At 48.4% G+C, this 72089-nt stretch overlaps 1 protein-coding gene across 1 annotated transcript; it reads right to left on the minus strand.

Moving 5' to 3' along the window:
• Positions 1 to 17822: 17822 nt before the first annotated feature.
• On the minus strand, positions 17823 to 46436 carry PPM1K (protein phosphatase, Mg2+/Mn2+ dependent 1K). The gene is made up of 7 exons (XM_075351528.1): positions 46312 to 46436; positions 32341 to 32853; positions 32162 to 32262; positions 21768 to 21933; positions 20978 to 21122; positions 19361 to 19495; positions 17823 to 18997 (listed from the first exon to the last, which is right to left on the minus strand). The coding sequence occupies exons 2-7, from the start codon at positions 32784 to 32786 to the stop codon at positions 18866 to 18868; spliced, it is 1125 nt and encodes a 374-aa protein (XP_075207643.1). The 5' UTR covers positions 32787 to 32853; positions 46312 to 46436; the 3' UTR covers positions 17823 to 18865.
• Between the last annotated feature and the right edge of the window lie 25653 nt (positions 46437 to 72089).

The following is a 72089-nucleotide window of genomic DNA, read 5'->3' on the forward strand; positions in this document are numbered from 1 at the left end:
CACCTGTCAGTTAGTTACGAATTCCACAGAAAGACACTAGGGATGGTGCATTTCCTCAATAAAATTCTTTTATTTTATTAATTACTGAATATAAAATCATTTTCAAATTGCATATATGTATACAACAGGGTCACAAATTCTTATTCACACTGGACTCGCACCAATACCGCTATTATAGGTTACAATAGCTGCAAAAACTAATTCATAACCTAATACAAGCCACCACTATGAGCCATAGTAATTTTCCATTAGAAGGATTTCTATCTTTCAAAGGGCTCCCTGAGGCCTCCGTATGCCTCCTAGCCAAAGGTGCCCGGGCTCCAACCCTGGCACCTGTCAGTTAGTTGCAGACCTGACACACAGGCCTGCTTCCACTTTTCTTCACCTCCACTAACAGACTCTCCGACTAAACTAAATTGTGTTTTCCTGCCTCAGGCTCTCTGATCTCTTCGGTGGGCGTGTCCAATCGCCTGGCTCCACCCCTGGTGTGTTCATCAAGCACTGAGGGAGGTGACTAGGGTTTAAATGTTTGGCTGCTGTCACCTTGTTAGGGGACTGGTGTAATGCGGGACCCTATCTGTGACTACCTGGCCCGGCCAGGGCGTCACACATGCGGCACGCGTATTTGAGACCTCTGTTTTAAAGGGAAATTTACCTATTGTTCATTTTATCCTCTGGGCTCCTATTTCAGGAAATTAAAATGCATTAGCAGCAATTTCAGACTCTGACCCCATCTTTTGTATTGAAGTATGTATTATGATTTTCCAAAGGTCATTGTGAAGGGAGTGGAGCAGGGTCAGCTGTGACACCACCTATTGAGATCAGTATATCCGTTGTGTATAGAGATGTAACCGGTCATTGTAACGCCCAATGCGCACACTGCAGTTTTTTTTATACTTTTTTGGTGTAGTTTATGATGACCTTTAAGCCACAAACTGCATGCTTTTCTTTCCCGAGCAAAGTCTTAGATATTTCAGATTTGCTGTGTGCATGTTGCTTTTTTTTGGGGAGGGGGCCTGCATTTTTGTGGTAATCACAAAAATGCAGCATGTCAATTCAAAGTGCCTCAAAAATGCATGCGTTTTTTGGCTACAGGGTGCATTTTTGTGGTTACCAGGCCTGAGCTACTGTGTGACTTTTTGTAGCAGTACTGACTGATTTTAACTATTTTAAGGGAGTTTGTCAGTAGGATCAACCCTCCTAAGGCTATGTGCGCTCTAGGCGTTTTTTACCGCGTTTTTCTGGTACGTTTTTGTTCAGAAAACTGCATGACTTTGCTTCACCAGCAAAGTCTATGAGTTTTCATTTTTGCTGTTGGCACACAGCGTATTTTTTTAGCTGCGTTTTTGTGGTGCCCACAAAAACGCAGCATGTCAATTATTCCTGCATTTTTTACTGCGTTTTTCACCTATTGAGTTCAATGAATGTTCAAAAATGCAAATTGCAAATATAGCTGCATTTTGCTGCATTCTATGACTAAAAACGCAGCTATAGACGCAAGGGGTGGGTAGTGCAGTCACGTGTACAGGAAGAGGATTGTACTCACCCAGCATTCCTTGTGTTGTTAAACACAGAGCGTAAATCCTCCCGGTACCTCCACCCCTGCTTCCACCTCCCGTCCGGCACCATGTCCGCTCCCAGGTCCTCTCCCGGTAGCGCCACCCCTGCTCCGGCTGTCTGTAGACTCCCGGGACACATCCGATCGCTCCAGTACCTACCGGTGATCATCTGATGCGGCCACCTGATGGCATCAGCTGACAGTTTAAGTCCAGTGGTGAGGCCGGCTTTTTACTGCCCAGCAGGTTTAAAATGATCAGCTGATGCTGTCAGGTGACCGCATCAGCTGATTACCAGCCAGTCCTGGAGTGATCGGATGGGAGTCTGCACAGAAGTGTGTAGTTTTTTTTTTCTACTGATGCATCAGCTGATTAAACAATCAGCTGATGTAGCATGTGATTCAGGTCCTTGAACCTGACACATCATCTGATTGCTTTTCCTTCCGGTAAACCGTAGCCATGCCTAATATTGGCGCGACACCATGACTTAGGATCATTTAATAATACACAGCTAACCCCATTATTACCCAGCGAGCCACCTGGCACCAGGGCAGCTGGAAGAGTTGGATACAGCGCCAGAAGATGGCGCTTCTATGAAAGTGCGATTTTCTGGGGCGGCTGCGTACTGCAATTCGCAGCGGGGGTGCCCAAAAAGCTTGGGCACCCTGCGCTGAAGATTCCAATCCCCAGCTTCCTAGGTGTACCTGGCTGGACACAAAACTTGGGCGAAGCCTACGTCTTTTTTTTTTTTTTTTTTTTTTAATTATTTCATGAAATAATTAAAAAAAGGGCTTCCCTATATTTTTAGTTCCCAGTCGGGTACAAATAGCCACCTGGGGGTTGGGGGAAGCCGTATCTGCCTGCTGAACCTGGCTAGCATACAAAAAATATGGCGAAGCCCACGTCATTTTTTGTTTTATTATTTTTTTTTACATTTTACGTTTTTGAGCAAAAAACTCCTGCATACAGTCCTGGATGGAGGATGCGGAGCCTTGTAGTTCTGCAGCTGCTGTCTGCTCTCCTGCATACACTAGTGGATGGAGTATGCTGAGTTTTATAGTTCTGCTCCCTCGGCCTCTCCCTCCACATACAGTCCTGTATGGAGCATGCTGAGACTTGTAGTTCTGCAGCTACTGTCTGCTCTTCTGCATACGCTAGTGGATGGAGTATGCTGAGCCTTGTAGTCAGGGCCAGACTGGGACTAAAATTCAGCCCGGGCATTTGGGGGTGCACAGGCCCACTTGTCGTGTGGTGAATGTGTAATATCTTTGTGCACTTATAGATTGTGTAACACAACCATATAACATGTAGTCATGGCTGCATCCAGTATTACAGCTCAGGACTATTTATTGCTCTTAGTAGCAGAAGCTGGTGAAGCCACTATTTTCCCTACAGAGCTGGGTCTCGCAGATAATGAAGAGGATGCTCCTCTCCACCTAATGCTGCGGTCATATATCTGATGGGAAGGAATACAAAATCAGATCCCGCTGAACTAATATTGATGCCCCTATTCTACAGATAGGTGATCAGGGAAGCTGTTGTTTTCACTGGTGATTATTTTGGACACATACCACTTAGGAAATGTGCAATGACATTTTTTGGGGGCAGATCCCACCATGGAAACTACTATCAAAAATCCTCGAATGACCATATGCATCTCCTCGCTGTGCACAGGATCAGGATTTTGAGCATCTTTTACCAACTTCAGGTTTCAAAAACCACCAGGTGATTAAAATAAGTGACCGCTCCATTCTTCTGGTGTTTTCCACTCGGAATCCATTCAGTATTTTACAATGCAAATCAATGGGAAGGCTCGGAAGATGCCGGAATCTACAACTCCCAGCTTGCCCTTAACAATGGTAAGGAGATGTTGGGAGTTGTTGTTATCAGACTGCGGACCATACAGGAACCATACTACTGATAAGAAGCAGGCAATATCACAAATTTACATCCAGGTACCTTTATAGGTGATATCTTCTGAGTCGTTCCCATCCCTTTTGTCTCCACGCAGTACAGAGGCCATGATGAGATTCCGTGCCCACTGCTCGTCTCTGAAGCCGTCCATCTTTATTCTTCAGCAGCACTTCCCCACACAGCACCTTTAAAAATAAAAGTATGATTATGTTGCCCCATAAATATAAATATCTCCCATGCTATGCCCCTGAATAAATAATTGCTGTGCTTCCTTCACAAAATATCCCCCCACACTGCCTCTCTCCTTAATATACCCCCACGCTGCCTCTTTGCATAATGTCCCCATACATAGCTTCTCTCCATAATGTCCCCTCCACACTGCTCTCTTTATAATATACTCCCACACTGCCTGTCTCCATAATATCCCCCCATATTCCCCTTTATTATTATTTATATATTCCCCCAAACTGCTCTTTTGTAATCTACCACATATACATATATATATATATATATAGTTAGGTCCAGAAATATTTGGACAGTGACACAATTTTCGCGAGTTGGGCTCTGCATGCCACCACATTGGACTTGAAATGAAATCTCTACAACAGAATTCAAGTGCAGATTGTAACGTTTAATTTGAAGGTTTGAACAAAAATATCTGATAGAAATTGTAGGAATTGTACACATTTCTTTACAAACACTCCACATTTTAGGAGGTCAAAAGTAATTGGACAAATAAACCAAACCCAAACAAAATATTTTTATTTTCAATATTTTGTTGCGAATCCTTTGGAGGCAACAAAATATTGCCTTAAGTCTGGAACCCATGGACATCACCAAACGCTGGGTTTCCTCCTTCTTAATGCTTTGCCAGGCCTTTACAGCCGCAGCCTTCAGGTCTTGCTTGTTTGTGGGTCTTTCCGTCTTAAGTCTGGATTTGAGCAAGTGAAATGCATGCTCAATTGGGTTAAGATCTGGTGATTGACTTGGCCATTGCAGAATGTTCCACTTTTTTGCACTCATGAACTCCTGGGTAGCTTTGGCTGTATGCTTGGGGTCATTGTCCATCTGTACTATGAAGCGCCGTCCGATCAACTTTGCAGCATTTGGCTGAATCTGGGCTGAAAGTATATCCCGGTACACTTCAGAATTCATCCGGCTACTCTTGTCTGCTGTTATGTCATCAATAAACACAAGTGACCCAGTGCCATTGAAAGCCATGCATGCCCATGCCATCACGTTGCCTCCACCATGTTTTACAGAGGATGTGGTGTGCCTTGGATCATGTGCCGTTCCCTTTCTTCTCCAAACTTTTTTCTTCCCATCATTCTGGTACAGGTTGATCTTTGTCTCATCTGTCCATAGAATACTTTTCCAGAACTGAGCTGGCTTCATGAGGTGTTTTTCAGCAAAGCCTTTTGAGTTCCCAAGCTCACCAGTCAATTCCTTTTTTCTCAGAATGTACCCGACTGTTGATTTTGCTACTCCAAGCATGTCTGCTATCTCTCTGATGGATTTTTTCTTTTTTTTCAGCCTCAGGATGTTCTGCTTCACCTCAATTGAGAGTTCCTTAGACCGCATGTTGTCTGGTCACAGCAACAACTTCCAAATGCAAAACCACACACCTGTAATCAACCCCAGACCTTTTAACTACTTCATTGATTACAGGTTAACGAGGGAGACGCCTTCAGAGTTAATTGCAGCCCTTAGAGTCCCTTGTCCAATTACTTTTGGTCCCTTGAAAAAGAGGAGGATATGCATTACAGAGCTATGATTCCTAAACCCTTTCTCCGATTTGGATGTGAAAACTCTCATATTGCAGCTGGGAGTGTGCACTTTCAGCCCATATTATATATAATTGTATTTCTGAACATGTTTTTGTAAATAGCTAAAATAACAAAACTTGTGTCACTGTCCAAATATTTCTGGCCCTGACTGTGTGTGTGTATATATATATATATATATATATATATATATATATATATATACTAGAAGGTGGCCCGATTCTACGCATCGGGTATTCTAGAATTTACGTATTGTGTAGTTCATGTATGATTTTTGTTATATATATATATATATATATATATATATATATATAGATGTTGTTGTGTGTAGTTACCAAGTGTTTGTGTAGGGCGCTGTACATGTTCTGGGTGTTGTCTGGGTGTGACGGGGGGTGAGAGCGGTGTTGTATGTGTGTTGCGTTGTTTGTGGAGCACTGTGTGTCTGTAGCATTGTGTGTGTTGCGCGGTTTGTGTGTGTGTGGTGTTTTGGGGGGAGGTATGTTTTGTGCAATGTGTGTGTTGTGCAGTATGTGCGTATATTTGTGTGTGCAGCGTTGTCTGTGTGTGTGGGTGTCTGTGTAGGGCAGTTGTTTGTGGTTCCCAGTGTGTATGTGGTGTGTTGTGCAGTGTGTGTGTGTGTGTGTGTGTGTGTGTGTTGGGGGGAGGTGTGCACTTCCCATCGTGCTCCATCCCCCATGCTGCGCACTCCCAAACGTGCTCCATCCGCCATGCTGCGCACTCCCAAACGTGCTCCATCCGCCATGCTGCGCACTCCCAAACGTGCTCCATCCGCCATGCTGCGCACTCCCAAACGTGCTCCATCCGCCATGCTGCGCACTCCCAAACGTGCTCCATCCGCCATGCTGCACCAGCATCAGCCTCTCTACCCGCAGCATCAGCCTCTCTGCCCGCAGCATCAGCCTCTCTCCTCCCAGCATCAGCCTCTCTACCCGCAGCATCAGCCTCTCTCCTCCCAGCATCAGCCTCTCTCCTCCCAGCATCAGCCTCTCTCCTCCCAGCATCAGCCTCTCCGTCCCAGCATCAGCCTCTCTCCTCCCAGCATCAGCCTCTCTCCTCCCAGCATCAGCCTCTCTCCTCCCAGCATCAGTCTCTCTCATCCCAGCATCAGCCTTTTCTGTCCCCAGCTGATGCCTTTTCGGTCCCCAGCATCAGCCTCTCTCCTCCCAGCATCAGCCTCTCTGTCCCCAGCATCAGCCTCTCTCATCCCAGCATCAGCCTCTCTCCTCCCAGCATCAGCCTCTCTCCTCCCAGCATCAGCCTCTCTCATCCCAGCATCAGCCTCTCTCCTCCCAGCATCAGCCTTTTCTGTCCCCAGCTGATGCCTTTTCGGTCCCCAGCATCAGCCTCTCTCCTCCCAGCCTACCCCAGCCTCAGCCTCCCCCAGCATCAGCCTCTCTTCTCTCAGCCTCCCCATTCCAGCCTTCCCCAGGATCAGCCTCTCTCCTCCCAGCCTCCTCCAGCACGCCGTGCTCCTCTGCCGACCCACACACACCCGATCGCATACACTCACACACACCCACACACACCCGATCGCATACACTCACACACACACACACATTGACGATATTGCACATACGCGCTCATACTCACAACTCACAACAGATACCACATGCTTCTGGCCATGTGATCCTCCGGCAGGTCCTGGAAGCTCACAGCACAATATCGCCGCCGAGAAGCAAGCGATATCCCAGGATGTTGTGACTATGTGGATGCGATGTGATGTGTGTGTGAGAGTGAGTGTGATCTGATGTGTGTGTGTGTGTGTGTGTATTTTTCGCCGCTGCAGGACCTTGATGCGCTGGTAACTATGCTACCATGGTTACCAGCGCATCTTGTCCCCCGCTCGCACGGGAGCCCACACCAGCATACGCCGGCCAGCCCCAGCAATGCGAGGGTATGTGTCGGCTGGTTTGGCGGCGTACGCTGATGTGGGCTTCCAGGGGTACAGTACTCACCTGGTAGTCGTAGCTCCGTGACCGTGTCGGTTCGGGGAATGCGGAGGGGGGGCGGGGCCAGAGCTAGCGTGCATTGCGTGAGGGGGGCGGGGCGTGGCCGAGTTGCCAATGCCTGCAGGGTGCCGGGGCGAGAGGCCAATCTGTGGGGTGGGGGGGCGGAGCCTGGGCGAGCAGCCGGCCAATCCGTGTGGGGGCGCAGCCTGGGCGAGCGGCCAATCCGTGCGGGGGGGGCGGGGCGGGGCCATGGCGAGCCCAGCGGCCAATCAGCTTTGTGTCACCGTAAGGACACAATTTTGGAGCAAGACAGACAGACAGACAGACAGACAGAGAGACAGACAGAGAGACAGACAGAGAGACAGACAGAGAGACAGACAGAATAAGGCAATTATATATACAGATATATATATATATATATATATATATACAGTTAGGTCCAGAAATATTTGGACAGTGACACAAGTTTTGTTATTTTAGCTGTTTACAAAAACATGTTCAGAAATACAATTATATATATAATATGGGCTGAAAGTGCACACTCCCAGCTGCAATATGAGAGTTTTCACATCCAAATCGGAGAAAGGGTTTAGGAATCATAGCTCTGTAATGCATAGCCTCCTCTTTTTAAAGGGACCAAAAGTAATTGGACAAGGGACTCTAAGGGCTGCAATTAACTCTGAAGGCGTCTCCCTCGTTAACCTGTAATCAATGAAGTAGTTAAAAGGTCTGGGGTTGATTACAGGTGTGTGGTTTTGCATTTGGAAGCTGTTGCTGTGACCAGACAACATGCGGTCTAAGGAACTCTCAATTGAGGTGAAGCAGAACATCCTGAGGCTGAAAAAAAAGAAAAAATCCATCAGAGAGATAGCAGACATGCTTGGAGTAGCAAAATCAACAGTCGGGTACATTCTGAGAAAAAAGGAATTGACTGGTGAGCTTGGGAACTCAAAAAGGCCTGGGCGTCCACGGATGACAACAGTGGTGGATGATCGCCGCATACTTTCTTTGGTGAAGAAGAACCCGTTCACAACATCAACTGAAGTCCAGAACACTCTCAGTGAAGTAGGTGTATCTGTCTCTAAGTCAACAGTAAAGAGAAGACTCCATGAAAGTAAATACAAAGGGTTCACATCTAGATGCAAACCATTAATCAATTCCAAAAATAGACAGGCCAGAGTTAAATTTGCTGAAAAACACCTCATGAAGCCAGCTCAGTTCTGGAAAAGTATTCTATGGACAGATGAGACAAAGATCAACCTGTACCAGAATGATGGGAAGAAAAAAGTTTGGAGAAGAAAGGGAACGGCACATGATTCAAGGCACACCACATCCTCTGTAAAACATGGTGGAGGCAACGTGATGGCATGGGCATGCATGGCTTTCAATGGCACTGGGTCACTTGTGTTTATTGATGACATAACAGCAGACAAGAGTAGCCGGATGAATTCTGAAGTGTACCGGGATATACTTTCAGCCCAGATTCAGCCAAATGCCGCAAAGTTGATCGGACGGCGCTTCATAGTACAGATGGACAATGACCCCAAGCATACAGCCAAAGCTACCCAGGAGTTCATGAGTGCAAAAAAGTGGAACATTCTGCAATGGCCAAGTCAATCACCAGATCTTAACCCAATTGAGCATGCATTTCACTTGCTCAAATCCAGACTTAAGACGGAAAGACCCACAAACAAGCAAGACCTGAAGGCTGCGGCTGTAAAGGCCTGGCAAAGCATTAAGAAGGAGGAAACCCAGCGTTTGGTGATGTCCATGGGTTCCAGACTTAATGCAGTGATTGCCTCCAAAGGATTCGCAGCAAAATATTGAAAATAAAAATATTTTGTTTGGGTTTGGTTTATTTGTCCAATTACTTTTGACCTCCTAAAATGTGGAGTGTTTGTAAAGAAATGTGTACAATTCCTACAATTTCTATCAGATATTTTTGTTCAAACCTTCAAATTAAACGTTACAATCTGCACTTGAATTCTGTTGTAGAGGTTTCATTTCAAATCCAATGTGGTGGCATGCAGAGCCCAACTCGCGAAAATTGTGTCACTGTCCAAATATTTCTGGACCTAACTGTATATATATATGTGGTAGATTACAAAAGAGCAATATATATATATTTACACACACACACACAATACAATGCACCCCCATTACACTTACACACACACACAATACACCCTCCATTACCCCTCACCCTCCCCCCCCCCCAAACACACACACACACACACACACACACAACTTCAATCCACCCCATTGCGCCTACACACACACAATACAATGCACCCCCATTACCCCTACACACACACGCACACAATACAATACAATGCACCCTTCATTACCTCCCCCCCACACACACAAACACACATTACAATCCACCCCCATTACACACACACACACAATACAATGCACCCCCTCCCACCCCCACAATGCAATGCACCCTCCATTACCTGTCCCCCCACAAACACACACAATACAATGCACCCTCCTTTACCCCACCCCACTCACACTATAATGCAACCCCCATCACCCCTTACACACACACATACAAATACAATGCATCCCCCATTACCTCCTCCCCACACACAATACAATGCACCCTCCATTACCCCTACACACAAATACAATGCATCCCCCATTAGCCTCTCCCCTCACAAACACACAATACAGTGCACCCTCCATTACCCCTCCCCCCCACATAATACAATGCATCCTCCATTACCCCTCCCCCCCACATAATACAATGCATCCTCCATTATCCCTTCCCCAGAAATAATACAATGCACCCCCCCCCCCCCAACACCCCCTACATACACAAATTACACTACCCCATCACTACACACTCCTACATCCCCCCCCATCCTTCGGAATACAGTACTCCCACATCTGCCTATCACAAAGCCGTGTTCCTTCACAAATGTTCCCAGTTATGGGTCCTCAGCCTCTCCCCACTCATCCCCATTAATTAAACCTTTCATCTTCGGCTCCTCCATGGAGCGCTTACTGCTGCCTGATGTATCCTGTATGGTGCCCGCAGCACTGTGATGACGTCAGCAAGGTACTAATCACATCACGTTGCTGCACGTCGGGGGCGGGGCCCAGTTCCGGCACACTGTTCAAATGTATTTACGTCTGAAAGACGCAAATACATTTGAATATGAAGTAGGAAGCTGCAGTCACCGGCACCGCCGAGCTCCTCACCTGTGTGTGCATGCCGGGCACACCATCACACAGCAGGGTCGGCACAGCACACTGCCTCCTGCTCCTGCTGCAGCTAGTGTGCCCAGCATGCACACACTGCTGAGGAGCGCGGCGGTGACCGCAGATAGATGGGCCGGTGCATGTAGTGGACCGCTCTGGCATTTGCCAGAATTCCCCTATGATCAGTCCGGACCTGCTTGTAGTTCTGCTCCCCCTGCCTCTCCCTCCAGCATACAGTCCTGGATGGAGAATGCCGAGCCTTGTAGTTATTCAGCTGTCTACTCTCCTGCATACATTAGTGGAGAATGAAGAACAGATTGAAGAATAAAATGATAGCAGATCCTTTTTTTTTTTTTTTGTTCACCAATCACTAATAGCATTGTTCACTGATAAAATAAAACGCCAAAAACGCAGCAAAACACACACCAAATCGCAGGAAAAATGCATGCATTTTTTTTATGCGTTTGTGCGTTTTTAGCGGCCAGCGTTTTTGATGCTACAAAAAATGGTTAGGTGCGCACATACCTTAAGTAGTTTATATGGGCATACAGGTCATTAAAAGTTGAATTATGTGATACCTCAATATCTCCAATCCGACATCAGGGAAAACCACATTTTTCTTATATATAAATGAGCTTAAGATCTATGAGCGGATATCTATATATTAAATAAAAAGTAATTAAAAAAAATAATAATTTTACTATCTATGGGCTGCATGAGAATCTGCAGTGTGAGACACGTATCTGACACCTTGCTGTCATAAGTCTCACACTGCAGTGAGTTCAGAACAAAGTAAAGATGGTATGAGGCATTTTGCATTTGCGTCTCCCTGGGAGTGCGATTTGACTGTACCCAGAGCCAGTTGTTAAATTGACAGCCGGTTCAGAAAAAGTGTAAGGTTGAGGCCACACGGGGATCTACTGCGATCCTCGCATGACATTCAGCTCTTGCTGGTAGCACAGAGGGAGCAGAGTGTCATGCGAGTGTCACTGCGACTGAGGTCCGATCATGCGATCTGACCTCAGCTGCGGGGGGAGGCACCAAGGAGGGGAGGGCCAGAGCTGCAGAGGGGAGAGCGCGATTAATCTCCCACTCTCCTCCGTAGTCAGCTATTGCCATTCTCGCCCTGCACTCGCGGTACACTGGTGCAATGCGAGTGCAGTGCAAATTTTTCTCTCGCTCCATAGATTTGAATGGGTGCGAGAGAAACCAAGAACACATTACAGTCGCAGCATGCTACGATTATTTTCTCAGCCATAATCGGACCGAGAAAACAATCGCTCATGGATGCTGACACATAGGTTAACATTGGTCCGAGTGGAATGCGATGTTTTATCGCATTCCACTCGCTCCGATTTTCATGCCGTGTGCCTTAGGCCTAAAATACTGGCTCCCTGAATTCAATTGTATTTGCACCTTTTCAGGGACAAGTACAATTGAAACCCTTACTGCCGACACAGACAGTATAGGAGAGAGGGGAGAAGATGTGTGGAGAAACTGTATTCGAGGCACAGAGAAAATGTGTGAGTAGACAGTATGGGGAGTCCCAGTATAGAGACTAGGTAGAGAAATGTTGAGGGGGTAGTATAGAGACTGAGCATTATAGAGGTGGTGGACACAATAAGAAGAAGGGTCCCAGTATGGAAAAGAGAAAACAGTTAAGAGGCCATGTACCAAAAGAGAGACAGTGTGGGGAGGTTATATTTTGTACAAACAGCCCAATGAGGTGCAATTAGTTACTCGGGCAAAGCATAGTGCAGATATTTTTATTCAGAAGCATTATAATCCGGTGTTATATATAAAATATATATATATATATATATATATATATATATATATTTATATATATAAAATAAAAATGGTCAGGTCTTTTTTTTTCTATATTAAACATCCTCCCCAAATGTTTTAAATGATGCAATGTGCATCACAAACATGGTTTTCTTAAATAAATAAATAAATAAAAAAAAATAAATAAATAATCCATGTGTATCTTAAATTAAGTGTCTATATACTTAGGTAAAACCAGTAGAGACCTATGTTTTCAGTCATGAGGGCGGACTTTTGCTGAGAATTAGTCACTGTCACTCACATTCAAGCAAAATTCTTTTTTTGAACTTAGTCACTCCCCCCACAGTGTAATAGATTATACAGGTCCTTCACCAGAACTTCTCTGCTGAGCTCCACCCATTATGGTCACATAATATTGTTGTTTAGCCTTACATAGTGTGGCACTACAATAAAAGCACAGATTGTGAATTGAATAACTAATCATCATGCTATAATCATGTGTGTCACAGGGTGACATATATTAGGCAATAATTGAACAATTTTCTGGAAGTTGATGCCTTTGAGGCAAGATATATGGACAGGTGTAAGAATTCGATAAGGACATGTTCAGAGGAGCATAATATATGGATGTGTAGAGGGGTGTGTGTGTGTGTGTGTGTGTGTGTGTGTGTGTGTGTGTGTAAGAGGAGGATATGGGTGGGACAACAGGGAGGAGAATCTCAAAGTCTATGTATAATCTGTAATGCATTAGATTTCTACAGAAAAAGTACAATCTAATATTGAAGCCTGTATTAAGTACATTTTAGATCTGTTCATAAACACAGAAAGAAGATGGGTCAAAAAATAAATACATCATTGTGTATTCAGATATAGAGACCAGTCTTTCCCCTCACCCAACCAACCACACATGATTTTTCATATGCTCATCTGAACCTGGCCTAACAATTTATGGACCCGTGCCCACAATCAGTGTTAGCAAAAACATACTGCTTCCAAAACACTGCTGTGTCCAAACTGCTACAACGTACAGTATAAAGCACAGTGGATGGGATTTACAGAAATCCCATAACCACTGTGCCTCTTTAACACTCCATAAACTGCGGTGCAGGTTTTCGAGCTGCAGCATGTCAATTTATTCTTGGAGACAGTAGCGTTCTGAGTGGTGGAACACAGCGAAAATACGTTGTCAGTGATCCTGAGCATGGGCACAAATAGCACATTCTTCCACACAAAACAGTCTATAATGATCCCTGAGTCAAATGACGTGTCTGTGCAAATTTCATGATTGTAAATGTGACTATTATTCCTGTAACTGAGGAACAAAGATTACTACAGAAGAACAGCAACATGATACCTTAGAATTTAGTGGTTAGTAGTGATGGGCAATCCCAAACTGGAAAGATCGGCGTTCGTACCGAACACAGTGATAGTGAACAAGATCCCGAATACAAGCTTCATTGGGAAGCCCGTGTTACAGTTTGGGTCCAGGGGCTATATATATATATATATATATATATATATATATATATATATATATATATATATATATATATATATATATATATACAAACAAAACACTACAATACTTACAGGTCCCACGCAGCATCCTGCAGACTGTTTCCCGGCCAATTATGCTTCCAATCATTGCTTTGCCTGCCGGTAAGCACCACTAAGTAAAGAACCTTACATGATATAGCCATGTGACCAGTCTGATGTGAATGTTGTACAGACATTGGCTTACAGCCTGACTGTCATAACAGGACTTATGGTCACATGGCTAACTGAACTTTTGTCACTGTGTATCGCATCAGCATCACCTGACACGGCCACACTCTCCTGACAGGAACAGTCGGCTGCTTGTATGTTCATGGAGCTGAGGTGCTGCTGTCCAGAGTGTCAGGTCGTACCGGCCGATACTGATGAGACGCAAGTGGAATCATCCCCTCACAGTCAGCCTGCTTCTCACCCTGTACAGCGTGATGAAGCAGAGCTGACATGGCTCTCCCCGCTTCTCTCTCTGTAGAGACATTTGTCTTACAGAGTGATGAAACAAAGCTCTACCTGTGGACTCAGACTAAGGTTTTTTTTTTTTGTTTTTTTTTAATAATAAGAATGGAGTCTCTAAATGATTTGTTTTATTTCTAATTATTTTTTTTTTATGTGTTGTGGTTAACTGTTTATTAGAAATTCATAGTGGCCATGTCCAATTTGGCATGACACCATGAATTTCGGTCTTAGTACCCAAAGAATACAAAGCTGGTATTTACCACTTTATTAAGAGCGTTGACTCCTGCTGTATTTTAATCGCCAGGCAGCTTGGCTGGGATTCTCCGCTGCCCATAGCCACCCATGGAAATGGCGCATTTTTTTCTTAGCTCCACTTCAGGCACTTTACCCAGCTCATCCAGCGGTCCTGATGGCAATGGCACGCTGGGTAATAAAGGGGTTAATACCAGCTTTGTATTGTCAGATGGTACAACAGCCCAAAATTCATGGTGTCACACCAAATTAGACATGGCCACCATAAATTTCTAGTAAACAGAAATTTTTTTTTTTTTTTTAGAGACTCCATCTTTATTATAAATAAAATAAAAAAATTATCCTCAGTCCGACATAGTCCACAGGTAGAGCCATATTGTCTCTGCTTCACTGTTTAGACAAAATGTCTCTACAGAAAAAAGCAGGGAGAGCCATGTCAGCGCCGCTTCATCGCTTTGTACAGAACGAGAAGCAGTCTGACAGTAAGGGGATGATTCCACTTGGGTCTTGCATTGGCATCAGCCAGTACGGACTGGACAGAAGCACCTCAGCTGCATTGAAATACATGCAGCTGACCGTTCCTGTCGGCAGAGTGTGGCTGTGCCATGTGAAACTCAGTGACAGTATAAGTTAAGAGGACCTTCGATGACGACATAGCCATGTAACCAGCCTGTAAGCCAATGTCTGTACTACATTCACACTAGACTGGTCACATGGCTATTACATTATGGAAGGTCCTTTAGGCAGTGGTGCTTACTGGGGGGCACAGCAATGATCGGATGTGAAAGCAGAAGCGGCCATGAGAGTCTGCAGGAACCTGCAAGTATAATGACAATGTTTATTATTAACTATATTCTTTATTTTACAGCCCCCCCCCCATCCCATAACTGTAAAGCCCAAGTTCGGACACAAATTCGCATTCTTGATCTTTACAAAACGTTCGAACGAGTCTCCCGATCGGGACATCTGCATGGAGTATGTTCTCCCAGCGTTTGCTCTCACACGCCAAAAAGCTACTGATTGGGGCTCAGTCTAAATTCCCTATGAGGACAGTGATTATCAAATACTTCGATTATTCGGCTTCATTAATATTTTCCAACTACCTCACCGCTATGCGACTATTCACGAATATTCGATGCGCAATGTAAGTCTCTGGGAAACCCAAATAACTATTCGGGCTTCCCATAGACTTACATTGCGCATCAAATAGTGGTGAGGTATTCAGATCATCCCTAATGACGACATCTGTGGAATTAATAGCACTAAGCAGGGTAAAATAAAAGTAATAAATTTAATTCTCTTTGATAGTTTAGATGATCATTCATCACATGCGCTTTGTTGTGGACACACTACAGCTGGCAATAAGACAGATCCAGCATGAACTTGCAGACAGATTAGCAAAGTAAGGAAGTTTGTTATTGCTGCCAGAAACCCCTCAAATTGATTCCTTTTTGAAGAGACATGCTGGAAGCAGGGATGTTGTTGATCAAGCCACTCTGTGGCAGCAATTCTTTAATGAATAAGCAATTGCTTGAGCTTGAACCCTTTCTTGTAGACATGGACAACCCTCAAGTAACACTAAATAAAAGGTCTATGGACACAGGTGGCTGAATTGCTTCATCACCCATTCACAGTGACAAATTTAAAAAAAACAAAAACCTATATATTTATTATATATACACATATATACATACACACGATTTAAGTCCTGACATTTTCATAAAGAAATAGGCAAAACAGCAGGTTCTTCAGTCCCAAGGAGGTTTAATTGCAGATGGCATTGCTGCATAAACGACTTATGTTGCTATGGTATTAGAAGATAAAAATAAAATTCTTCTGGCAGCTTTTTATGGGCCCGTCATTGTAGATTGCTAGATCAACAGCTTACTAAAGGAAAAAGCAGCTCTGACAGAGGTAGCAGTTAGGATGAGCTGCTAAAGGACTGCCAAGAACAATTGTATCATCTAGTGCTACTGCTGCCGTATCTTCATCCTCAGATGAGTTTGATTTTGAAATTATTTGAATGACATTGAGCAGGCAAAGCTGTGCAGCAAGTTGAAAGATTCCACTCTCATACCAGACAGATTGCCTCATGCAGTTTTAATGAACTGTTGAGCTCTTCTAATTTGAGGGCAAATGAAAACATTTGCTGAAATATGGTCAATTTCTTTATACTCAGATTAAGAGCTGTTGCTTGCCTATGTGGTTACTCAAGAGGTTGTTCTTTAGCCTTAGAGGGTACTTTGCACGCTGCGACATCGCTAGCCGATGATAGCGATGCCAAGCGCGATAGTCCCCGCCCTCGTCGCACATGCGATATCTTGTGATGTTTGCTACGGCAGCTATCGCTACGGCAGCTTCACACGCACTTACCTGCCCTGCGACGTTGCTCTGGCCGGCGACCCACCTCCTTCCTAAGGGGGCGGGTCGTGCGGCGTCACATGGCAGGGGGCCGATAGAAGCGGAGATGAGCGGGACGTAAACATCCCCCGCCCACCTCCTTCCTTCCGCATTGCAGGCGGGACGCAGGTAAGGAGATGTTCCTTGCTCCTGCTGCTTCATACACAGCGATGTGTGCTGCCGCAGGAACGAGGAACAACATCGTACCTGTCGCTGCAGCGAAATTATGAAAATGACCGACACTACACAGATCACTGATTTACAACGCTTTTGCGATCGTTTATCGGTGCATCTAGGCTTTACACGTTGCGACATAGTTACCGGATGTGCGTCACTTGATTTGACCCTGACGACATCGCAGTAGCGATGTCGCAACGTGCAAAGTACCCCTTAAAATAATTAGGTCAGATTTGAGGTAATCCATGACGGCGGATCTGATGCCATTTCTCAGAGCAAATTCATAGACTGCACAAATCTTCAGTATATTTTTTTTTTGTTGAAAACTGTTTTGTTTCTTTCCTCCCCTCTTAATGCATATTTACAATTTATTAATCTTTGTTTTAAAGGTTATATTCCAAGAAATAGAAAATTTTCTATCTAAACAGCTTCATTATTGTATCATAATGATTAACAGCCTGATATCATTTACTACAGTAAAATCACTTTACATGATCCATGTATGAGGGAGCCAAGAGTCAGGGAAGTTGAGGGGTCAGAGGTTTGACTTACTGACTCCACAGCCCTGCAGATGAAGCGCTTATAATGGTCTAAATCAGTGCTAACGTGAGTTTGCAGGCTATTCAGAACATATACAATGCCACTTCTAACCAGACCTCAATTGATTTTTTTTTTTTTTTCTTGGATCAGATGAAGTCAATAGTGAAGTTTGTACAAGTCATTTAACACTACAACTTTCATTAGTGAGAGTAAAGCAAAAACCAGTGGAATCTCAACCTTTTATTAACTACAAAACTAAAAACACACACATACAAACCATCATCTTGTATAGCTGCCAACAAGGTATGACTGGTATTACTGATACCCAATCAAACAGGGCTGCTCAACTGCCTGCAGGCCAGCTACTAGATGTAACATGGCCAAAGTTTACAATTGCACCACAAAACAGAGGAGCCAGTTTATCTGAAAGCCTTCACAACTTCCTAGATTTTGTCCACTCAGTTTTTTTGGGTGGCCTTTATGAAGCTGTCCTGTAGGCATGAGTGTTCCTGTAAAAGGGGCAAAAGATGGTTCCCCCACCCTTGTGCCAAGAATCAATCTTCCCTTTCACCCTCAAAATAAAATAAAAAAAAAATATATATATAAATTCTCACAAATATGACATATGAGGAAGCAAAAAGCAGTTAAAAAAAAAAAAACAAAACTAACTCCTGATTAGCTCCATTGTCAGTAGTATCAATATAGGGGAGTGACAGGCCCAATCTTCTAATCCATACACACATTTACAGGAGAATAATGCTCATCACGGACAAAAATGGCAACAGCAAGAGCAGAGAACAACTGAATATACAATTAGTCTATTCTGCTCCAATTCACATTTTCAGAAAAGGGTTAAAAACACCTAGTACAAACCTTCATAAAGTACAAAACTGAGCACGGGTACGGTTATGTGGTCGTGTTCAATTAATCTCACATTATAAATAATACAAACACTACACATATAGTGTAACAGATAGGAAATGCCAGTAGAAGATGAGACCTAACGCAGTGCAAAATGAGCAATATTAGTTCATGTATGTCTGAAGAAGGGATGAGCAGAGGTCAACCTTCTCGTCAACTCCCTTATAGATCCACCAAAATGAGGCGTTCTATACATTGCAATGGTTGGATCTGTACATACAAAAAGGTCCTTCCAACATGAATCCAACATGACAAGCAGCAATCCCTGGTCTAGAGAGTAATGCATTTAAAGAATACAAGAAGTCTTTATACAGTGCATGTAGACTGGGAAGATCTGCACAGTAGTCTATCAAGCCCATCTGCCACTTGATTTAAAGCCTCGACTGAAAGAAAAACTGATTTCAGAACTCTTGTGCTTTCCCCATGCAGCGAATGGGACAACAATGGCTGTGCTATTATCTTCTGCACCATACTGGATCACCTGAAAAATGACAGCAAAAAGAAAGTGATCAGTGATATGCTCCACCTTATCCAGACTACAATTTTAAAGAGGACCTGCCATTTCTTGCCCTTAAATTTCACCCCCCTCCTGCCCCCTTTCCCAACCTAATCGTTCCAGATATGGGCCTTTGTTTTAGTGCCAGTTTTTAGGAACCGGCCATTTTGAATAAGGGGAGTTTATTTTATTCAACAAAACAAAAATCAGACATGTCAGAAGTTCTCACTAGTGCAGGGCTATGTATTCGTAGCTTATTTTAGTTGGTGAAAAATAATAATACTTTAGATTACATTATGTGGTTTGATGATACTACAACTTGTAAGAGGATATTCCTGCAATTCTCACCTGGTCAGTGAGGACTTGTGCAGCTTCCCTGGGATCATTGCACTGGCTGATTATGTTACAGATCTCCTGACTGTTCACAACGAAGTTGATGCCATCTGTAGTTAATACTAAGAAGCTATCATCCGCATGGTGCACCTGCAAAATAGAGGCATATGTAGAATTTAGTTATCCAAGAGTCATTGGAATGTGTGCAGCCCTCTCACTATTGAGTAGCAAGTAGTCAAAGATAATCATCATGCTCCATCCCCATCCATCATGCTCCATCCCCATCCATCATGCTCCATCCCCATCCATCATGCTCCATCCCCATCCATCATGCTCCATCCCCATCCATCATGCTCCATCCCCATCCATCATGCTCCATCCCCATCCATCATGCTCCATCCCCATCCAATTTCACAAAAAAAAAAAAAAAAAAAAAAAACCCACACACCACACCAAAACCCACATTTGACATAAGATAACATGCTGGAAAGTTTTAGCCTAAGGGTACCGTCACACTTTAGCAACGCAGCAGCGATCAGACCTGGTCAGGATCGCTGCTGCATCGCTACATGGTCGCTGGTGAGCTGTCAAACAGGCAGATCTCACCAGCGACCAGCCCCCAGCGACGTGCAAGCGATGCTGCGCTTGCACGGAGCCGGCGTCTGGAAGCTGCGGACACTGGTAACTAAGGTAAACATCGGGTATGGTTACCCGATGTTTACCTTAGTTACCAGCGCACACCGCTTAACTTAGCGTGTGCAGGGAGCAGGAGCCAGCACTGGCAGCGTGAGAGCTGCGGAGGCTGGTTACAAAGGTAAATATCGGGTAACCACCTTGGTTACCCGATGTTTACAGCTTACCGCAGGCTGTCAGACGCCGGCTCCTGCTCCCTTCATATTCAGGATTGTTGTTTTCTCGCTGTCACACACAGCGATGTGTGCTTATCAGTGGGAGAGCAACAATATAAAAAAAACAAAAAAAAAAAAAACAAAAAAAAAAAAAAACAGGGCTGTGTGTAACGAGCAGCGATCTCAGAGTCGGGGCCAGATCGCTGCTCAATGTCACACACAGCGAGATCGCTAATGAGGTCACAAAAAACGTGACTCAGCAGCGATCTCGCTGTGTGTGAAGTACCCCCAAGGCAACAAGCTCAACCAATATTAGTTCCTAGCTAATAGGTTGTTAGGGTGACTAGATAAAATGTAAGGTTCTTCTCAAAAGGTTTGAGAAAGGAAGTGTAACAACCCATTGCCCAGCCCATGATCTCCCCCTTTACTTTACTGGAATGTGCTCTACCATATCCTAATTACTCCAGTAAATATATCCTTGGAGAAGGGAGTCCGCAGCACATTCTTGACCTCCATACATGTGCAAACAAAAAGGTAGTTCCCCCCCCCCCCCACATAGATAGAAATACCAGTGTGCAGCCAAAGAGTCTGGTTGTTTCTTTTTCTAAAATCGCCCAAGGCAAATCCCCTAAGCCGACTATGGGTACAATACACTGATGGGCCAAGCAAGATAAGGAGCATACAGAAAGAAAGCAGGCCAAATATCATTTGCATTAGTTTGAAGTAGAAAGGTTGGGTGGAACTATAGAAGGCAATATTAACAACCCCCTCCACCCTCTCTCACCTTAATCCGCTTAGTTTCAGGTTCAGCTATCACTCCCTTAGTCTTGAGATCCAAATCTCCTATGCTTCTTGTCATCGCTAGTCTTCCATTTACATGAGGTTGTCCCCAGCTATTCCAAGCCACAAAGCCACCACTTTCCTTTATCCTGGAAATACACAAGGGTAATACATTTCTACACAAGTCTTGTGTTAAGATGTAATCTAGACATCCCTGTACCTTATGCATCTTGTGAGACTTCAGTACCACATACAGAATATCTGGCTAAAAAAGGTAGTTCAGAAGCAATAACATTTCAAGGAAATTAAAGCTGAAAGAATCTTGCTGAGGTCCCATTATAATGCATCTATAAATAAGAGCAATTGTTAAACCATACTTATGTCCAGTAGCATTCATATTGGCAGAGAAAAATTTTTATTTGCATGTCATAGGCCTGATTTCATCAACCACATGGTTTGTCAAATTTACTTTCTTAAACCACCACGTCACTGCAAATTGTTTCACCCCCAGTCATTGGACTATAATGAGGTATGTGCACGTCCCTGTCAAAGACATGAATGGCCCAAATGCATACATTTTACGTGGAGAATTTAGAACTTGTTTTTTTAATGGGTCATAATGTTCCCTGGTAGGGATTGTGACAGCATTTCCAATATTTAAACTCCTTGGTGGACATACAAAGGACCCACTCTTCTCCCAATTCAGCTGTTATCAGTTCCTCCATCTTCCCTTGTACTTTTTTTTTTTTATTTTAAATAACTGTATATGGCCAAATAAGACAAGGATACTATACCTTTGTTTTTCTTCCTTCCGTTCAGGTGTATGGTCAATAGTCAGCTTCACAGGTTTTCCTTTGCGACACACCAGTGCCCGGCTGTCACCAACACTAGCCACAACTAGCTCAATGCCATCGCGCAGTAAGGCTACTGTTGCAGTGCTCCCACTGTTCATCACAGTTGCTAAAGATACCATGAGAAGGAGAAATGCCATGTCAGAACTGACGGATAACATTGTAATAAAGCAAAAAAAAAAAAAAAAAAAAAAAAAAAAATATATATATATATATAAAAGATATAGTAAAATAAGAACACTAGTGTTCTATGAATGTATGAATGGAAACGAGAACATGGCTCAATGCACGAATGCCCTCAATAATAAATGGTAACAAACAGCGTCGGGCTGGCTACCGGAGGAATCTCCAGTAATGCCAGGCCTGGCTTCAGATACCTGCATTGCACCGGAGCCCTCACCTGAGCTCCAGAGTGCAGCCTAGACTGCACCGCGAGCGCCGAGTGATTGATTCCCCGGCGATTGTGGTTCAGTTCATAACAGCTGCGGACAGGCCGGGCTGCAATCAGGAGTATAGGTGAGAGCACCGGAGATCAGCCCGGGATGTCCTCATCTGTCATGAGCTGAACTGCAATCGCTGGGGAATCAATCACTCGGCACTTGCAGTGCAGTCTAGGCTGCACTCAGGAGCTCTGGAGTGCAATGCAGGTAACTGAATCCAGGCCTGACATTACTGGAGATTCCTCCGGTAGCCAGTCCAACGCTGGTAACAAATAAGAACTGATTGTTACGACACCCAATTCCTACATGGGGCGAGTAAAGTATTCACCAATTTCTAAGTAAATTAGATTCCACATCTTCTCTAGGTAAATGCCTCTATATAGTTAGTGACTTTGTGGAGGCAGAGATGTATCAATTTATGGAAAGAAAAAATGGAAGGGTTACCTTTCGCAACCAAACGACTCCTTATTAAAGGCCATTTCTCAAAACGAATGCTGAAGACAAGTTGGTTGCCATGTTCAACTGCTCCATGCATCCTTTACATATTAAAAAAGGGAATTTTGAAGTTTATCAAGTCCAAAAGAGGATGACGATATCTGCTAGATGAAGGTCCCCAATATCTCCAGAGCAGAGGGATGGAAATTAAATTGTGCCCAATAGCCTCTGGAAGGAGAATGAATACTGCTGGCTGTGCAGAGTTGTGGCCATCACTCCATCCACGGCCATGGAAGACAGAGTGATGCTTGGTGTGTTTTGTGAAATATCACATTAAGGCTTCAGTGTAGCATTGTGATACACCAAGATATAAAAGTTAATGCATCTGAGCAGAAAAACGTGGGGCAGCTGCATTATGCCATGTTGTTCAACAAAGTGTGACAAACAACTAACAACTTTTACGACTAGTATAAAGCAGGTATTCTTACTGTATTTGAGACCATAGATAAGCAAATTGAAAACTTTGATAAAGTGGCCATGTTGCTTATAGCAACCAGTGCTCAATTTCATTTCCTAACCTGGACCCCAATACAAAGCTACATGTGATTTGTTGCTATTGGCAACAAGACTTAGTTTTGATAAATGAAGCCCAGTATTACTTAGATTGTTGAATTCTCTATTAAAATTGCTGTAATTCACACAAATATTGGCTGAGCCTAGAACCAGAATCATACACCAAACTTTCATGGTTTAAGTAAAGATTGCAATGTCCAAACCAGACGCTGGCCATAATCTATGCATGCTGTTAAGTTTGTAACAAGAGACCCTTGGCCATTTGTGACACTACAGTCCATACTCGAAACATGAAAGTCAGATATGGGAGCTTGAGTATTAGGGCAGTAATGTCCGCTTCCGCCAGTGTCTCTTTATACCCAGGTGAGAAGGTAGACCGATTACAACTATGGCAGAAGGCCATTATAGCACTAGACTACTTACTAGAGCAGCATCAAGATCTCCTTTTATTCCAATAATAAGTAGGATGATCAATGACAGCTGGAATGAATCCATGAGAAAACAGGTCTGACAGGTTTTAAAGACTCAGATCTAAAGCAATAACAAATAGAAGAAAAGCTAAATAGCTATCGGTCTGATCAATAGCTGACCTTTAACACCTGAAGGCCTTTATATTGTTGGTGGCAACAAGGCTCTGCAGAAGGTCACCTTTGTTTTAACAGTAGAAATACCTGCTTTACGTGAGACGAAGTATTAGCTAGAGCAGACCTGGGCAAGGGGCGGCCCGCAGGCCACATCTGGCCCGCCTGCTCTGTGAGCGGCCACCCGTCTTCAGCCGGTGCAGTGGAGCCGGGCTGCAGCGTGCCGAGCAGGGAGAGATCCTGTGCAGGTCCGCCGCATAGTCAGTGCAGGCAGCGGAACGCAGGAGTCTTTCCTCTGTTCCCTGCCGGCACCAATTGTCAGTGACACACGGGCGCGCTCTGACGTTGGCAGTACTGCGCTGCGTGTGTCATTTCAAAAGTTCCCGCCCGGCAGGAGAAGAAGCAGCACAGCAGACGGAATAATTCATCTTTCAGGACCTGCGATGATGTCACGCCCATGTGACTGTGGGAGGAGACACAGGATGCCGGGCAGAAAGCAAAGATACTGAATCCTGAAGGAGATGTGGACACATGATGACTGGTAATGAGAAAAGAGGGGACATGAGGGGGAGGGGGGCTGCAGGGTGAGTGGCATATGTGGGAAGATGGAGTTGCAGGGTGAGTGGCATATGAGGAAAGATGGAGTTGCAGGGTGAGTGGCATATGAGGGAAGATGGAGTTGCAGGGTGAGTGGCATATGAGGGAAGATGGAGTTGCAGGGTGAGTGGCATATGAGGGAAGATGGAGTTGCAGGGTGAGTGGCATATGAGGGCTGCAGACTGAGAAGGATGTGAAGGGGTGCAGAGTGTTTGAGAGGGGTAAGTTGGGGTACAGGCAGGGTGTGTGACATATGGGGGTGTAGTATATTACAGGTGTGCTATATGGAGGTGTATATAGTGGTGTAGTATATGGGGGTATAGTGATGTAGTATATTACAGGTGTACTATATGGAGGCGTAGTATATTACAGGTGTGCTATATGGAGGCGTAGTATATTACAGGTGTGCTATATGGAGGTGTACTATATTACAGGTGTAGTATATGGGGTGTAGTGATGTAGTATATTACAGGTGTAGTATATGGGGTGTAGTGATGTAGTATATTACAGGTGTAGTATATAGGGGTGTAATGATGTAGTATATCGGAGGTGTATTATATAGTGGTGTAGTATATTACAGGTATATGGAGGGAGTGTAGTATAATACAGGTGTAGTATATAGGGGTGTAGTGATGTAGTTTATTACAGGTGTAGTATATGGAGGGGGTGTAGTGATGTAGTATATTGGGTAGAACTGAGGTAATTATATTAGTCCGGCCCTCTAAACCAATCCCAATTTCTCATGCGGCCCCATGGGAAAATTAATTGCCCACCCCTGAGCTAGAGGCAACCAGACATACTGCTGAATTTGAGGCAAATAGATTAGGTGATAGACATGGATTATTGCAATGCAACTGGTCAATATGGTGCTACATAAGCTAAACAGCTTTAGCCCCATTATTGTACAGTGGGAGAAAAGCTTTCAGGAGTCAAGGTCCATTTACATGGACCAACTGGTGGCATGACGCAACTGCCAAATGGGTAAACTTTCCCGACCAGCTCAGTGTGCATTATTTACTTTGGTCTATCAATTTAAGCAATCCATACTAGATCTCCCAGTGGAGAGATTCCATAACTGAGCAGCACGCGTCAGGTTTTCACATGACAATGCACCGCCCAGAACGTGTCACCCTCTTTGTGCACTGTGCAAAAATATAATACCAAATTAATGAGTGTTTTGCTTGTTTATCAGCCGCCTCTTTACATGGCTTAATAAATCAAATTTTTAATATTCAGTTATCTTGCGGTGTAAATGCAGCTTTAGTCCACAACTCTTGAATATAGAGAACTCCACAGTGGAGGAGCTCCTAACTAACATTGCAACTGTTACTTTAATAACACTGTAGCAGCCTGATCTAAGATATAGAGCTATAATGTGTCTGACACTGATTTATGTAGACTGGTGACAAGATTACCCTCCAACTAGAAAATCATTGCTTATGGCACAGTCATAGATTTTCAAAGAGTTTTGGTTATGAACAATACATGACTTTTTTTATATTTCTTCAATTTTGCAATACTCCCTTTACAAACCCAATGTTGATCGTGTGCAGATGCTTCCCAAATCCCTAGGCTTTAAAGATGGTATAACTGCTGCAACCAGTCACTTCCCACATCTGTGACAAGCTTTTGCGACAGCTAGCGATTGCTGCAGCAGTCACAACATGACAATTCATTCACTAGAGCCCAATTAGCAGGCAAGAGTCTGCATTGGAGAACAGAGGGGTGTGGAACTGGTAAAGCAGGTATTGGGCCCCCTAATTAGTAGGAGTAATCTTTTAAGTCACGAGATGTCACCATGGTGGTCAAGTTACAGATTCCATAGTCCACATATTCTGTTGTCCACAGCAAGGATAAATGTATAGAAGGCCAAGAGATTCGGTATGGCATGTCAATGGTTCTCTGGTGCCCAAGACATTAGATCATAATAGAACAAGGTGAAGATCACCCCACTACAAAACAAACCCCTTAGTGTACCAAAAAAAAAAAAAAAAAAAAAAAAAAGTCGTGTGCCTAGTTTACTTTACATTTGACATAAAATAATGTCTAACTATTTCCTTTCAATTACATTAATAACAGAACAGATCTTCTGAGATTGCACAACACTCACTGGACTATAACTTCCATGTTCATCTCAACTAATGTGACAGTGGTTGTTGGGACCCTCCTGTGGTCCAGGCTAGGAACTGCTGGACTCCCTTCACCTGCGACAAGTGTTTAGGAGCGCTAACTTTTCACTGAAGCCCAACGTCCAGGGCCTCCAAGCCTAGAGCTGCTCCCCACGTGAAGTCTGCCACAAATAACATGCAGAGGCAAATAGGAAGTTCACACAGGGGATTTTTATCATTCAAAACTGCAACACTGAAAAATGTGGGTGGGATTGCTGCATGAATGGACATTCAGTACCCATAATACAACGTGCAGTCTTTCCAAATTTAGAGTTAAGGCTACTTTACACGCTCCGATATCGCTAGCGTGGGTATCCGCCCCCATCTGTTGTGCGACACGGGCAAATCGCTGCCCGTGGCGCACATCGCGCAGACCCGTCACACATACTTACCTGCCCGGCAACGTCGCTGTGACCGGCGAACCACCTCCTTTCTAAGGGGGCGGTCCGTGCGGAGTCACAGCGACGTCACTGAGCGGCCGCCCAATAGAAGCGGAGATGAGTGGCCGGAACATCCCGCCCACCTTCCTTCCTCATAGCGGCCGGGAGGCAGGTAAGGAGAGGTTCCTCGTTCCTGCGGCGTCACATAGCGATGTGTGCTGCCGCAGGAGCGACGAACTACTTCATTACTGCTGCAGTAACGATAATCGAGAATGGACCCCCATGTCACCGATGAGCAATTTTGCAACGATGCAAAAAAAAAAAAAAAAAAAAAAAAAAAAAAAAAAAAAAAAACACACACACACCGCTCATCGATGTCACACGCAGCAACATCGCTAATGTGGCCGGATGTGAGTCACAACTTCCGTGACCCCAACGACTCCGCATTAGCGATGTCGCAGTGTGTAAAGCCCCCTTTAGACTATGAATTGTACACCGAGGCCCCCTCCCCCTTGAGGTTGAGTTAAAGCTCCAAATAGCCAGCAATAGCTTTCCCCCCCCCCCCCCCCCCCTCTTCAGTGCTGGGGTGGCGCTTTAAGTGTAACACCCCTCCCCCCCGCCCAAATCATCATATACTCGCTTTCCTGCAGCTCCTCGTTTTTTCAGCCCCATGGTGCCATCTTGTGCCCATTCATAACTTCTGACTGCTTGGAAGTCAGATGTTAGGTCACAAGGTCTCAGTGTAACTATGAGAGTCAGGGCGAGGCTCCCATAGAGATGCATCGAATTGTGACCTCCGGCGTGCTCCATGAAACAATGGAGCCGGTGGCAATTCACAAATCAAAAGGGGCCAACCGATGCAGCAGCAGCAGCATGAAGCTGCCGGAAGGTTAGCATACGACACGAGACTGACATTTTAAGCACCATTACAGAGATTTGACAATATTAAAAACTCCCTGAAGTGATACTTTAGACCAGTGTTTCTCAACTCCAGTCCTCAAGACCCACCAACCGATCAAGTTTCAGGTTTTCCTCGATATTAGAAAGGGAATAATTCCATCACCAGTGCAACCTTAAGGCTGGAAACACATTATGCGAGTAAAATCGGTCCGACTGGGCTGAAAAAAAAAAAAAACTCGGCTGATTTTAGTTCATGTTAGGTCCGAGTGTAACGCAAGTGTGATGCTTTTTCTGAATAAAGTAATGATTTTACTAGCGTGTGTAATGCGTATTTTTCACTATGTCATCTGCCAGTCAGCTCTGCAACATGGCCGTTGACAGCAGACACAGACAGCCATGTAGCAGAGCTGAATGGCAGACGACAGGACAGCAGAGACAGACAGAGCCGCACGATCAGAATGAACTCGGGTGAACGTCACCCGACTTCATTGTCATGCTGCGGCTCTGTCTGTGTCGCGTCCTGATTAGCGGTCACCTGTGAAGGACTCACCGGTGACTGCTAATCCCCTGAGTGACTGAAGTTAGCAGCCCTCTCTCATACTCACCGATCCCCGGCGCTGCACGGCATTCATACTGCTGCGGCGGCTTTTACTATTTTGAAAAAGCCGGCCGCTCATTAAACAATCTCGTATTTCCCGCCCACCGGCGCCTATGATTGGTTGCAGTGAGACACACCCCCACGCTGAGTGACAGCTGTCTCACTGCAACCAATCACAGCAGCCGGTGGGCGTGTATACTGTACAGTGAAATAAATAATTAAATAAACGGCGTGCGGTCCCCCCCAATTTTAATACCAGCCAGATAAAGCCATACGGCTGAAGGCTGGTATTCTCAGGATGGGGAGCTCCACGTTATGGGGAGCCCCCCAGCCTAACAATATCAGTCAGCAGCCGCCCAGAATTGCCGCATGCATTAGATGCGACAGTTCTGGGACTGTACCCGGGTCTTCCCGATTTGCCCTGGTGCGTTGGCAAATCGGGGTAATAAGGAGTTAATGGCAGCCCAGAGCTGCCAATACGTCCAAGATTAATCATGTCAGGCGTCTCCCCGAGATACCTTCCATGATTAATCTGCAAGTTACAGTACACACAAAAATCATTTATTAGAAATAAAAAACGCGAACATATATCCTCGTTCACCACTTTAATAAGCCCGAAAAAGCCCTCCATGTCCGGTGTAATCTAGGATGGTTCAGCGTCGCTTCCAGCTCTGCTGCATGAAGGTGACCGGAGCTGCAGAAGACACCGCCGCTCCTGTCAGTTCAACGCAGCTAATGAATGGAATAGCGCGATCAGCTGAGCTGTCACTGAGGTTACTCGCGGCCACCGCTGTATCCAGTGACAGCGGGTAACCTCAGTGACAGCTCAGCTGATCGAGCTACTCACCTCAGTTGCTGCATGGAGCGGCGGTGTCTTCAGCAGCTCCGGTCACCTCCATGCAGCAGAGCTGGATGCGACGCTGAAGGTCTGTGGATTACGCCGGACATGGAGGGCTTTTTGGGGCTTATTAAATTGGTGAACCAGGGAATTTGTTAGTGTTTTTTATTTCTAATAAAGGATTTTTCGGGTGTGTGTTTATTTACTGTAACTTGCAGATTAATCATGGAAGGTATCTTGGGGAGACGCCTGACATGATTAATCTTGGACGTATTGGCAGCTCTGGGCTGCCATTAACTCCTTATTACCCCGATTTGCCAACGCACCAGGGCAAATCGGGAAGAGCCGGGTACAGTCCCAGAACTGTCGCATCTAATGTATGCGGCAACTCTGGGCAGCTGCTGACTGATCTTGTTACGCTGGGGGGCTCCCCAAAACGTGGAGCTCCCCATCCTGAGATGGATTCAAGTTGGAGGGGGGGGGGGGGGGGGGGGACCGCACACCGGTTTTTTTTAATTATTTATTTCACTGCACAGAATGCCGTGCAGCGCCGCGACGGAGATCGGGGAACAGTGAGTACGAGAGAGGAGGGGAAAATGACGGACCGACAGAGAATAGAGACTGAGAGGGAGAGACCGACTGACAGAATAGTGATTGACAGACATTGTGAGACATCACTCGTTTCCAGTGTTTTAGGAAACACGCGAGAAATGTATTTAGAAAATCGGATGTCACTAGGATGGTGCGAGTGCCGTCCCGTGACATCCGATTATTTACACGCTCACATAGACTTGCATTGGAGAGACTCGCAGTAGAAACTCGCAAAAAAGAAGCATGCTGCGATTTTCTCGGTCCGATTTGGACTGAGAAGAAAAAAAATAAAATAAAAATTCGCTAATGCACATGTGTCCGATTCCACTGCGAGTTTCTCGCATTGCTCTACTGCGAGAAACTCGCAAGTGAGAAGCAGACCTAAGGAGATCCTGAAAGCCTGCTTGACGAAAACATGATATGTTGGTGGGTCTTGAGGACTGGAGTTGAGAAACACTGCTTTAGGCCTCCGACACTCACGTGCCGCTGGTCCGTGTGCCTTTTTTTTTTTTTTTTTTTTTTACACGGACCGGAGACACGTGCACACGGGGACCTAGGTAATCCCTATGGTTAGGAGACACGCAAGCATTTTGGAACGGAATGTGTGTCCGTTCCGTACTTACGTGTCTTAGTGTGTTAAAACCGCTGACATGTCAGTGTTGCTCCGGCAGCACGGTGTCACACGGCCCGCACCACACGGATGTAGTGTGGATGCGGGTCGTGTGACACGCGTCGGAGAAAACGGCCGGCAGCAGCGGGGAGACGGCAGGGCTGGAGCTGAAGATCAGCACCACGGACAGCAGGAAGGACCATGTGAGTATGCAAATTACCGGTTCTCCGTGTGTTATCGCAGATAGCACACGGAGAACACACGTGGCCCGCACGTACCAGAGACACATACTTGCCTACACGCAACACGCAGGGTAAATACGTGTCTCGCGGTACGTGTGTGATTTTCACGTGAGTGTGTCGGAGGCCTTAGACATTTCATGTATGGAGTTAGATTAAAATAGCTTTTCTGTTGGGGTATTGGGTTTGTGAACTCCAAACTACATTGATAAGAGTGTTGCCCTCTAGTCACCATCATATGGAAAAACTAAATAAGAGGCACAAAAAGTACTCAATCCGGGTGGGGAGAGACCACACCGGTCTAAGTTTTTGGGGGTTTTTTTGCCCACTCATTCACAATATCCCTTGTGCTAAAATACCCCTTTACAGTATGCTCACACACATCCCTGTGACACTGATATTTATCATATTCCATCTTACAGGGAAACAGTCATTTCACCTGCAAACCTGTATGACCATTAGGATTTGCTACAATATCTTCAGGTGAAACAGCAGTTTCCATATAAGATGATGACACTCCCATTAAAATTCCTATGAGCTAAACCTGTGTGAATGTATATGTAAGGCAGGTATCACACTTGCGAGAGTCTCGCATGGCATCACCCAGTATGGTCTCTTGCTCTCCGGACAGGAGCGGGTCAGCTGCATGTATTTCTATGCAGCTGGATGCTCCTGTCCAGAGAGCATTAGGTCGTGCCGGGTGATGAGAGACTCATGCAAGTCTGTTGCAAGTGTGACTCTTGCCTAATAGGGACTTCTAGCTCTCAACCCCCAGTATGAGCCGGCAAGTGAGAGGAGAGGACCAGAGCAGGTATGGAAACTGGACAAGTCAGTGATTTGCAACTATGCAGAACACTGACTATATCTATATTCATAGAGGCTTAGTCCATAAACATTTATATGGGAGGGGACCAGTAAACAAAGTGTTTGCTCCGATGGCTGCTACACCATACACAAGAGCTAGTACGTCATGTAGGAGCATGGCCAGACTCCTGTCTGGGATAAATAAAACACACAATATATTTTCTTATGACAATCTAAAATACATGTCCATGCTTAAAATTACTGAAGTTCAAAATATACTTTTGGACAAACATTGGAAAACATAACTCATATGTCTACCACTTCTATTACATCCCGTCAAGCGGCCAGGTTGGTAGACCAGTGTGTGGGGGAGGGGGGGGGGGGGTCCACCAGTCACAGCAGTGTGCTGCAATATATCACAAAGCCACCTCCTCAGCAGGCCCATAAATTTGGGGTCAAGGGCTAGATGTCCATAGCATGTCAGGAATGTTACGGTTCCTCCACCTGTCATGAATGTCCGCACTTACATTTCTTAAATTACTGGAAGAACCGAGGGTCAGTTGAAAACAAGTTTAGCACCTACCATTAGGATGAACACGAGCCATTTTTGCAAATTCTTTATCAATTTCTAGAAATGCTTTGATCAACACTTTCTCCATATCCTTCTCCTGTGCAAGGATATCCCTGTGGACATAGAATGTTACAATATTAATATAGAATTTGTCAAAGGGTAATGAATAATCCCAAGAAGTGACAACTTACGTGATATATTGCGCCATATATTGGTTACAGAAGTCCGCCGCTCCAGCCCCTCCATGCCCGTCATAGACCGCAAAATACAAGACCTCATCATTTATTTGGGAAAAGGTGAAGCGGTCTTCATTTTCTTTCCTCTTCCCTATCTGAGAGGAGCCGCCCACCTTAGACATATTGATTTGAGGTATAATTTTGCCATACTTAATACTAGTTGGCAGCTGGATAGGCTCATCAATTCGATTGTCCCATATACCAAAAGAGTCCCAGGTGGCAGGTCTCCCGCTTCCGTCAGGGTCAAACCGCGATGAAAACGACCTGCGCTTGATGGTGGAGAACTGGCAGGCTGAAGCTACACGACTGTTATCTTGCAGCACACGCGACGTCAGCAGCGCTCCTCTTCTCACCCGAGGCCCTCCATGTCTTACAAATGTAACCAAGATGGCTGTTGACATTCCTTAACTACAATGGACGTGAGATGGAATATAAACTTCTGGTCTCCAATAGCTTGAAATGGATAAACTGTGGAGTTTAAACAAAAAAAACATGAAACATTTCCCATTGCATATATGGGACCAATGTATTAAACACTGTATAAAGACAGGGACTAGTCACATCAGTCCTAGAGTCTAACCACATAACCAGTTAGATCATATCAAGACGTAGCGGGCAAACATTGAGGAGGCGCTCATGTCTCACCCAATTAAAACATGTGCACTGAGAACAGTTAGGCCATAGTCACACTTGCGAGTGCCTCGCACAAGTCTCACATTGCATCACCCGTCATGGCTGCACAGTCTCCGGACAGGGGCGTCCCAGCTGCATAGAGATACATGCAGCCGACCCGCTCCTGGCAGGAGGGAGAGTCCGTGTCAGGTGATGCAATGTGAGACTCGCATGAGTTACACGTGTGATTCCGGCCTAAGGAAAGAATAGCCTGTCAATTATTTCATGTATATGGCCAGCTTAAGAACCTAGGGACAGAGTGTCCACTGATTGGACGCAGGGATCACATGACAATAACTATTCCCAGGAGAGCCAGTGCCGACACCAGAGGAGGGTATGGATGTTATTTTTACTGGGGGTGGGGACTGTCTGTTCTAGTGAAAAAGGGTGACCACACAGCGCCACAATAAATCATGCCTTCAGTAACGCTTGTGGTGGGTATTGCAGCATTGTCCTGCTTACTGGAACAATAATACTGCAATACCATGCACACCTGCTTCCAGAATGCTAATGTGCTGTATGGAGGTGGAGACAGTGATCCCCTCCAACAGCTGACTGATGGCAGTGCAGCAAGACCCCCAGATAGATTGTATATTGACAGCCTGCCCTAAAAATAGGACATCACTTGTGGGAAAACAAGTGAATAATCAGAGCCAGTATGGCACATATATAAATCCTATCCGCAAGAGGCAACTGACAACACGAGCAGCGTCTCGCACACCTCACTGATGTCTGCTCGTGGAATGTCCCCTCGTCACATGCAAGAAGCCTGCACCAGCACTGGTTAAATATGTATATTTATGTATATTTAGCCTTTCATGCCCTCATCCATAAGTGTCAGTGTTGTACAAAACAACCAATCACAGGCCAGTTTGTTTTCCGGCAGCAGCACAGGGCTGTGATCTGATTGGTTACCATGTGAGACTATAACTATATTGTATAATGATGCAATACAGGAGGGCTCCCCCATACTGGCCAGAAGGGCACAGCACCTCCATGGACATCATACAGGAGGGCTCCCCCATACTGGCCAGAAGGGCACAGCACCTCCATGGACATCATACAGGAGGGCTCCCCCATACTGGCCAGAAGGGCACAGCACCTCCATGGACATCATACAGGAGGGCTCCCCCATACTGGCCAGAAGGGCACAGCACCTCCATGGACATCATACAGGAGGGCTCCCCCATACTGGCCAGAAGGGCACAGCACCTCCATGGACATCATACAGGAGGGCTCCCCCATACTGGCCAGAAGGGCACAGCACCTCCATGGACATCATACAGGAGGGCTCCCCCATACTGGCCAGAAGGGCACAGCACCTCCATGGACATCATACAGGAGGGCTCCCCCATACTGGCCAGAAGGGCACAGCACCTCCATGGACATCATACAGGAGGGCTCCCCCATACTGGCCAGAAGGGCACAGCACCTCCATGGACATCATACAGGAGGGCTCCCCCATACTGGCCAGAAGGGCACAGCACCTCCATGGACATCATACAGGAGGGCTCCCCCATACTGGCCAGAAGGGCACAGCACCTCCATGGACATCATACAGGAGGGCTCCCCCATACTGGCCAGAAGGGCACAGCACCTCCATGGACATCATACAGGAGGGCTCCCCCATACTGGCCAGAAGGGCACAGCACCTCCATGGACATCATACAGGAGGGCTCCCCCATACTGGCCAGAAGGGCACAGCACCTCCATGGACATCATACAGGAGGGCTCCCCCATACTGGCCAGAAGGGCACAGCACCTCCATGGACATCATACAGGAGGGCTCCCCCATACTGGCCAGAAGGGCACAGCACCTCCATGGACATCATACAGGAGGGCTCCCCCATACTGGCCAGAAGGGCACAGCACCTCCATGGACATCATACAGGAGGGCTCCCCCATACTGGCCAGAAGGGCACAGCACCTCCATGGACATCATACAGGAGGGCTCCCCCATACTGGCCAGAAGGGCACAGCACCTCCATGGACATCATACAGGAGGGCTCCCCCATACTGGCCAGAAGGGCACAGCACCTCCATGGACATCATACAGGAGGGCTCCCCCATACTGGCCAGAAGGGCACAGCACCTCCATGGACATCATACAGGAGGGCTCCCCCATACTGGCCAGAAGGGCACAGCACCTCCATGGACATCATACAGGAGGGCTCCCCCATACTGGCCAGAAGGGCACAGCACCTCCATGGACATCATACAGGAGGGCTCCCCCATACTGGCCAGAAGGGCACAGCACCTCCATGGACATCATACAGGAGGGCTCCCCCATACTGGCCAGAAGGGCACAGCACCTCCATGGACATCATACAGGAGGGCTCCCCCATACTGGCCAGAAGGGCACAGCACCTCCATGGACATCATACAGGAGGGCTCCCCCATACTGGCCAGAAGGGCACAGCACCTCCATGGACATCATACAGGAGGGCTCCCCCATACTGGCCAGAAGGGCACAGCACCTCCATGGACATCATACAGGAGGGCTCCCCCATACTGGCCAGAAGGGCACAGCACCTCCATGGACATCATACAGGAGGGCTCCCCCATACTGGCCAGAAGGGCACAGCACCTCCATGGACATCATACAGGAGGGCTCCCCCATACTGGCCAGAAGGGCACAGCACCTCCATGGACATCATACAGGAGGGCTCCCCCATACTGGCCAGAAGGGCACAGCACCTCCATGGACATCATACAGGAGGGCTCCCCCATACTGGCCAGAAGGGCACAGCACCTCCATGGACATCATACAGGAGGGCTCCCCCATACTGGCCAGAAGGGCACAGCACCTCCATGGACATCATACAGGAGGGCTCCCCCATACTGGCCAGAAGGGCACAGCACCTCCATGGACATCATACAGGAGGGCTCCCCCATACTGGCCAGAAGGGCACAGCACCTCCATGGACATCATACAGGAGGGCTCCCCCATACTGGCCAGAAGGGCACAGCACCTCCATGGACATCATACAGGAGGGCTCCCCCATACTGGCCAGAAGGGCACAGCACCTCCATGGACATCATACAGGAGGGCTCCCCCATACTGGCCAGAAGGGCACAGCACCTCCATGGACATCATACAGGAGGGCTCCCCCATACTGGCCAGAAGGGCACAGCACCTCCATGGACATCATACAGGAGGGCTCCCCCATACTGGCCAGAAGGGCACAGCACCTCCATGGACATCATACAGGAGGGCTCCCCCATACTGGCCAGAAGGGCACAGCACCTCCATGGACATCATACAGGAGGGCTCCCCCATACTGGCCAGAAGGGCACAGCACCTCCATGGACATCATACAGGAGGGCTCCCCCATACTGGCCAGAAGGGCACAGCACCTCCATGGACATCATACAGGAGGGCTCCCCCATACTGGCCAGAAGGGCACAGCACCTCCATGGACATCATACAGGAGGGCTCCCCCATACTGGCCAGAAGGGCACAGCACCTCCATGGACATCATACAGGAGGGCTCCCCCATACTGGCCAGAAGGGCACAGCACCTCCATGGACATCATACAGGAGGGCTCCCCCATACTGGCCAGAAGGGCACAGCACCTCCATGGACATCATACAGGAGGGCTCCCCCATACTGGCCAGAAGGGCACAGCACCTCCATGGACATCATACAGGAGGGCTCCCCCATACTGGCCAGAAGGGCACAGCACCTCCATGGACATCATACAGGAGGGCTCCCCCATACTGGCCAGAAGGGCACAGCACCTCCATGGACATCATACAGGAGGGCTCCCCCATACTGGCCAGAAGGGCACAGCACCTCCATGGACATCATACAGGAGGGCTCCCCCATACTGGCCAGAAGGGCACAGCACCTCCATGGACATCATACAGGAGGGCTCCCCCATACTGGCCAGAAGGGCACAGCACCTCCATGGACATCATACAGGAGGGCTCCCCCATACTGGCCAGAAGGGCACAGCACCTCCATGGACATCATACAGGAGGGCTCCCCCATACTGGCCAGAAGGGCACAGCACCTCCATGGACATCATACAGGAGGGCTCCCCCATACTGGCCAGAAGGGCACAGCACCTCCATGGACATCATACAGGAGGGCTCCCCCATACTGGCCAGAAGGGCACAGCACCTCCATGGACATCATACAGGAGGGCTCCCCCATACTGGCCAGAAGGGCACAGCACCTCCATGGACATCATACAGGAGGGCTCCCCCATACTGGCCAGAAGGGCACAGCACCTCCATGGACATCATACAGGAGGGCTCCCCCATACTGGCCAGAAGGGCACAGCACCTCCATGGACATCATACAGGAGGGCTCCCCCATACTGGCCAGAAGGGCACAGCACCTCCATGGACATCATACAGGAGGGCTCCCCCATACTGGCCAGAAGGGCACAGCACCTCCATGGACATCATACAGGAGGGCTCCCCCATACTGGCCAGAAGGGCACAGCACCTCCATGGACATCATACAGGAGGGCTCCCCCATACTGGCCAGAAGGGCACAGCACCTCCATGGACATCATACAGGAGGGCTCCCCCATACTGGCCAGAAGGGCACAGCACCTCCATGGACATCATACAGGAGGGCTCCCCCATACTGGCCAGAAGGGCACAGCACCTCCATGGACATCATACAGGAGGGCTCCCCCATACTGGCCAGAAGGGCACAGCACCTCCATGGACATCATACAGGAGGGCTCCCCCATACTGGCCAGAAGGGCACAGCACCTCCATGGACATCATACAGGAGGGCTCCCCCATACTGGCCAGAAGGGCACAGCACCTCCATGGACATCATACAGGAGGGCTCCCCCATACTGGCCAGAAGGGCACAGCACCTCCATGGACATCATACAGGAGGGCTCCCCCATACTGGCCAGAAGGGCACAGCACCTCCATGGACATCATACAGGAGGGCTCCCCCATACTGGCCAGAAGGGCACAGCACCTCCATGGACATCATATAGGAGGGCTCCCCCATACTGGCCAGAAGGGCACAGCACCTCCATGGACATCATATAGGAGGGCTCCCCCATACTGGCCAGAAGGGCACAGCACCTCCATGGACATCATATAGGAGGGCTCCCCCATACTGGCCAGAAGGGCACAGCACCTCCATGGACATCATATAGGAGGGCTCCCCCATACTGGCCAGAAGGGCACAGCACCTCCATGGACATCATATAGGAGGGCTCCCCCATACTGGCCAGAAGGGCACAGCACCTCCATGGACATCATATAGGAGGGCTCCCCCATACTGGCCAGAAGGGCACAGCACCTCCATGGACATCATATAGGAGGGCTCCCCCATACTGGCCAGAAGGGCACAGCACCTCCATGGACATCATATAGGAGGGCTCCCCCATACTGGCCAGAAGGGCACAGCACCTCCATGGACATCATATAGGAGGGCTCCCCCATACTGGCCAGAAGGGCACAGCACCTCCATGGACATCATATAGGAGGGCTCCCCCATACTGGCCAGAAGGGCACAGCACCTCCATGGACATCATATAGGAGGGCTCCCCCATACTGGCCAGAAGGGCACAGCACCTCCATGGACATCATATAGGAGGGCTCCCCCATACTGGCCAGAAGGGCACAGCACCTCCATGGACATCATATAGGAGGGCTCCCCCATACTGGCCAGAAGGGCACAGCACCTCCATGGACATCATATAGGAGGGCTCCCCCATACTGGCCAGAAGGGCACAGCACCTCCATGGACATCATATAGGAGGGCTCCCCCATACTGGCCAGAAGGGCACAGCACCTCCATGGACATCATATAGGAGGGCTCCCCCATACTGGCCAGAAGGGCACAGCACCTCCATGGACATCATATAGGAGGGCTCCCCCATACTGGCCAGAAGGGCACAGCACCTCCATGGACATCATATAGGAGGGCTCCCCCATACTGGCCAGAAGGGCACAGCACCTCCATGGACATCATATAGGAGGGCTCCCCCATACTGGCCAGAAGGGCACAGCACCTCCATGGACATCATATAGGAGGGCTCCCCCATACTGGCCAGAAGGGCACAGCACCTCCATGGACATCATATAGGAGGGCTCCCCCATACTGGCCAGAAGGGCACAGCACCTCCATGGACATCATATAGGAGGGCTCCCCCATACTGGCCAGAAGGGCACAGCACCTCCATGGACATCATATAGGAGGGCTCCCCCATACTGGCCAGAAGGGCACAGCACCTCCATGGACATCATATAGGAGGGCTCCCCCATACTGGCCAGAAGGGCACAGCACCTCCATGGACATCATATAGGAGGGCTCCCCCATACTGGCCAGAAGGGCACAGCACCTCCATGGACATCATATAGGAGGGCTCCCCCATACTGGCCAGAAGGGCACAGCACCTCCATGGACATCATATAGGAGGGCTCCCCCATACTGGCCAGAAGGGCACAGCACCTCCATGGACATCATATAGGAGGGCTCCCCCATACTGGCCAGAAGGGCACAGCACCTCCATGGACATCATATAGGAGGGCTCCCCCATACTGGCCAGAAGGGCACAGCACCTCCATGGACATCATATAGGAGGGCTCCCCCATACTGGCCAGAAGGGCACAGCACCTCCATGGACATCATATAGGAGGGCTCCCCCATACTGGCCAGAAGGGCACAGCACCTCCATGGACATCATATAGGAGGGCTCCCCCATACTGGCCAGAAGGGCACAGCACCTCCATGGACATCATATAGGAGGGCTCCCCCATACTGGCCAGAAGGGCACAGCACCTCCATGGACATCATATAGGAGGGCTCCCCCATACTGGCCAGAAGGGCACAGCACCTCCATGGACATCATATAGGAGGGCTCCCCCATACTGGCCAGAAGGGCACAGCACCTCCATGGACATCATATAGGAGGGCTCCCCCATACTGGCCAGAAGGGCACAGCACCTCCATGGACATCATATAGGAGGGCTCCCCCATACTGGCCAGAAGGGCACAGCACCTCCATGGACATCATATAGGAGGGCTCCCCCATACTGGCCAGAAGGGCACAGCACCTCCATGGACATCATATAGGAGGGCTCCCCCATACTGGCCAGAAGGGCACAGCACCTCCATGGACATCATATAGGAGGGCTCCCCCATACTGGCCAGAAGGGCACAGCACCTCCATGGACATCATATAGGAGGGCTCCCCCATACTGGCCAGAAGGGCACAGCACCTCCATGGACATCATATAGGAGGGCTCCCCCATACTGGCCAGAAGGGCACAGCACCTCCATGGACATCATATAGGAGGGCTCCCCCATACTGGCCAGAAGGGCACAGCACCTCCATGGACATCATATAGGAGGGCTCCCCCATACTGGCCAGAAGGGCACAGCACCTCCATGGACATCATATAGGAGGGCTCCCCCATACTGGCCAGAAGGGCACAGCACCTCCATGGACATCATATAGGAGGGCTCCCCCATACTGGCCAGAAGGGCACAGCACCTCCATGGACATCATATAGGAGGGCTCCCCCATACTGGCCAGAAGGGCACAGCACCTCCATGGACATCATATAGGAGGGCTCCCCCATACTGGCCAGAAGGGCACAGCACCTCCATGGACATCATATAGGAGGGCTCCCCCATACTGGCCAGAAGGGCACAGCACCTCCATGGACATCATATAGGAGGGCTCCCCCATACTGGCCAGAAGGGCACAGCACCTCCATGGACATCATATAGGAGGGCTCCCCCATACTGGCCAGAAGGGCACAGCACCTCCATGGACATCATATAGGAGGGCTCCCCCATACTGGCCAGAAGGGCACAGCACCTCCATGGACATCATATAGGAGGGCTCCCCCATACTGGCCAGAAGGGCACAGCACCTCCATGGACATCATATAGGAGGGCTCCCCCATACTGGCCAGAAGGGCACAGCACCTCCATGGACATCATATAGGAGGGCTCCCCCATACTGGCCAGAAGGGCACAGCACCTCCATGGACATCATATAGGAGGGCTCCCCCATACTGGCCAGAAGGGCACAGCACCTCCATGGACATCATATAGGAGGGCTCCCCCATACTGGCCAGAAGGGCACAGCACCTCCATGGACATCATATAGGAGGGCTCCCCCATACTGGCCAGAAGGGCACAGCACCTCCATGGACATCATATAGGAGGGCTCCCCCATACTGGCCAGAAGGGCACAGCACCTCCATGGACATCATATAGGAGGGCTCCCCCATACTGGCCAGAAGGGCACAGCACCTCCATGGACATCATATAGGAGGGCTCCCCCATACTGGCCAGAAGGGCACAGCACCTCCATGGACATCATATAGGAGGGCTCCCCCATACTGGCCAGAAGGGCACAGCACCTCCATGGACATCATATAGGAGGGCTCCCCCATACTGGCCAGAAGGGCACAGCACCTCCATGGACATCATATAGGAGGGCTCCCCCATACTGGCCAGAAGGGCACAGCACCTCCATGGACATCATATAGGAGGGCTCCCCCATACTGGCCAGAAGGGCACAGCACCTCCATGGACATCATATAGGAGGGCTCCCCCATACTGGCCAGAAGGGCACAGCACCTCCATGGACATCATATAGGAGGGCTCCCCCATACTGGCCAGAAGGGCACAGCACCTCCATGGACATCATATAGGAGGGCTCCCCCATACTGGCCAGAAGGGCACAGCACCTCCATGGACATCATATAGGAGGGCTCCCCCATACTGGCCAGAAGGGCACAGCACCTCCATGGACATCATATAGGAGGGCTCCCCCATACTGGCCAGAAGGGCACAGCACCTCCATGGACATCATATAGGAGGGCTCCCCCATACTGGCCAGAAGGGCACAGCACCTCCATGGACATCATATAGGAGGGCTCCCCCATACTGGCCAGAAGGGCACAGCACCTCCATGGACATCATATAGGAGGGCTCCCCCATACTGGCCAGAAGGGCACAGCACCTCCATGGACATCATATAGGAGGGCTCCCCCATACTGGCCAGAAGGGCCACAGCACCTCCATGGACATCATATAGGAGGGCTCCCCCATACTGGCCAGAAGGGCACAGCACCTCCATGGACATCATATAGGAGGGCTCCCCCATACTGGCCAGAAGGGCACAGCACCTCCATGGACATCATATAGGAGGGCTCCCCCATACTGGCCAGAAGGGCACAGCACCTCCATGGACATCATATAGGAGGGCTCCCCCATACTGGCCAGAAGGGCCACAGCACCTCCATGGACATCATATAGGAGGGCTCCCCCATACTGGCCAGAAGGCCACAGCACCTCCATGGACATCATATAGGAGGGCTCCCCCATACTGGCCAGAAGGCCACAGCACCTCCATGGACATCATATAGGAGGGCTCCCCCATACTGGCCAGAAGGCCACAGCACCTCCATGGACATCATATAGGAGGGCTCCCCCATACTGGCCAGAAGGCCACAGCACCTCCATGGACATCATATAGGAGGGCTCCCCCATACTGGCCAGAAGGCCACAGCACCTCCATGGACATCATATAGGAGGGCTCCCCCATACTGGCCAGAAGGCCACAGCACCTCCATGGACATCATATAGGAGGGCTCCCCCATACTGGCCAGAAGGCCACAGCACCTCCATGGACATCATATAGGAGGGCTCCCCCATACTGGCCAGAAGGCCACAGCACCTCCATGGACATCATATAGGAGGGCTCCCCCATACTGGCCAGAAGGCCACAGCACCTCCATGGACATCATATAGGAGGGCTCCCCCATACTGGCCAGAAGGCCACAGCACCTCCATGGACATCATATAGGAGGGCTCCCCCATACTGGCCAGAAGGCCACAGCACCTCCATGGACATCATATAGGAGGGCTCCCCCATACTGGCCAGAAGGGCCACAGCACCTCCATGGACATCATATAGGAGGGCTCCCCCATACTGGCCAGAAGGGCACAGCACCTCCATGGACATCATATAGGAGGGCTCCCCCATACTGGCCAGAAGGGCACAGCACCTCCATGGACATCATATAGGAGGGCTCCCCCATACTGGCCAGAAGGGCACAGCACCTCCATGGACATCATATAGGAGGGCTCCCCCATACTGGCCAGAAGGGCACAGCACCTCCATGGACATCATATAGGAGGGCTCCCCCATACTGGCCAGAAGGGCACAGCACCTCCATGGACATCATATAGGAGGGCTCCCCCATACTGGCCAGAAGGGCACAGCACCTCCATGGACATCATATAGGAGGGCTCCCCCATACTGGCCAGAAGGGCACAGCACCTCCATGGACATCATATAGGAGGGCTCCCCCATACTGGCCAGAAGGGCACAGCACCTCCATGGACATCATATAGGAGGGCTCCCCCATACTGGCCAGAAGGGCACAGCACCTCCATGGACATCATATAGGAGGGCTCCCCCATACTGGCCAGAAGGGCACAGCACCTCCATGGACATCATATAGGAGGGCTCCCCCATACTGGCCAGAAGGGCACAGCACCTCCATGGACATCATATAGGAGGGCTCCCCCATACTGGCCAGAAGGGCACAGCACCTCCATGGACATCATATAGGAGGGCTCCCCCATACTGGCCAGAAGGGCACAGCACCTCCATGGACATCATATAGGAGGGCTCCCCCATACTGGCCAGAAGGGCACAGCACCTCCATGGACATCATATAGGAGGGCTCCCCCATACTGGCCAGAAGGGCACAGCACCTCCATGGACATCATATAGGAGGGCTCCCCCATACTGGCCAGAAGGGCACAGCACCTCCATGGACATCATATAGGAGGGCTCCCCCATACTGGCCAGAAGGGCACAGCACCTCCATGGACATCATATAGGAGGGCTCCCCCATACTGGCCAGAAGGGCACAGCACCTCCATGGACATCATATAGGAGGGCTCCCCCATACTGGCCAGAAGGGCACAGCACCTCCATGGACATCATATAGGAGGGCTCCCCCATACTGGCCAGAAGGGCACAGCACCTCCATGGACATCATATAGGAGGGCTCCCCCATACTGGCCAGAAGGGCACAGCACCTCCATGGACATCATATAGGAGGGCTCCCCCATACTGGCCAGAAGGGCACAGCACCTCCATGGACATCATATAGGAGGGCTCCCCCATACTGGTCAGAAGGGCACAGCACCTCCATGGACATCATATAGGAGGGCTCCCCCATACTGGCCAGAAGGGCACAGCACCTCCATGGACATCATATAGGAGGGCTCCCCCATACTGGCCAGAAGGGCACAGCACCTCCATGGACATCATATAGGAGGGCTCCCCCATACTGGTCAGAAGGGCACAGCACCTGCATGGACATCATATAGGAGGGCTCCCCCATACTGGCCAGAAGGGCACAGCACCTCCATGGACATCATATAGGAGGGCTCCCCCATACTGGCCAGAAGGGCACAGCACCTCCATGGACATCATATAGGAGGGCTCCCCCATACTGGCCAGAAGGGCACAGCACCTCCATGGACATCATATAGGAGGGCTCCCCCATACTGGCCAGAAGGGCACAGCACCTCCATGGACATCATATAGGAGGGCTCCCCCATACTGGCCAGAAGGGCACAGCACCTCCATGGACATCATATAGGAGGGCTCCCCCATACTGGCCAGAAGGGCACAGCACCTCCATGGACATCATATAGGAGGGCTCCCCCATACTGGCCAGAAGGGCACAGCACCTCCATGGACATCATATAGGAGGGCTCCCCCATACTGGTCAGAAGGGCACAGCACCTCCATGGACATCATATAGGAGGGCTCCCCCATACTGGCCAGAAGGGCACAGCACCTCCATGGACATCATATAGGAGGGCTCCCCCATACTGGTCAGAAGGGCACAGCACCTGCATGGACATCATATAGGAGGGCTCCCCCATACTGGCCAGAAGGGCACAGCACCTCCATGGACATCATATAGGAGGGCTCCCCCATACTGGTCAGAAGGGCACAGCACCTCCATGGACATCATATAGGAGGGCTCCCCCATACTGGTCAGAAGGGCACAGCACCTGCATGGACATCATATAGGAGGGCTCCCCCATACTGGCCAGAAGGGCACAGCACCTCCATGGACATCATATAGGAGGGCTCCCCCATACTGGCCAGAAGGGCACAGCACCTCCATGGACATCATATAGGAGGGCTCCCCCATACTGGCCAGAAGGGCACAGCACCTCCATGGACATCATATAGGAGGGCTCCCCCATACTGGCCAGAAGGGCACAGCACCTCCATGGACATCATATAGGAGGGCTCCCCCATACTGGCCAGAAGGGCACAGCACCTCCATGGACATCATATAGGAGGGCTCCCCCATACTGGCCAGAAGGGCACAGCACCTCCATGGACATCATATAGGAGGGCTCCCCCATACTGGCCAGAAGGGCACAGCACCTCCATGGACATCATATAGGAGGGCTCCCCCATACTGGTCAGAAGGGCACAGCACCTCCATGGACATCAAATAGGAGGGCTCCCCCATACTGGCCAGAAGGGCACAGCACCTCCATGGACATCATATAGGAGGGCTCCCCCATACTGGTCAGAAGGGCACAGCACCTGCATGGACATCATATAGGAGGGCTCCCCCATACTGGCCAGAAGGGCACAGCACCTCCATGGACATCATATAGGAGGGCTCCCCCATACTGGTCAGAAGGGCACAGCACCTCCATGGACATCATATAGGAGGGCTCCCCCATACTGGCCAGAAGGGCACAGCACCTCCATGGACATCATATAGGAGGGCTCCCCCATACTGGTCAGAAGGGCACAGCACCTGCATGGACCATCACTAGCAAGTCTGTAAGCCACCCATACACTTTCCCTGGTGAGCAGCGGCTTGCTGGGCATTCTATACCAGGCCATCACTGTGCACATGACCCCCATACTCAGACATCAGTGGTGGTAAGGTCAGTTACATGGGACTGCACCGGGGGTCCCAGCAGTCAGGCCCACACAGCACAGACCAGGCTGCCGTATCGGAAATCGCCGTCACCAGTGGAATATAAACACCCCGGAGATAAACCCACCCCAACTCCTGGCATCACCCGCATAGGGCGGCCGCTGACACACCCACAGCCCTGTCTGTATATGGAGGATGCAGGGAGCAATGTATAGCGCCCCCTTCCGCCCGCCAAGCACATTCCATAGCACCCCAATAACGCCAGTGGGACTCCCTCTGTCAGCCATGATCATATCGCCGCGCCTTACACTGTGATCCGGTGCGCACTCTCTGCCGGCACACAACAGGTTACGCGCTCGCCTCCTGATCGCTGCAAGCAACTGAAGCAGCAACAAAGCGGTTTCGGCCCAAGTAGTGCGGCTGTCCCCGCCCATCAACATTCAGCAGCCAATAGTAAGGCGCCCCGGCAGCCACCGCCTCCACGCCCTGGCTGACTACCAGCTGTACGGGAGGAGAGAGGGCGGGAAGGACGGAAAGCGCCTCCCTCAGAGGTCACCGCGCATTCCACAGCCTGGGCTGCCTGCTCTAACGTAACCCGTGTAGGCCGCCTAATGTTATGTAATCAGACTGCCGCTCTGAGGTAATCGGTGCAACTCTCTAACGTACTTGTGTACCAACATCTCGTTATTTCCAATATGACTGGAAGCCCAGTGCACACGGTGAGTATGTGTAAGGCCAGAGTCACACTTGCGAGTGCCTCGCGTGAGCCATTGAATCACCCGGCACGGACTCACACTCTCCTGACAGGAGCGGGTCGGTTGCATGTATGTCTATGCAGCTGAGATGCTCCTGTCCGGAGAGTGTGAGTCCGTGCCGGGTGATTCAATGAGAGACTCGCGCGAGGCACTAGCAAGTGTGACTCTGGCCTAAGCCAAACCAGGAGTGGGGAAGGAATGCAATGCAGGAGTGTTGCCCGTGTTTCCATTACTTTTCCTCTGCTTTTGGCTTACAAATACTGAGGTAAACAAGTCACCAAATACTCACTGTCAATGAATGAAAGTCCTTTTGCTTATGCTGGTGTAGTGCCCCTGAACCCATCAGGAGCTACAAGGAACTGCATCATGTCAAAGATGCAGGGCCTAACCTCCAGGAACCTGGAAGACCAGTGCCGGTAACAGCAAAACATTATAATCCCTGTTTTTCCCCATCCTCAAGGACTGGAGACGGGCTAGAGTTGGACCCAATGGATAGCCACCCAGGGGTGGAGCCGATCCAGTCCACTAGATGACAACCAGGTGGGAGGGGTCAGACAGTCAGTAAGTAGTGATGGGCAGTCCAGCTCTTTTTGGTGATCCGGTTCCCATGGCTCCGCTCACCAAAAAGAGCCGGCTCATTCGGATCGTTCTCGGCTCCTTATTAAATATGTGTTCATCCCAGGTGAACACATATTTAAGATTATAGTGACGCCCCTGAAACCACGCCTGCCCGCGGCTAAACCACGCCCACGTACAAGGGACCAATTAGATTGTGGAGAGGGCGGGGTTTAGACGCAGGTGGGTGGGGTTTCAGCGGCGAAAAGAGAAGTTTAGCGATTTTAGTGCCTCACTTTGGTGATCCGGCTCCTGTCAGTCACAGCAGGGAGCCGGATCTTTGTGTCGGATCATTTGTGACCGACACATCACTATCACTAAGTGGAAGTGAGAGGAGATGGAGGTAACCGACTGACAGGAGAGTGTGACGGTGACCTGAGGGCCCAGGCGTGTGGCTGCCGGTGGAGTACTCTCAGAACCATAGCACCAACGGGGTACAGAGCCCTAGGTCAGGCAAACGCTCTAGGCAGACCTGATAAAATCTGCACAGTAAGAGGACCATCCAGGACCTCACTGACCGTAAAATCCAGGGGCATCAGCAGTGACGGGAGAAAACGGGAGCAGAACACCGACCCTACAGGGTTCAAACTGACCGCCGTACGGACTAAAGACTGAGAGACTACAAAGAGGGGACCCCAGGAGGCTCCAAGCCACGGGGACCCACCAACCAGAGACAGGTGCAGGGGAAAGAAGCCAGGTTACCACTCCGGCACTGGGACTAAGGGAACCAGTGGTGAGGACCAGCCTTCGTCCTGGTACCAGCCATCAAACCGCTGTGAGTAAAGAACACAGTTACACTAAAATCCCTTAAGTGGCCTACCTTCTTTCCGCGCCTAACTCCATCACCTACCCCCTGGGGCCCCGGCTCTACTTGCGGAGGGCCCAACATCCAGGCTGCCACTAACATCAGCCCCAGCGGTGAGAGATTGTGCAGCGGCGGTTCTATCACCATAACCGCAACCCGCAAGTGGCTTCATGATACAAACTTTATAAATATTCCCCTGTACATAACCCCCTTCAAGCGACCCCCAGGGTCACGGAAACAAGGCAACGGCCACCTAGTGAACTGTCCCTTTAAATATACGGCCCGGGACCGGGTACCCCATAGCCCTGGGCGAGTTACTGGAACCTATACATAAGTATGTATGAGGGCAGCACCACACTTCCATCCCAGGAACTTAGTCTGCAGATTATGCTTCACCCATTAAGTGGGGCACACCCTATATGGTAACCCTACTGTGGGGATTTATAGATAAAGGGGCCCTATAGACAATAGGTAGCTGTCTGCCGGTACACAATAACAGCAGTCATCCAGTACGCAATAGCTGTCCACCGGTACACAATAGATAGCTGGACACCGGTACACAATAGATAGAGCTGTCCACCAATGCACAATAGCAGCAGTCATCCGGTATGCAATAGCTGTCCGCCAGTACACAGTAGATAGCTGTCCGCCAGTACACAGTAGATAGTGGTCTGTCAGTACCCATATCAACAGTTTCATTCATGTGTATGAAGATATCGATTTTGGGTCAGGGACTGCTCTGGACTTCAAGGACCATTAATTACACACTAATAGTTGTGGGTCCCACAACTATGACCTTACCTTATGGCTCATTCATATGTTTAGTTATTAATTCGTCAGTGATTTTGGTCAGAGTTTGGTCCGAATTTCATCGGACAATAAAACACACGCACATCGCACAATAAAAGTTTCCTCACCTTTTCCTATCTAACATTCCTTTAAAAGCAGATGGTGCCTGAGTGTTGAAAAATGCAGCTAACTCACCACCAGGTGCAGGGATCACACGGTCTGTGTGTAATGAGAGGAAAATGAAGAAATATCCAGGTACGACGATCCAAATAAAGTAATGGATGGTTTTATTGAATGCTCTATTAAAAATATGAACAAAACTCAGAGTGTAGATATGCTATGCTTTTCAGATCAACTATGATCCCTCTTTATCACATCTTCCACATGGTAGATGTGTCCCCTACATGGCATGTGGAAGAAGGTGCTCTGATCCGTAGAGAACAAAGTAGAACTTTTTATGCTAAATGTGTTGGAAAACTAACAAAGCACATCACCCTAAAAACACCATCCCTACCATCAAACATGGTAGAGGCAGCAGCATGGTGTGAAGATGCTTTTCTTCAGCAGGGACAGAGACGCTGGTCAGAGTTGATGGAAAGATGGAATACAGGGCAATCATGGAGGAAAACCTTTTAGAGGCTGCAAAAGACTTTAGACTGGGAATAGGTTCATCTTTCAGCAAGACAGCGGCTCTAAACATACTGTCAGAGCTTAGATCAAAGTGTATTCATGTGTGTGAATAGTCTAGTCAAAGTCAAGACCTTAATCCCATTGAGAATCTGTGGCAAGACTTGAAAATTGCTGGTCACAGATGCCTCCATCCAATCTCATTGAGATAGAGCGATTTGCAAAGAAGAATGGGCAAACAGTTTAGCCTCTAGATATGCAAAGCTGGTAGAGATATACCCCAAAAGAATTGCAAACAGTAATTGCAGCAAAAGGTTGTCCTACAAAATAATTGACTCAGGGGGGCTGAATACATATGCATATCACAATTTTCAGATTTATTTTTTTAAGATGTTTAGAAAACCATGTATAATTTCCTTTACACTTCACAAATACTTGGTACTTACTGTTGTATATCACATAGAATCCCAATAAAATACATTTACTTTATGGGGTATGAATACTATTTTGAGGCATTGTAAATAGCAAGCAGCTAATGCTGATATCTTTTTCCGGATCTTTATTCCATAACCAAGGTTAAAAGGTGCAAATAGAATAGCGGGTGAAGGAAACCTGGATGCGGCCCCTCACTATGGACGACGGCCGTTTCGCCTGTAATTAGGCTTCCACGGGTCCACCGGTTCGTGGACCCGTGGAAGCCTAATTACAGGCGAAACGGCCGTCGTCCATAGTGAGGGGCCGCATCCAGGTTTCCTTCACCCGCTATTCTATTTGCACCTTTTAACCTTGGTTATGGAATAAAGATCCGGAAAAAGATATCAGCATTGGTGCGGTCTATTTCTTCTTCTATATGGATTAATGGAATTGACTCTCGCTGTTTGGACCAGCACGCTGATCCGGTTTCCAATAAGGACGCCTAGTGCTATATTCCTCATCCTCCAGTGATCCCAGGTGTGGCAGGCTTTTACGGGTGGTGCAGGACTGCGCTCTTTTGGATCCAAATAGCAAGCAGCTCCTGCACTCATCAGATATGCGAACAACCAGACGGAGCCAGTCACGTCGACGTTGTGGACGTACCTGGCCACAGTTTTTGTACGGCCGTCTGATCACGACTTTACAGATATTAAATATTGTTATATCTAATAGGCACTTAATATATATTTGGTCTACAAAGAGTTAATACACACAGCTTTACCTTACTCCTCAGGACACAAAACAGCTATTAATGTGACAGAGGGCTCATGTTGCTCACAAGTGCGGCAGCAGCAGATCCGTATGACACATGAAAGCGAGCACATGACAAGAATACACCCACTTCTGTACACAGACAGATGCAAGTACATAGGCGTTGTATTCACATGCCTGTGCCACTAACCAGCTCTCTTCCAATAAAAGCAAGCCTATTACTAATTTCTACATGTTGTATTTATATAGACAACTACCTTCATATATGTTCTAGAAGGGCTGCTTAGAAATTACATATCTAAAAAAAAGCAAAGCAAATCTCCACCCTTATAGTACATATGACTATACATTTCCAATAAGAGTAATCATACCCATATGTCCTCCCTTTTGCTGTTCTTTAGTCTCCAAGATGTCCTGTCTTTATCTCTAAAATGGAGGTATAGGGAGCACGGTCTAAAGTTTGAACCATGAATTTACTGTCTCTCCTTTCTTTCAGTGTTGTGTCTATCCCACAATGGAAGAAATTATTCCCCAAAAATGACAAAAGTATTCTAGGAGTGATACCTTTATGTGTCTATCCCACGAAAGAGAAAAGGCAATGGAGGCATATTTCAGACTTTACCCAGCACTTTGGTAGACTTCAACTCTAAAGGGGGCTTTACACGCTACGATATCGTTAATGTTTTATCGTCGGGGTCACGTCGTTAGTGACACACATCCGGCATCATTAACGGTATCGCAGCATGTAACACTTACCAGCGACCTTAAACGTCCTCCAAAGTGGTGAAAATCGTTCACCATGGAGAGGTCGTCCTAAAACCAAAAATTGTTAATGGTTGTTTATAGATGTTGTTCCTCGTTCCTGCAGCAGCACACATCGCAGTGTGTGACACCGCAGGAGCGAGGAACCTCACCTTACCTGTGGCCGCCCGCAATGAGGAAGGAAGGAGGTGGGTGGGATGTTCGTCCCGCTCATCTCCGCCCCTCCGCTTTGATTGACTGGCCGCTTAGTGACGTCGCGGTGACGTCACCGTGACGCCGAACGCACCTGACCCTTGAGGGAGGGATTGTTCAGCAGTCACAGCGACGCCGACGACCAGGTAAGTGCGTGTGACGCTGCCGTAGCGATAATGTTCACTGCGGCAGCGATCACACGATATCGCCTGCACGACGGGGGCGAGTGCTTTTGCGTACGATATCGCTAGTAATTGCTAGAAATATCGTAATGTGTAAAGCCCGCTTAATGGGTACTTTGCACACTGCGACATCGCTAGCCGATTGTAGCAATGCCGAGCACGATAGTACCCGCCCCCGTCGCAGATGCGATCTCTTGTGATAACTGCCGTAGCGAACATTATTGCTACGGCAGCTTCACACGCACTTACCTGCCCTGCGACGTCGCTCTGGCCGGCGACCCGCCTCCTTCCTAAGGGGGCGGGTCGTGCGGCGTCACAGCGACGTCACACGGCAGGCTGCCAATAGAAGCGGAGGGGCGGACATGAGCGGGACATAAACATCCCGCCCACCTCCTTCCTCCTCATTGCAGGCGGGACGCAGATAAGGAGAAGTTCATCGCTCCTGCGGCTTCACACACAGCGATGTGTGCTGCCACAGGAACGAGGAACAACCTCGTACCTGTCGCTGCAGCGAAATTATGAAAATGACCGACACTACACAGATCACCGATTTACGACGCTTTTGCGATCATTTATCGGTGCATCTAGGCTTTACACGTTGCAACGTCGTTAGTAGCGCCGGATGTGCGTCACTTTCGATTTGACCCCGACGACATCGCAGTAGCGATGTCGCAATGTGCAAAGTACCCCTAAAGGCTATGTGCGCACTTTCCGTTTTCACCTGCGTTTCAGGTGCGTTTAGGGTCCGTTTTGAATTGCAGTGTTTTTGTGCCCAAATGCATGCGTTTTGGTTTTCCATAAAGACAATGAGAATTCATAATTTCCTGTCCGCACTTTGCATTTCAAAACGCATCTCAAAATTTGCATAAGTTTGGTCAAAAACCATGCGTTCAGAAAAGGATCCTGTAAATTGTTTTTGCCATTTGTGGTGCGTTTTGTTAACATTGAAGTCAATGAGAAGTAGCAAAAAGCAAGAAATATCAAAATTCCTGCGTTTTACCTGCTTTTTCATTGCAGAAAACATGCGTTTTGGACATCAAAATAATGATTTGATATGTCCCTTTACACACACACATAATCCGACAATTAAATTTAAGAATAATATGCATTTACTGCTATTTTACCGATAAAATGTATATTAACGCTATAATTTTATTAAATATATCTTTTTCCATTATTTTTCCCATTAATATAGATTTGTCCCTTTTTTTTCTACATTTTCATTCCGTTTGAATGTTTAAACTTTATTTAGTAGTGTCTTGATGTTCAAAACGCATCTGTCAAAACGCAGGTGAAAAAGCATGCAAAAAGCGCTGAAAACGCATCTAAAACGTGGTAAATACGCATGCGTTTTCAGCGCTAAATTTCTGAAAAAGGCAACTTTGGCTAAATCAATTAAGGCTAAAACGTGCGTTTACAACTGCATGTAGGACGACAGAAAGTGCGCACATAGCCTAAGGCTACATGCGCACGCTGCATCTTTTTGTGTTCACAAACTGCAGCCAAAACTGCACCTTGTCAGAGAGAGCCTGGAAATGTCACAAAAAACGCATGTAATTTTAGGTGCGTTTTTGGTGCGTTTTTCACACCCTGCGTTTTTGCTGCGTTTTTGTGACAAATGTTGACAAAAACGCAGGAAGAATGAACATGCTGCATTTTATTTGTCACAAACCTTTGACAAATAAAACGCTGACAAATAAACTGCAACGTGCGCATGACACATCTGACTTCTCATAGACTTTGCTGGGAAGTCAAATGTCAGAAAGTTCTGACAACAAAACTGCAGCCAAAAAAGCAGGAAAAAAAAGCAGCATGCGCATGTAGCCTTTGGCTGGGCACACACGGCGAGTAAACCTGAGTGAGTGGAATGCGATAAAAAATATCGCATTCCACCCGGATCAATGTTACTCTATGGGAACAGCTCCCATGAGCGATTTTTTTTTATCAGCCCTAATATGACCAAGAAAACAGTCGCAGCATTCTGCGGGTGGAATCCAATTCAGTTTCACTCGCACCCATACAAGTTTATGGATGCGAGAGAAACATCGCATTCCACTCTCATTACACTGGTGTAATGCGAGTGCAGTGCAAGAATCGCATCAGCTAACAATGGAAGAGATGGGGAGATTACTTCCTCCCCTCTGCAGCGCCCTCCCCCCTCCTCCGAGGCTGTGCTAGGATCGCAGCACAGTGGCATGACACTCGCATAACACTCGGCCTACAGTCCACCAGAGCAGGAGCCGACGAGTGTTATGCGATTGTGTCGCAATAAAACCCGTGTGTCCCCAGCCTAATATGAAGGCTGCTGATTGGCTGTAGTGTTCATGTGACATAATGTCACTTGATCCCTGGGGAACGCAGCTCTGCCATTAAAGGAATCACACCGGTCAAGGAGAGGAATATGTAGTTTTTTTTATTTTATTATGGACAGTGGAGCTGCCAGGTAGGGATGTCTAGGAGTGGGCAACCCTTTCATTGTATGTAACCTCACTGTTCACTCTTAATAATTCTGCGAGTTGTCCTAAGAGCATTCATACTTAAAGATACGTTCTTAAGAATGCTCGTTTCACGATAACCTTTTGGTGTAAACAGGCAGCCATTTACCTGATGAATGAACAAAATGCATGTAAACAGGACTCAGTCTTCCGAGACCTATGGCAGCCTTCGTGTAGGGAATGATCTATTACAGATCGCTCAGTGCGCATCGTTTAAAGCGGTCTGCCTGTGCAAACAGGCTATTAAACAACCTTCAGTCATTAATAATGATTACCTAACAGTAGTCTCTTAGTGTTGCCGGTCGGTCTCTGTAAAGGAGAAATCTGAGCCAAGTGTCCACAGTCCAGGGGGATAGTGAGATGTAAAAAATGTTTTCTTCTAGCTATGCCACGATTCTGATTTTATTTAGGTTACTTATGACTGTATATTTGGTCTTTTAATCTATGACTATTCTGTTTGTGAACACTGAACCACACGCATAATCATTTTTCATGCACTAATCTTCATCGCCATGGTTCATTTTATATCTTCCAAATATTCCAAAGACATACAGATAGGGACTCTAGATTGTGAGCCCCAATGGGGACAGTGTTGCCAATGTATGTAAAGTGCTATGGAATTAATAGCGCTATATAAATGAATAAAATTATTATTATTATTATTATTATTATCTTACCATTACCTTGGACTATGGTCACCTTGGTTCAGGTTTTTTCACTCTTATCATCATTTATGATACAGTCTACAGCAGAGGTGTGGAACCTTTTTACTGCCGGGGGCCATTTGGAATTTTCTACCAACCTTCGGGTGCCGCACAAAATTATCAACTTGAAAAGGACCAGGCTATATTTGGTCAACCAATTAATTAACTCACCCCTAAGTGGTGGCCGAAGCGGCTGTGATGTTTGGTGATATTGATCATTTTGTTTCTCACAGCTGCTTTTCCAGGTTTGTCTTGGTCTGGAGAGGCTGGGGGCATATACATTACAGGAGACACTGAGGCATATATATCACAGGAGACACTGAGGCATATACATCACAGGAGACACTGAGGCATATACATCACAGAAGACACTGAGGCATATACATCACAGGAGACACTGAGGCATATACATCACAGGAGACACTGAGGCATATACATCACAGGAGACACTGAGGCATATACATCACAGGAGACACTGAGGCATATACATCACAGGAGACACTGAGGCATATACATCACAGGAGACACTGAGGCATATACATCACAGGACACACTGAGGCATATACATCACAGGACACACTGAGGCATATACATCACAGGCGTGGCTGCGTCATATACATCCCAGAAAAGGCTGCGGCATATACATCACAGGAGAGGTTGGGGCGCATACATCACAGGAGGAGCGTATAGATCACAGGAGGGGTGTATACATCACAGGAGAGATGCTGAGCATGAACAGCACTAGTGGCGGGCACAGACAGCACTAGGCGGCAGCACAAACAGCACTAAGCGGCACAACGGACAGCACGAGGCTGCACAATGGACAGCACTAGGCAGAAGCACAGAGAGCACTAGCTTGCAGCACAGAGAGCACTAGCTGGCAGCACAGAGATCACCAGTTGGCAGCACAGAGGGCGCTAGTTGTCAGCACAGAGCGCTAGTTTGCAGCACAGACAGCGCCCTGACATGCCAGCGGCCAAGCGCTCAGCTGAGCGCCCTGACATGCCGGCGGCCGAGCACCCAGTTCTTCTTTACAGTACCGGCCGAGCGCCCAGCTGAGCGCCCTGACACGCCGGCGGCCGAGCTCTCAGCTGAGTGCCCTGACATGCCGGCGGCCGAGCGCCCTGACATGCCGGCAGCCGAGCGATCAGCTGAGAGCTGTCACATGCCGGCGGTCGGGCGCTCAGCTGAACGCTCGGCCACCGAGAAATGTTGCAGTAATGTTGTCCGTGGTCCATCAGGACCACGGACAACATACAAAAACACGCAGCCTCAGTGCCCTCATGTGCAGCAATCACGGCAAGTCCCCATACGGTACATTGCATGGAGACTTGCTGCGATTGCTGTGGGATTTTTTTCCAATACTTTTCCAAGACATACCCCGAAAGTAAGACATAGTGGGAGTTTTGGGGGTAAAAAGAATGTAAGACACTGTCTTACTTTCGGGGAAACACGGTAGTATGCTGTCCAGAGTCCAGATGTGCATTGCAGCTGACGGTGGCTACTTTGAGCATCAAAGTTAAATGAGCGCCATATGCGTGACCAGCATTCAATGTTTTGGGGGGGTCATGGGTTTCATATCATAACATTTCTGTATGCAAGGTGTCGATTTGTATTGAATTGATGATGCCCTACAATTTTTTAATTCACTTTTTTTCTCTATCTCATTCCGTTTTCAAGATAAAAATGCTAACTCTGTTGTTTTCCACCAGATGGCGCTATAGGTGGTTTCAGTGCGTAGCACATGGCTACTTTACTATACCTAGACACCACTTCTATGCCTATAGCTGCCGCCAGTTCTCCAGTTAATGGCGGTGGACAGGATATGGGTGGTATGAGATGCCGAGGGGAGAAGTACTAGAGAACAGTTATGTTTCCCCTCGGTTCATTTCATATGCCTCCATGTATTGATTGTGGAGCGGTCGGCCCATGCAAATGGGCTGGGAAAAGCTGGGAAAGTTATATCTGGCTCAGGAATAAGTTAGTCACTGAAGCCCATTTATTTCAGTGTAATTTTGGGCTCGTTTTTTTCTGGAGCAATCAGTAAGAATGGCAGTGGGACTGGTTGCTCCCTTCTCCACATTCAATCCAGGTTTTGATTCCTCACTGGATCAGCTGAAATACAATCAGGAGGCATTCAGTACAAGGAGACTGCTGAGGAGAGCAGGAGAGGCTCATGGCTGCTGGTGCTGAGACTCCATACCTCCACTTGCTGTGCTGAGGAACCAACACAGTAAGAGAATACTGTTTTGTTTGTTACATAGGTTTATTTTGTAGTTAGCATTCTGTTGTTAGTTAGTGGCCAGACGGCCTTAGATGTTTATTTTCCTGTTTTTTGAATGTGTAACACTGAGAGATACAGTTAGGTCCAGAAATATTTGGACAGTGACACAATTTTCGCGAGTTGGGCTCTGCATGCCACCACATTGGATTTGAAATGAAACCTCTACAACAGAATTCAAGTGCAGATTGTAACGTTTAATTTGAAGGTTTGAACAAAAATATCTGATAGAAATTGTAGGAATTGTACACATTTCTTTACAAACACTCCACATTTTAGGAGGTCAAAAGTAATTGAACAAATAAACCAAACCCAAACAAAATATTTTTATTTTCAATATTTTGTTGCGAATCCTTTGGAGGCAATCACTGCCTTAAGTCTGGAACCCATGGACATCACCAAACGCTGGGTTTCCTCCTTCTTAATGCTTTGCCAGGCCTTTACAGCCGCAGCCTTCAGGTCTTGCTTGTTTGTGGGTCTTTCCGTCTTAAGTCTGGATTTGAGCAAGTGAAATGCATGCTCAATTGGGTTAAGATCTGATGATTGACTTGGCCATTGCAGAATGTTCCACTTTTTTGCACTCATGAACTCCTGGGTAGCTTTGGCTGTATGCTTGGGGTCATTGTCCATCTGTACTATGAAGCGCCGTCCGATCAACTTTGGCTGAATCTGTGCTGAAAGTATATCCCAGTACACTTCAGAATTCATCCGGCTACTCTTGTCTGCTGTTATGTCATCAATAAACACAAGTGACCCAGTGCCATTGAAAGCCATGCATGCCATGCCATCACGTTGCCTCCACCATGTTTTACAGAGGATGTGGTGTGCCTTGGATCATGTGCCGTTCCCTTTCTTCTCCAAACTTTTTTCTTCCCATCATTCTGGTACAGGTTGATCTTTGTCTCATCTGTCCATAGAATACTTTTCCAGAACTGAGCTGGCTTCATGAGGTGTTTTTCAGCAAATTTAACTCTGGCCTGTCTATTTTTGGAATTGATGAATGGTTTGCATCTAGATGTGAACCCTTTGTATTTACTTTCATGGAGTCTTCTCTTTACTGTTGACTTAGAGACAGATACACCTACTTCACTGAGAGTGTTCTGGACTTCAGTTGATGTTGTGAACGGGTTCTTCTTCACCAAAGAAAGTATGCGGCGATCATCCACCACTGTTGTCATCCGTGGACGCCCAAGCCTTTTTGAGTTCCCAAGCTCACCAGTCACTTCCTTTTTTCTCAGAATGTACCCGACTGTTGATTTTGCTACTCCAAGCATGTCTGTTATCTCTCTGATGGATTTTTTCTTTTTTTTCAGCCTCAGGATGTTCTGCTTCACCTCAATTGAGAGTTCCTTAGACCGCATGTTGTCTGGTCACAGCAACAGCTTCCAAATGCAAAACCACACACCTGTAATCAACCCCAGACCTTTTAACTACTTCATTGATTACAGGTTAACGAGGGAGACGCCTTCAGAGTTAATTGCAGCCCTTAGAGTCCCTTGTCCAATTACTTTTGGTCCCTTGAAAAAAGGAGGCTATGCATTACAGAGCTATGATTCCTAAACCCTTTCTCCGATTTGGATGTGAAAACTCTCATATTGCAGCTGGGAGTGTGCACTTTCAGCCCATATTATATATATAATTGTATTTCTGAACATGTTTTTGTAAACAGCTAAAATAACAAAACTTGTGTCACTGTCCAAATATTTCTGGACCTAACTGTAAGTGTACACAATAAACACGGCAGTGGCGGTATCTGTTTGGAACCTGCCAGTCTGCCACTGTCATCTGTGAATCCATAGCCACTCGCTTGGACCAAAGCATAGATCCCAGCAGAGCTATTTCCCTTGTCTCACAGTGGACACGCTGTATAATCCCCCGCCCCATAGTGTGTACTCAAATTTGTTATCCTAGCTGCAATAAATGTTCGGTGTCTTCAGTTCCAGCTGGAGCACTTACCACACTAAACTTATGCAGCGCCGAGGAGTGATGTCACCAGTGTGATCACCTGACCTGATCACGTTGCTGTTGTCTTTCCGGTGCTTTAATTGCACTTGCAACAGAATGGCGCGAGTATTATTGAGTACTAGGTGCCGGCGCGCTGCACCTGTGACTTGACAGCTGCCTCAGAGAATGGCCGACTCTCACTACAGGGGGTGGCAAAATGCAGCTGCCAGGGAGACACCTCGGACTGCGGCATCAGGCTTCCCAACGATGCGCACTGCTGGTTGCACCCGGAGCAAATGTCCCACCTGTCACCCTTGATACACCCCTGCCTTTTGTTCATACATATGGGTGAATTATGGTGTTCTGCGTATACAGGGTATGTGCAATCTTTATATACCTTTATTAACCGATCAACCTCTGATGCATTGTGTACATAGTGTACATATCAGTATTTTTAAACTTATTATTTATGTTGTCCTGGCAGCACATCTATCGTTGAAGATTTGCCTTTGTGGATATTTTCTACTTTGCATAGCAGTAGGGTGTTACCCTATCATGGACACTCCCTAGCCTAAAGCTTGTATCTTTTTTATTGCTTATAATTATGTTCTTTATTTTGTGTCCTGTTTCTTATTATAGATTGATACTTATAATAATAATAATAATAATAATAAAAAAAAATAATACTTTATTAGTGATCCTCATCGTATTTTGTACTCTTCTTCACTTCTCATATTGTTTGTTGGAGTACTTGGAAAGTTGATCCTTATAGAGTTGTAGCGCCCAACTTGTTTTTTCAGTACGTAATTCTCACTAATCTACTGCATGGATGATATATATTGAACTGGTAGCAGTCCAATTGTCACATATCCTCCACTGACCATTAGAATGCCGTACAATTCCCGATCTCAGCCTTTTTCTACAAATAGCTTGGGAGTTTTGTTAACCTACTTTTCTGTTTTTGACTTTTTGGGGACTTGGGAAAAGTTAAGAAGGTTAAAAATTGAGTGAGCTATTTACTCACAAAAAACTACTCAAAATCTGTATGTACCTAATGTGTTCTGAACTATCTTGGATTTCTACAGCCTTCTTTGCATGCTACGAGTTACAGATGACCTTGTTGCTGTATAGAGCCTATGGTTACCTAAAGAGATGTATTACTATACAAATGTCAATCTGTTCTCATGTATGTGCTATTATATGCTGTGCTATACATGCAGCAAATGCACATTATTTGCTATTATATGCAGGGCCATGATAATTAACCTATTGTATCATGTATGTGATGCAACAATTTTCCTTCAAATATTCAGCATGTATACTATTTGGGCAAATGTATTGGGGACATAGCTCTTAATCATTGAATTCAGGTTTTTTCATTTGGTCCCACTGCCCCAGTGTTGGAAGTCAATATCTGTAATAATGCCAAGCATTGGACATACAATTTTAAAACTGACCTCTAGGTAACTCTAAGGGGTACTTTGCACGCTCCAACATCGCTAGCCGATTGTAGCGATGCCGAGCGCGATAGTCCCCGCCCCCGTCGCAGATGCGATCTCTTGTGATAGCTGCCGTAGCGAACATTATCGCTACGGCAGCTTCACATGCACTTACCTGCCCTGTGACGTCGCTCTGGCCGGCGACCCGCCTCCTTCCTAAGGGGGCGGGTTATGCGGCGTCACAGCGACGTTACACGGCAGGCGGCCAATATAAGCGGAGGGGCGGAGATGAGCAGGACGTAAACATCCCGCCCACCTCCTTCCTCCCTCATTGCAGGCGGGACGCAGGTAAGGAGATGTTCCTCGCTCCTGCGGCTTCATACACAGCGATGTGTGCTGCCGCAGGAACGAGGAACAACATCGTTCCAGTCGCTGCAGCGAAACTATGAAAATGACCGACACAGATCACCGATTTACGACACTTTTGCGATCGTTTATCGGTGCTTCTAGGCTTTACACGTTGCGACGTCGCTACCGATGTGCGTCACTTTCGATTTGACCCCGACGAGATCGCAGTAGCGATGTCGCAACGTGCAAAGCCCCCTAAAGGTACCGTCACACATAACGAGATCGCTGCTGAGGCATGGTTTCTGTGACGCAGTAGCGATCTTGTTAGCGATCTCGTTATGTGTGACACCTACCAGCGATCAGGCCCCTGCTGTGAGATCTCTAGTCATTGCCGAATGGTCCAGGCCATTTTCTTCAAAGGTGATGTCTTGCTGGGCAGGACACATCGCTGTGTTTGACACTGTGTGACAGGATTACAGTGACTGCTGAGATCGTTATACAGGTCGCTACTGTGACCTGTATCGTTCCTGCATCGTTGGTAAGGGGTACTTCACACACAGCGAGATCGCTGCTGAGTCACGTTTTTGTGACCTCATTAGCGATCTCGCTGTGTGTGACACTGAGCAGCAATCTGGCCCCTGCTGTGAGATCGCTGCTCGTTACACACAGTGCTGGTTCGTTTTTTTATTGTTGCTCTACCGCTGATAAGCACACATCGCTGTGTGTGACAGCAAGAGAGCAACAATCCTGAATGTGAAGGGAGCAGGCGCCGGCGTCTGACAGCCTGCGGTAAGCTGTAACCAAGGTAAACATCGGGTAACCAAGGTGGTTACCCGATATTTACCTTCGTTACCAGCCTCCGCAGCTCTCACGCTGCCAGTGCCGGCTCCTGCTCCCTGCACACGCTAAGTTAAGCGGTGTGAGCTGGTAACTAAGGTAAACATCGGGTAACCATACCCGATGTTTACCTTAGTTACCAGTGTCCGCAGCTTCCAGACGCCGGCTCCGTGCAAGCGCAGCGTCGCTTGCACGTCGCTGCTGGCTGGGGGCTGGTCACTGGTCGCTGGTGAGATCTGCCTGTTTGACAGCTCACCAGCGACCATGTAGCGATGCAGCAGCGATCCTGACCAGGTCAGATCGCTGGTGGGATCGCTGCTGCATCGCTAAAGTGTGAAGGTACCCTAAGGTCTGACTGTGTGACATCTCATTGTACACCGTGAGAAAAACCCTTAAAATTCAAATTCTTTAATAATAAGTTTAAAATGAATATCCCAACATGAAAAACACACACATGTATACAACACAAAAAAATAGGAAGGAAATACTGCAGTGCAGAGGGGGAGTGGTCAACGCCCCTTCACTTTTCCCTGCCTAGCCTGCGGAGGTCGGCACCCTAAAATTCGTCAAGGCGCCCCCGCTCACCGTCGGCTCGCCCTCCTTTCCCTGCACTACATAATCAAGTGCAACTAGTCTGGGAATACAGGGGTGCTTAGTAAAAATACTACTGCACTGCAACAATTACAGGGATTGCAAAAAGTACCAATGTCTAACACACATGTGAGTGTTACTCTACAGGGAAGTATCATATAAGGTGGTATTAAAGTAATAGAGCTTCAAAAATTCACCACCTTAATATGAACATACCCAGTGGACACCATGTGCCCCTGGAGCCCCATACACACACAAATACCAGTTGTACTGTACATTCAATGAAGGCCTGTAATTGAACGCCTATTGTGGTGCCAAAACACGGGTTACAATGGCCCAAATCAAAGGCACTGAATACGCCTAGCCTTCACCTAGTCCACACAAGGCAAAGAAAGTAATTCAATACCAAACTCCAGAGAGGCACACCAATGGATGGTCCCCCAAAAATAATAGCATTTTAGGCCATCCACCAGACACAATACGTATAACTCCAGTCTATTCCCTGCAGATGTAACATATAACAAGTACTTAGCTTATCTTATGAATCTGGACCAATCGCCATATCAGATGCAGATGCTTCAGTGCAGTCACTGGGAGATCCAGGCCCAAGTTTGGGACCCGCTAACTTGCTCGACGCGTTTCCCCCTGGCGTGAAGTCCCGCCAAGGTTCATCAGGAGCACCCACAATCGGGCACAGAGTACCGGCCACAGTAAACCACTCTGCCTCAGTCCTAATCCCCGTCTATTTTTTTTTTTTTGTGTTGTATACATGTGTGTGTTTTTCATGTTGGGATATTCATTTTAAACTTATTATTAAAGAATTTGAATTTTAAGGGTTTTTCTCACGGTGTACAATATATGATCCCTTAATCATTATCTATAACGGTTTTCTTGTGTGACATCTCACCAGTGACCTCCCAGCCACTTACCAGCGATCCCTATCAGGTCACATCGTTTTTTGGGATTGCTGGTAAGTTGTGTGACTGGGCCTTAAATGTCATTAAAGGGACTAGAACATCAAAGAGATGGACAACATTGTCTGGTATGGGTTATAAATGGACATTAGAAGACTTGATATGCAGAATGCTTAATCTAATCTAGAATGGTGAATGCTTAACAGGATCAACTGGTTGGCCATTGATGTAGCTGTTTGCAGAAGTCATGTACATAACCCCTGAGGTGTTTTGCACAGGCATCCATTGTTTTGGTGATAATGTATCTTAATCTCAATAGTTTATTTAGAGGACACAACTATCCATGGAATAGACAGCTGTCCATATACCCTGGGAAATAAAAACCTGGTCTTCAGGCATCAATACTTATCCTTAGGACACATTCACATGTTCAGTATTTGACCTCAGTATTTGTAAGCCAAATTCGGGTGGAACAATCCAAGGAAAGGTACACTGTGTCCAGAATTATTAGTATAAATGAGTATTTTGATCACATGATAATTTTTATACCGTGTTTTTCCAAAAATAAGACACTGTCTTATATTTTTTTTGCCCCCCAAAAAAGCACTAGGGCTTATTTCTGGAGGAGGTCTTATTCTTCGAGAAACACGGTTGGGGGTAAGTTTACCCCCCCCAAAAAGCAGACCCCCCTCCCCACTTCCCAGGAGACTCATACTCACCAGACCAGGACGTCTGCGTGGCTCCAAGTCCTCCTGTGATCTCCGGTCGGTGCTGCACGCCGTCCTCCCCTGCTGCTGGCTGACACGGTGACACACACATACATACACACACACATATACACACACAGAAGATCACAGATATAGACAGCAGATCACACACAGCAGATCGCAGGCACACACAGCCGATCACAGATACACACAGCCGATCACAGGCACACACATACACAGCAGATCTCAGATATACACAGCAGATCACACACAGCAGATCGCAGGCACACACAGCAGATCGCAGGCACACACAGCCGATCACAGATACACACATCCGATCGCAGGCACACACAGCCGATCACAGATACACACATCCGATCACAGATACACACATCCGATCGCAGGTACACACAGCCGATCACAGATACACACATCCTATCACAGGCACACACAGCCGATCACAGATACACACATGCTATGACAGGCACACACAGCCGATCACAGATACACACATCCGATCGCAGGCACACACATCCGATCGCAGATACACACAGCCGATCACAGATACACACAGCCGATCACAGATACACACAGCCGATCACAGATACACACAGCCGATCACAAATACACACATCCGATCACAGGCACACACATCCGATTACAGATACACACAGCTGATCACAGATACACAGCCGATCGCAGAAAAACACAGCTGATCGCAGACACACACAGCAGATCACACACGCACACACACAAACACATCACATCCAGCACTTACGGCAGCAGGGAATGAGAGCAAGTCACGTGTCCGGCCGCAGGTCCTGTTTGTCGAGCTGCACCGCACTGCCTCTCAGGATTCTCCCGGCAAGAAGAGATCGGTGTCGCTGGATGAGGTGAGTGTGTATGCGATCCGATGTGTGTGCGATCCGATGTTTGTGTGTGTGATTTGATGTTTGCGTGTGATCCGATGTTTGTGTGTGCGATCTGATTATGTGTGCGATCTGACTGTGTGTGCGATCCGATGTTTGTGTGTGAGATCTGGTGTGTGTGTGTGAGATCTGATTGTGTGTGTGTGCTGATGTGTGCGGGTGTGCGATCACTGCAGGTCCTGCCGCTCAGTGTCGGGTGAGTGTAATTGCCGGGTGCCGCTGTGTATAATGAAGTGTCCTGCAGTATCTGTAACTTTTTTAGCTTAACGGACACTTCATTATTGAACTGCAACTAGGGCTTATTTTCGGGGGAGGGCTTATATTTAAGCCTTTCTCCGAAATGCTGAAAATCCCTGCTAGGGCTTATTTTTGGGGGAGGTCTTATTTTTGGAAAAACACGGTACATGTTGTCCTACTCCAAGCTGTATAGGCTTGAGAGCCAACTACCAATTAAGTAAATCAGGTGATGTGCATCTCTGTGATGAGGAGGTGTGTGGTGTAATGACATCAACATCCTATATAAGGTGTGCTTAATTATTAGGCAATTTCTCTGACGCCTCATTGGGGGACACAGGACCATGGGACACAGGACCATGGGTGTTATGCTACCTATCCATAGGAGGACACTAAGTAGATGCAAAAGCATAGCTCCTCCTCTGCAGTATACACCCCCTGGCCGGGCCAGGCAACCTCAGTTTTAGCTTAGTGTCTGTAGGAGGCACTTCCTTTCAAGGTTTGTTATTTTTTGAGGGCGACGGTTTCCTTTTGGGAATGATTTCCCACTACCATCAACGGGCGGGAACGTGGAGTGTCGCCTCCATGTACCCCCTCCTGCAACGCTGGATCCTGGGCTGGACGACGGGTTCCACAGACACCGATTTTCCAAAGCCCAAGGTAGAGGCCTGTGCCCCTATAGCCCAATTCCTCAGCCCCTCTTTGCAGGCTCTGAGTTGAATATGGCACCGGTGTGACCGGACACAGCAAGCTGACTCTGCTATTTTCACTGCCTGGACTGAAGCTGTGTTTTAAGGTGAAATCCCTCCTGACTGGTTTCCCAGACAAAGGGAGAAAAGACGCTGCAGGGAAGGCTCCCAGGACATTTACAGTATTTATTAAGAGAAAGTCCCTCGCTGAGTGCAAGGAGGAGAGCCCCAAGGATCCTGCACACACAGTGTTAACTTTTCTCTAGCTTGCTGGCTGGAGGAGGGGGGAAGTCACTCCTGTTTGCAGAAAGTCCTGCAGATAATTTCCTGGTGGCAGGGGGAGGGCCCAGGGCTCAGGGACTCACGCTGTTTATTTGCTCTGTTTATTTGCTCTAGCAGAAAAGCCATCTGATAACCACCAGTTACAAGCTGTGTGCTGACTGGAGGGAGAGGGAGGAAAACTATCAGAAGCTCCCTTCCCGCCGATTTTTACTACCCGGAGCAGGGGGGGGGCACACTGATGTGGCGCCCCAGGGCCTGGTCGCCACAACAGCATTGCCCTCCCAAAGGGTTAATGCTGAGCCTGGAGGTAATTGGGAGGTCCATTGGCCAGCAAGTTTAACATCCAACGCAGTTCTCCCTCCGGCCAGCAGGGGGAGCTCTGAACCTGGGATTCCAGGGAGCATCCCCTAAGTCTGATCTGAGGAGGAAGTAGTGGTCAGTCTGTAGAGAGCAGTAGAAGTGAACAGACGCAGAGTGAGCTGTCCTGTGGATCTGGGGCCTGGAGCTAGAGTAGCTTGGCCCAGAGAAGCAGGAGTAGCTGAGAGGCAGCGGAGAGACTCGGACATCGGAGTCTGTGGCCACCAGGGCTTAAACATATTCCCTGGTAGCCGAATCCGAAGGGCAGGAGAGCTGCAAGCACCTGGCCCAAAAACATCCCAAAAGGTACAGCTGCAGCATCAAGGCCCGGTGTGGATTCCAGCAGAGAAGCACCAGAGAGAGGGTCTGCGCAGCCTGCTACAGAGGGGAAGGTATGTACCATCAGTCCCAGCAGCAAAGAGGGCCATCGCTGGATTCAGAGAAGCAGGGTCCTATCATAACAAAGAAAAGTACAGGAGTAGGCCTCATACTCAGCTGGCCAGAAAGATCACCCCAAGTACTTCCAGGCCGACCGGATCCTCATCACCACCTGTAACGGTCTCCCAGGACTGGACTGTTTTCAAAGTAAAAGAGGAAAAGGTAAAGAGACTGTTGTTTATGCCTGGTTCTTTCATTGCCTGTCGGCCCTGCACCGTGTTAGCCACACAACCTCATAGACTTTCACGAGCACAAACTTTATTCACCAAGCCACATATTCTACTGACACCCAGCCACCACTGACTACCACCGGACTAGTCCGGCCCGGCACCGGGTGTCCCAAAGCCCTGGGGTGGGCGAGTCAACTTTGGCGTCACGAAGAGGATTTCGTGCCCGGTCCCACCGGGTACTGTGCGCCTGCAGAAACTGTGCTTAAAAGACTGTGTTACTGTTTGCAAACTGCCGCCGCCATTAGCCCCGCTGAGCGCAGGAAGAAGGGGGGCGTGCCTGACAAAGAGCGCGAAGGGAGCGCGCCATCAGAGCAGAGCGCTGTTAACCCCGCGCGACCCAGAAGGGAATTTGAAAAGTGAACGGAGCCTGGTAAGGTTCACTAAGGGGGAGGTAGATGTCCGACTCAGAGGGAGAGCAGGTGGCTGCCATAGCCCGAGGCGCCGCAGCACCGGCCGAAGCAATCCCAGTCGCCGTCGCCCCAGCCCCCGCTGTAGCGCCGGTAATGCCGATCACAATGCCGTACAACCCGGGAGCGGAGTGGCTGCCGCAGTACTCCGGGGAGTCCCATACCTTGAGCGACTTCAGAGAAAGTCTGCACAGCTTGTTCCGGGTGTATCCTCTGACTGAGAGCCAGAAGGTGGGCATACTAATGGGGCAGCTAGCCGGCGCAGCCCAGCGTGAAGTGAAGTCCTGGCCTGATACAGATAAAGGGACAGCAACCCAGATACTGGCCAAGCTAAAGAGTACTTTTGACACCCGCACCGCAGCAGAAATAAAGATGAGATTCTTTGGGTGCAAACAACGGGCCACAGACAGCATAAGAAACTAGGCTTTAAACTTGCAGGAGGCCCTGAAAGCAGTTAAACAGGTGGACCGAGAGAGTGTACGTGAAGAACACAAACTCCTAACTGAGCAGTTCATAGAGGAGCTCCTGTCAGATGCCCACAGGACCCAGCTGCGTATCATGGTCCTGCAGAACCCTGTTCTGGACTTTGCAAAGTTTAAGGACCAGGCCATCCGGGTACTGAGAGAATCTACACTGAATGACCCAGTATCCCTCCGGCCTCTTGCTATCACGTACCCCGGGGTGGTGCCTGCAACACAAGCTGCTGCAGGGGCCGAGGCGCAGTCCCTGGAAAAGGATCCCACTGCAGAGCTCAGACAGCAGGTCCGGGAGCTGACCAAGACTGTAGCTGCCCTTGCCAAGACCGTGCAGTCTCTACAAGTGACCCCATCACCTGCAAGAATCGAGTTGGCCTCCAGCCCAGATGACGTCCCATGGATGCGACAGAGGAGGATTCCGCCGACCCGAGGCAGAGACACAGACCGGTATGATTCAACGGGACAACCGATCTGCCGCCGCTGCAGCCAGGCGGGCCACATTGCACGACACTGTCCTTTAAATGGGCCGAGCCTGGGGCCAGGAGCCGACCCCCAGGTGTAAGGAAGCCCGGCTCAACCCCCAGCCGCAGCAAGTATGTGGGAGGACGACCGGTCCTTCCTATTGTGCTGGATGGGATCTCTTTGAATGCCCTCCTGGATACGGGGTCCCAGGTAACAACCATCCCCTATAAACTGTACAAAAGATATTGGGCTGATTCAGACATTGACCATGGCCCAGATGATGATTTAACAATTGTGGCCAGTAATGGTCAGCCCTTACCTCAAATTGGGTACAAAGAAGTAACCATTAAAGTGGGGCGGGTAGAATTGCCATGTCAGGGGATGATAATTGTAGATATTGATCGCAAAGAATCTGACCCACTGCTAACCATTGGTACAAATGTGATAGAAAATTGTATTGCCGAAGTGATAATTTTGTTGCAACAGGCGTCTGAAACTGCCAGCTCCGGGCAGCAGCGTGCCCTACAGAGGGAGATCAGAGCCCTGATGAGGAGGCAGCAGGTAGGGCTGGCCGGAGGAGAAATTGGCAGTGTGAGGGTAAGTGACCCCCTCCCCATTGCAATACCCCCAAGAAGTGAAATGTTGATATGGTGTCGGGCAGCAATAGGCCTTAAGGGTCAGGACTACCATGCCTTGGTAGAACCGGTGTATTCAGACAGTAGGCCTGGAGTCCTGATAGCCAGAGGGGTAGCAGACGTCCGCAAGGGGAGAGCGCCCGTCCGTGTCCTGAATTGTGGAGAGGAGGAAGCCAAATTGCCCCGGTACGCCACTGTAGCAAAACTGTACACTGTCAGCAACAATACTATCAAAGCAGTGGAACCCTTGATCCCGTCCGACCAGGCGGAAGACAATGGCTCCAAGGGGCAGCTGGAAGACTGGTGCCAAAAATTACATGTGGGCACCGACTCCACCCCCTCACACCAAAAGCATGGGGTTTACCGGGTGGTACAGGAGTACGAGCGGGTCTTCAGCAAACACCCCCTAGATTTTGGGCAGGTGAAAGGGGTTAAACATCAAATCCCCACGGGTGATCATCATCCCATTAAAGAGAGATACCGCCCTGTACCCCCCGCACAGTATCAGTGTGCCAAAGAAATGTTATGGGAAATGAAGGAGGCTGGGGTTGTCAGAGATAGTTGTAGCCCCTGGGCAGCTCCACTAGTGCTCGTAAAGAAAAAAGATGGTACAATGAGAATGTGTGTAGATTACAGGCAAATTAACCGCATTACACATAAAGATGCTTATCCACTGCCCAGAATAGAGGAGTCACTAACAGCCTTAAAGTCAGCTAACTATTTCTCCACCTTGGATCTCACCAGTGGGTATTGGCAGGTTCCCGTGGCAGAGGCGGACAAGGAGAAGACTGCATTCACGACACCAATGGGCCTCTGTGAGTTCAACTGTATGCCATTCGGGCTCTGCAACGCCCCAGGGACATTCCAAAGGTTGATGGAGTGCTGCTTGGGCCACCACAACTTTGAAACCGTGCTGTTGTACCTGGATGACGTCATAGTCTACTCCAAGACTTATGAAGACCACCTTAGGCACTTAGCAGAAGTGTTTGAGTCCTTGTCGAAATATGGCCTGAAGATAAAGCCGTCCAAATGTCACCTCTTGAAGCCAAAGGTACAGTACCTGGGTCATGTGGTCAGCGCAGAAGGTGTGGCACCTGACCCGGAGAAAGTCACCGTAATCAAGGACTGGCCAAGACCCACCACGGTAAAGGAGGTGCGGCAGTTCTTTGGGCTGGTGGGCTACTACCGAAGGTTCATTGATGGTTTCACCAAGATAGCAGCGCCCCTTCAAGACCTCCTGGTGGGCCAGCCAAAGCAGGCTAAGAAGCAGAGCCCTCCATTTGAATGGAGCAGCCAACTAGAAACATCTTTTGTCCGGCTGAAAGGGGCTCTTACGGGAGAAGAAATTCTGGCCTACCCTGACTACAGCCAGCCGTTTGTACTGTATACAGACGCCAGCAACGTGGGACTGGGAGCAGTTCTGTCCCAGGTGCAGGGAGGCAGAGAGAGGGTGATAGCGTACGCCAGTAGGAAGCTTCGGCCCACAGAAAGGAATCCAGAAAACTACAGTTCCTTCAAGCTGGAGTTCCTCGCTATTGTTTGGGCAGTGACTGAACGCTTCAAGCACTATCTGGCATCGGCCAAGTTCACCATCTTCACGGACAACAATCCGTTGACACACCTGGCAACAGCCAAGTTAGGTGCGTTGGAACAGCGATGGATGGCCCGGCTGTCTAACTTTCGGGCTGGCAAGAAGAATAACAATGCTGATGCGCTGTCCAGAATGCCTCACTTACCCGAGTCTGGAGAAGACCTGGATGAACTCGAAGAGATAGAGTTACCGGCTTTCCATCACCAAGGTGTCTCCCAGTGTAAGCATGCTGTAGGAGTGAAGCGCTCGAGCCAGCACGAGGTCTCGGTCAACCCATTACTCCACCATAATTGGGAAGAGACACAGAACGGTGACCCAGCTGTGCGATTGGTCAAAGAAAAGCTAGCACAAGCTGAGACCCATCTTGGCCCAGATGCTCCAGAAGAAGCCCAGCAGCTGTGGAAGGAGAGGAGACGACTGTTCACCTACCAAGGCAAGCTCTGCAAGAGATATGTCAACTGGCGAACGAATGAACTCGTCTGGCAGATAGTGGTCCCACAGAGGGATGCTCCAATGGTCCTAGCAGCTTATCATGATAATGCAGGACACTTCGGGTGGAAGAAGTTGGAGACCCTACTCCGTGATCGGTTCTACTGGGTGCACATGAGAAAGACAGTCGAGAAGTGGTGCCGAGACTGTGGTCCGTGTAACCTGAGGCGGAAAGATGATCCCAGCCAGAGGTCTCCCCTACAGCCAATTGTCACAAAGCAGCCCCTGGAGTTGGTGGCCCTGGACCACGTGAAGTTAACGCCAAGCCGGTCAGGCTATGTGTACGCACTCACCATTGTGGACCATTACTCTCGTTTCCTGGTAGTAGTGCCCGTGAAGGACCAGACAGCCAGAACAGCAGCGAGAGCATTTCAGGCCTACTTTTGTCGACCTCACGGTTACCCTGAAAGGGTACTGACTGATCAGGGTCCTGCATTCGAGGCAGAAGTGTTCCAAGAGTTCTGTAACATGTACGGTTGTAAGAAAATCAGAACCACACCGTACCACCCCCAAACCAATGGATTGTGCAAGAAGATGAACCATGTGGTTATTGATATGCTCAAGACTCTGCCTTTGGAAGAAAGGAACCAATGGCCAGAGAAGTTACCAGATCTGGTAGACTTGTACAACCATATCCCGGTAAATTCGACCAACTGCAGCCCTGCTTACCTGATGCGAGCCAGACCTGGCAAGTT

Source organism: Anomaloglossus baeobatrachus, chromosome 1 (assembly GCF_048569485.1).
Source record: "Anomaloglossus baeobatrachus isolate aAnoBae1 chromosome 1, aAnoBae1.hap1, whole genome shotgun sequence".
Taxonomy (NCBI): domain Eukaryota; kingdom Metazoa; phylum Chordata; class Amphibia; order Anura; family Aromobatidae; genus Anomaloglossus; species Anomaloglossus baeobatrachus.

Bases quoted from the DNA above. Each gene is read 5' to 3' on its own strand.
- PPM1K (XM_075351528.1), bottom strand. From the start codon at position 32,786: ATGTCAACAGCCATCTTGGTTACATTTGTAAGACATGGAGGGCCTCGG. The intron at 21,934-32,161 runs GTAGGTGCTAAA...TGGTATCTTTAG, and splicing joins GGCTCGTGTTCATCCTAATG to CAACTGTGATGAACAGTGGG. The intron at 18,998-19,360 runs GTGAGAATTGCA...GTCATTTTTCAG, and splicing joins CACAAGTCCTCACTGACCAG to GTGATCCAGTATGGTGCAGA.